Here is a 56,124-nt window from a genome sequence, read left to right as displayed (position 1 = left end):
TACACACGAGCGGACTGTCCGCTGAAACCAAGTTTGGACGGACAAAACCAAGTTTGAACGGACTGTCTTACGGAAATTGCGTAAGACTTTGTTCGTCAGACTGTCCGCTGAAAAAGTCCGCTGAAGCCCACACACGAGCGGATTGTCCGCTGAAACACCGTTCAGCGGACTAAGTTGGACAGACAATCCGCCCGTGTGTACGCGGCCTTGGTCTTGTCCAGTGCAGAAGCCAGCTACCTCTCCTGATATACAAATGCCTCCCAGCCAGCTGGAGGATACGCCGCATAAACACACCAGGAACCATCTGCTCATTAGAGCCAGTTAAAATGGACAGTATTAACCACTTAACAACCGCCCATTGCCGATTAACGGCATCAGGGCGGTTGTTTAACTCTAAGAGGCCGTTAATTAACGGCCTCCTAGAATTCTGCTCTCGCGCGCCCCCTGGGGCGCGCACACGAGAGCATCCGTGACCGCTGGGTCCAGTGGACCCGGCGCATCACGAATCACGGTAAACGGCCGCTCATCGTGGCCGTTTACCACGTGATCGCTCCGTCAAATGACGGAGTGATCACTTGTAAACAAGCCGGCGTCATGTTATGACGCCGGTTCCTCCCTCCCCCTCTCTGTACCGATCGGTACAGCGGAGGGGGAAGAGATCGGTGTCAGCAGCGATGTGGGCTGCATCTGCAGTGCCCACATCGCTGCTCACCGAAAATTAACCCCTCAAATCCCTGCAAATACTCTGCATTACTCTGCAATTCCCTGCAAATACTCTGCATTACTCTGCAATTCCCTGCAAATACTCTGCATTACTCTGCAATTCCCTGCAAATACTCTGCAATTCCCTGCAACACTCTGCAATGCCCTGCAACACTCTGCAATGCCCTGCAACACTCCGCAATGCCCTGCAACACTCCGCAATGCCCTGCAACACTCCGCAATGCCCTGCAACACTCTGCAATGCCCTGCAACACTCCGCAATGCCCTGCAACACTCCGCAACGCTCTGCAATACTCCGCAATGCCCTGCAACACTCCGCAACGCTCTGCAATACCCTGCAACACTCTGCAACACCCGCCAATACCCTGCAACACTCTGCAATGCTCTGCAACCCCCGCCGATACCCTGCAACACTCTGCAATGCTCTGCAACCCCCGCCGATACCCTGCAACACTCTGCAATGCTCTGCAACCCCCGCCGATACCCTGCAACACTCTGCAATGCTCTGCAACACCCGCCAATACCCTGCAATGCTCTACAACGCAGTACTCTGCAACACCATGCTCTGAGATACCCAGCCATAGTCGGTGATACCCTGCAATACCCAGCCATAGACATCTCCCGCCGCCCTCCGGTGCTTCTACCGAATCGCTAATACGATCAAAGCCAGAATCTTTTTTTTTTTTCAGGCTTCCCAGCTTAGAGGTGAGATGTGGGTCTTATTGACCCCACATCTCACTGTAAAGAGGACCTGTCATGCCATATTCCTATTACAAGGGATGTTTACATTCCTTGTAATAGGAATAAAAGTGATCAAAAAAATTATTTTTGGGGAAAAAAATGTCAAACTAAAATAAATAAAGTAAAATGAACAATAAAAAAAAAATGTTTTTTTTAAAGCGCCCCTGTCCCCATGTGCTCACATGCAGAAGCGAACGCATGCGTAAGTCCCGCCCACATATGAAAACGGTGTTCAAACCACACATGTGAGGTATCGCTGCGAACGTTAGAGCGAGAGAAATAATTCTAGCCCCAGACCTCCTCTGTAACTCAAAACATATAACCAGTAAAAAAAATGTAAATCGTCGCCTATGGGGATTTTTAAGTAGCGACGTTTGCCGCCATTCCACGAGCGTGTGCAATTTTGAAGAGTGACATATTAGGTATCTATTTACTCAGCGTAACTTCATCTTTCACATTATGCAAAAATTGGGCTAACTTTACTGTGTTTTTTTTTTTTTTTAAGCACAAAACAGTTTTTTTTCCAAAAAAAAGCATTCGAAAAATTACTGCGCAAATACCGTGCGAGATAAAAAGTTGCAAAGACCACCATTGTATTCTCCAGGGTGTTTGCTAAAAAAACATATATAATGTTTTGGAGTTCTATGTAATTTTCTAGCAAATAAATGATGATTTTTACATGTAGGAGAGAAATGTCAGAATTGTCCTGGGTGCTCCAGAACACCTGATGGCGCTCCATGCATGTTGGGCCTCTGTATGTGGCCACGCTGTGTAAAAGTCTCACACATGTGGTATCACCATACTCGGGAGTAATAGCAGAATGTGTTTTGGGGTGTAATTTGTGGTATGCATATGCTGTGTGTGAGAAATAACCTGATAATATGACAATTTTGTGAAAAAAAAAAAAAAAGTAAAAAGAATCTTGATTTTGCAAAGAATTGTGGGAAAAAATGACAACTTCAAAAAACTCATCATGCCTCTTACTAAATACCTTGGAATGTCTTCTTTCCAAAAAGGGGTCATTTGGGGGGTATTTGTACTTTTCTGGCATGTTAGGGTCTCAAGAATTGAAATAGGCCGTCAGTCCTTCAGGTGTGATCAATTTTCAGATATTGGCACCATAGCTTGTGGACTCTATAACTTTCACAAAGACCAAATAATATCCACCAATTTGTACTTATTTTTACCAAAGATATGTAGTAGTATAAATTTTGGCCAAAATTTATGAAGAAAAAATTTCTAATCTGCTAAATTTTCTAACAGAAACAAAGAAAAATTCGTTTTTTTACAGAATTTTCGGTATTTTTTCTTTTATAGCACAAAAAAAAAAAAACCCAGCGGTGATTAAATACCACCAAAAGAAAGCTCCATTTGTGTGAAAAAAAGGACAAAAATTTCATATAGGTCCAGTGTTGCATGACTGAGTAATTGTCATTCAAAATGCGAGAGCACCGAAAGCTGAAAATTGGTCTGGTTATTAAGGGTGTTTAAGTGCCCAGTGGTCAAGTGGTTAAGAACTGAAACCACAACAGCAAATCGGTGGGCTGGATGGCCCATGAAGAGATGGGAGAAGGGGAGACGCCTCTGAAGGAAGGAGTTCTCCAACACCCTATGCTCTTGTAAAGGAGACAGGGGGCAACCTTTCTCTCTTTGATAATGAGAGCTGAAAGTTAGACATGTTGTGGATCTTTCCAGCAAGGGACTACAATGGCTATCTCCTAAGGGTGACAGGCACGAAACCTGATAAAACCAGATCTTGCAGGCTTTGAGCCCTTAGGCAGATGCAGTTCCCTAGGATCCATAACGACCTGCTCACTTCAAAGCAGAGTCCCACAATGGGGATTGTAGGAAAAAGCCCTAGGCCAACCACAGGAGTAAACTATTTGAGAGGTATCAAGTGATCGTGAGCAACGCCAAGGATGTGGATCTCTATACAGTTGACAGTCAAAACTGGTCCCAGTTGACCTTCGTAGCTCAGAGAATCCATGTGGAGAGAGAGAGGACATGGGGGGTACACTGTATCACTTAGGGTCTAGGTTTAGCCCAAGGGAAGTTTTCAGAAGGAAAAGAGCGGTGTCCCTTAATAGGCCGAGCTTACACAGGGACTGAAGATGGGGCCCAGAGATGAGAGGTACCCGAGAACTTTATCTAGTTGTTAGCAACTGAAGAGGACCCCAGAAGCCAGGATTTAGCCTTTGAGCCTAACAAGGGGTTCTTCTGCACCTGAATGCCTCAAGGACAAACTACACAAGGATCTGAAGGGATCTAGCAAAAGTTAGGACAGCTACTGCAGAAAAGAGAAAGAAGGATGGGGTGCAGCTGACTTCTCTATATTCCTACAATGTTGAGGCAGATGTACACACTGGCCTCCTGTGGAACCCTTGATCAGAGTATCATGTATAGGGTCAATAAAACGCTGTCCCTCCAAGGCCAAGCAAGCCAGACTCTCTTTGGATGTGGCAACAGTGTTCCGTCTTTACCCAGAGAGTTCTGAACATCGGAATGGACAGCAGAACCATACTGGGCATACGTTTGGACATTTAAAATAAGCCATCAAAGCCAAAGCATAATGCCCTGTACACACGACCGGTTTTCCCATCGGAATAAACTCTGAAGGTTTTTCCAACGGAGTTCAGACGGAATTCCGCTGAAACTGTCTTGCGTACAAACGATCACACCAAAGTCCGACCGTCAAGAACACGGTGACGTACAACACGTACGACAGGACTAGAAAAAGGAAGTTCAATAGCCAGAAGCCAATAAATTCCATCTTGTACTTGCTCCAGAGCATGCGTCGTTTTTTGGTCCATCGGAAGAGCATACAGACGAGCGGTCTTCCCGATAGGAATTGGTTCCGTCTGAAATATTTAGAACATGTTCCATTTCTAGGTCCGTCAGAATTTTCGACCGATGGGGCATACACATGATCGGATTATATGATGAAAAGCTCCCGTCTGACTTTTTCTGCTCGTGTGTACGTGGCGTAAGGCATCTGTTCTACACACTCAATTGAGAAGGAGGTCTATAACTGTGGTGGAGATATCCAACCCATTCCACCATGGTTTGACAGGCCAGGGTTACAGCCAGCAAGGGACAAACTGTAGAAACTGCCATAGTAAACTGGGATTTAGAAAAGGATTGTAACCGTCTGTCTTAAGAATGCTTAAAAGGTAAGCAAGCCCTTTACCCGTTTAGCAGATTCCCTATTAGGTAGGTCACTGGTGGATCCAGTGATTGGGCATAGACCACTGTTTAACAGATTCCCTTCTCAAGGTGAACCGTTCCAACACACTGACATGGGAGGCCTAGGACCCTTCAGGGTGCATCCAGTTCATACAAAGGAATACCTCAAATAGTGGGTGTAATTGAAGGGTCTTGCGTTGAATAACCCAAGGCTACAGATGGCAGGCTGATCCTCTAAATGCAGAGTAGTGCATAGTGTATCAATAAGGCCAAAAATGACACCTTGTAATTCCTAGGTGACAGAAGGTGACTGGGGTGCCTTAAAAACTCTTCAGACTTGGATCAGAGAAGTCTACAGTGACCGGTGGCCTGACCCGATCTAAGGCCCCAGAAAGGTCACAGGTAGACTCTGCAAGGGATGGAAACAAAGCATGCTTATAGCCTCAGCTGTTATCAACTTCGAGGAATTGGGGGAATTTGGTCACAAATTCCTCAGTTACAATAGAGAGACCTGAGGATAGGGAAGGGAACTTGGCCTTGGATAGGGTAGGCAACCAATGGTGTAGACCACATATGTCAAACACAAAGCCTGTGGTCCAAATCTGTCTCACCAGGCCTTGTTATGTGGCCCTCTCACACAGTTTTGCAGTCAGATCTTGGTGGAACTCTATTCCACCACCTCCAGCTCGCACCCTCTGCTCTCCACTGTCACCTGTAAACACAGAGCCAAATACAGAGGTAGTAGACAGACCTGTCTACAGGGGGGCACTCCTCTGAACTCTATACTCTGTACACTGCCTAACCCTAAAAAGAGTAGCTACATTGTCTAGCACCCCCCCCCCCCCCCGAGGATGCCCACACTGGACCACCAGGAACGCCACCAGACCACCAGGGGATGCCCAGCACCAGGTATGCCCCCCTAGACCACCAGGGATGCCAGCCAGTGCCCATTATGAATGCCAATTAGTGCCCACAATGGGCATCACTGATTGGCATGCATTATTGTTTGGCACTGATTGGCATCCATCCCTAAAATACTTTAAATTACAATGCTGCCTATCAGTGCCCATCCTAGCCGCCTATCAGTGCCCATCCATGCCCATCCGTGCCACCTATCCATGCCACCTATCAGTGTCTGTGTCGCATATCAGTGCCACCTATCAGTGGCACCTCATTGGTGCCGCCTTATCAGTGCCCATCAGTGAAGGAGAAAACGTACTTATTTACAAAGTTTTGTAACTGAAACAAAAAAAAACTTTTTTTTGTTTTTTTTCAAGATTTTCTGTATTTTTTTTTTAATTTGTTTAGCAGAAAATAAAAATCCCAGAGGTGATCAAATACCACCAAAAGAAAGCTCTATTTGTGGGAACAAAATGATAAAAAATTTAGTTTGGGCACAGTGTAGCATGACCGCGCAATTGTCATTCAAAGTGCGACAGTGCTGAAAGCTTAAAATTGGTCTGGGCAGGAAGGTGTATAAGTGCCCCCCTGGTATTGAAGTGGTTAAAGTGGGGTACCCCCTAAAAAAAAAAAAATTAAAAGTCAGCAGCTACAAATACTGCAGCTGCTGGCTTTTAATAATCGGACACTTACCTGCCCCCGGGTCCAGCGATGCGGGGGAACGAAGCCCCCCCCTCGCGGCGCCATCATGCATACTGTGGGCACACGGCTGTGGCTTCACAGCCGGGCACCCACTGCGCATGCGCGAGCGGCGCAGGGCGCCGTGATACGCCGTACAGTCACCTGGGACACATGACAGGTCCCAGGTGAATGTGCGGCGCGATGGGAAGTGATGTCACCAGCCCGGGCAATGAGGAAGGCAGATTACGAGGGACCCCCTAGCAACCGGTATTTAGAGGTGAGTAAAAAATTTTTTTTTTGCCAATTATTTTTTTTACGAATTTTAAGCAGTTTTAATTTTTTGGTGGCAACACCACTTTAAAGCCCCATACACACGGTCGGACTTGTACAAACTTTTCCGTGGACTTTTGTACAAAGTGTGTTGTCCACAAGTTTGTATTGCATACACACGGTCGGACTTTTTGACAACAAACACGAACGTAATGACGTCACAACGTACTGACGCCGCTTCAAAAGAGGACGTTCAATGACTCCAGCGCCACCTTTGGTCAACTTCTGTATTGTAGTCTGATCGTTTGCAATGGTTCTGAGCATGCGTGTTTGTACCTTGTACAAAAGTCCGATGCTTTTGCGTACACACGGTAGGACTTTGCTCCATCGGACTTCTGTTGTCAAAAAGTTTGTCCGTTCGCAGAGCCAACAAAAGTCCGATGAAAACAGAAAAAGTTTGTCCGATGGAGCGTACACACAGTCGGATGTTGCTCCAAAACAGCTAATTTGCATGTTTGTTGTCAAAAAGTCCGACCGTGTGTACGGGCCTTAAGGAGTATTGTATATGGAGGACAAAACCAATACCTTGGAATAAACCAAGAGCCCTCTGACTTGGTGTCTCAACAGAATTGTACATTAAGGGCACAAAGTTTGAGGGGCTCTCGGTTTTCTCTGGTATATTGTTGGACAGAATTGTACATCAAGTTCTCAGTATGTTCCAGAGTATTGGTTTTTATATATATATATATATATATATATATATATATATATATATATATATATATATATATATATAGAGAGAGAGAGAGAGAGAGAGAGAGAGAATTATACATTAGGACACTTACACATTCACACCTGAGCATAGCGTTTTCAGTTAGAAAATCGCGTGATTTTATGACATTTTTTACCACGTTTTGCCAAGATTTTGTGCAGGGCAAAAAAGGTCACCAATGTAAAAAGAAGAAAAACAACCAAATCTGCCCGATTCAAGCGACAAAAAAAAGGGTCCAGAACTTGTTTGAGCTTCATGCGACTTGGAGTGGAGATGCGAACCATCTCCATTGAGAAAAAATCGATTTTTCTAGCTTCAAGCTACAAAACGCTCAGGTGTGAATGGGGCCCGAGGTTGGAGGATTCTTGCTTTATTCTGGTCCATTGGTTGGGTCCTCAGTATAAAAAGGTCTCTGTAGACAACCCATACACCTAACTAAAATGAAACCCCTTTTTGGTTTATTCTGGTGTATGGGTTGTATAGAGCAGCCTCTTGCAACCAGGATGCCTTGATGTTTAGTCAGTGCCTTGGCAAAAAATTACTATATCTACTGTTTACGATATCTTTTATTTATTTTTTTAAAGTCTACACACCCCTGTTAAAATGTCAAGTTTCTGTGACGTAAAAAAAAAAAAAAAAAAAAAAAACAGACAAAGATGAATCATTTCTGAATTATTATTAATATTCAGGATTTATATAGCGCCAACAGTTTGTGGATTTATATAGCGCCAACAGAATGTTTTCCACCTTTATTGTGACCTTTAAACTGTACAACGCAGTTGAACAACAAGCTGAAATCCTTTACGTGGAGGGAATATAAAAAAAAAATTTTTATTTCTATATATATATATATGGTTGCGTAAGTGTGCACACCCTCTTATAACTGGGGATGTAGCTGTGTTTAGAATTAAGCAATTGCATTCAAATCTCATATTAAAATAGGAGTCTGTACACACCTGCCATCATTTAATTTGCCTCCGATTAGCCCCAAACAACGTTCAGCTGTTTTAGTAGGTCTTTCCTGACATTTTCTTAGTGGTATTCTACAGCAGACGCCATGGTCCACAGAGAACTTGCAAAGCGTCAGAGGGATCTCATTGTTAGAAGGTATCAGTCAGGAGAAGGGTACAAAAGAGTTTCCGAGCCATTAGATATACCATGGAACACGGGGAAGACCGTCATCATCAAGTGGAGAAAATCTGGCACAACAGCGACCTTACCAAGAACTGGACGTCCCTCCAAAATTGATGAAAAGACGAGAAGAAAACTGGTCACAGAGGCTGCCAAGAGGCCTACAGCAACATTAAAAGGACCTGCAGGAATATCTGGCAAGCACTGGCTGTGTGGTGACAACAATCTCCCCTATTCTTCATATGTCTGGGCTATGGGGTAGTGTGGCAAGACGGAAGCCCTTTTCTTACCAAGAAAAAAAAAAAAACATCCAAGCCCAGCTAAATTTTGCAAAAGTACATGTGAAGTCTGCCAAAAGCATGAAGTGAAAATGTGTCATGGTCTGAAATCAATGTTGAACTTTTTGGCCATAATTTCAAAAGATATGTTTTTTTTGTTGCAAAAAACCTCATCAAAAGAACACCATACCAACCGTGAAGCATGGTGGTGGCAGCATCATGATTTGGGACGGTTTTTCTTCAAGCTGGAACAGAGCTTAGTCAAGGTAGAGGGAATTATGAAGAGTTCCAAATACCAGTTAATATTGGCACAAAACCTTTAGGCTTCTGCTAGAAAGCTGAACATGAAGAAGAGGAACTTCATCCTTCATCATGACAACGACCCAAAGCATACATCCAAATCAACACATGAATGGCTTCACCAGAAGATTATTCAAGTTTTGGAAGGGCCCAGCCAGAGCCCAGACCTGAATCCCATTGAAAGTCAGTGGGGTGATCTGAAGAGGGCTGTGCACAGGAGATGCCCTCGCAATCTGACAGATTTGGAGTGTTTCTGCAAAGAAGAGCGGGGCAGATATTGCCAAGTCATGATGTGCCATGCTGCTAGACTCCTACCCAAAAACACTGAGTGCTCTAATAAAATCAAAAGGTGCTTCAATAACGTATCAGTGTAAAGCCTCATACAGACAATCAGATTTTCCACTGGAATTGTGTGATGGCAGACCTTTGGGGCTAAAAAAAAAACCGACCGTGTATACGCTCCATCGGTCAATTGTTGGCAGATTTTCCACGGACAAATGTTGGATGGCAGGCTTATAAATTTTCAGCGGACAGCTGTCTGTTGTCAGATTTTTGACTAGTCCGTCAGACCAAAGTCCAAACAGGCATGCTCGGAATCAATGCTCACAACATTGGCAGAAGGTGCCCAAAAGGTGACGCTAAAGAGCTGAAAAGCCACACATAGTACATCACTACATTCGTGTTTGTTGGCTGACAATTGTGTACCGTTTGTATGCAAGACAAGTTATTGGCCAAACGCTCTGACAAAAGTCTGATGTTTTGTCTGCGGAAAATCCGATCGTGTGTACACTTATACAACCATATTAAATTTTAGTTATATATTTTTTTCCTCCCCCCCCTTTTTACTTCCCACCACCTAAAAAGATTGCTGTTTGTTGTTCTACTGAGTTGTACAGTTTATAGGACACATAAAAAAAAAAAAAAAAATGGTTGAGAGACACAGGTATAGAGAGAATCTTACACGGAAGACCCAACCGATAGACCAAGTAGACCAGAGAGCCCTCCGACTCCATGTCCTCCATGTAGAATTCTCTCCATACAACCAAGTTGGAGGGCTCTTACTTTATTCAGTGTATTGGCTGTAGAGTGCTGGACATGGGAGGTCACAAAAGTTGGAGGGTTCTCAGTCTACTCTGGTGTCCTATGTACAATTCTCTCTACACCACCAATACACCAGAGTTGGAGGGTTCTCGGTCTACGCTGGTATATTGGTGGTGTAGAGAGAATTGTACATAGGAGGACACCACCAATGCACTGCAATGAACCAAGTCAGAGGGCTCTCCATTTACATCTGGTTGTTCAGAGAGAATTGTTCATTGAGGACACAAAATTGAAGTGTTCTCCATTCATTCAGTGAAGAAATGACACTTGTCTACAATGTAAGGTAGTGAGTGTACAGATTGTATAACAGTGTAAAATTTGCCGTCCCCTCAAAATAACTCAACACACAGCCATTAATGTCTAAACCGCTGGCAACAAAATGTGAGTACACCCCTAAGTGAAAATGTCCAAATTGGGCCCAATAGGCCATTTCCCTCCCCGGTGTCGTGTGACTCGTTAGTGCTACAAGGTCTCAGGTTGAATGGGGAGCAGGTGTGTTCAATTTGGTGTTATAGCTCTCGCTCTCTCATCACCTCATGGCAAAGAACTGAGGATGTGGAAAGAAAAAAATAAAAAAAAGAATTCTTGCTCTACATAAAGATGACCTAGGCCAGTGATGGCGAACCTTGGCACTCCTGATGTTTTGGAACTACATTTCCCATGATGCTCCCCTACACTGCAGAGTGCATGAGCATCATGGGAAATGTAGTTCCAAGGTTCGTCATCACTGACCTAGGCTATAAGAAGATTGCCAAGACTCTGAAACTGAGCTGCAGCACGGTGGCCAAGACCATACAGAGGTATAACAGGACAGGTTCCCCTCAGAACAGGCCTTGCCATGGTCAACCATAGAAGTTGAGGACACCATCTCAGTCTCATATCCTGAGGTTGTCTTTGGGAAATAGACATGAGTGCTGCCAGCATTGCTGCAGAGGTTGTAGGGGGGGGTCAGCCTGTTAGTACTCAGACCATACACCGCACACTGCATCAAAATTGTTCTGCATGGCTGTCGTCCCAGAAGGAAGCCTCTTCTAAAGATGATGTACAAGAAAGCCTGCAAAAAGTTTGCTGAAGACAAGCAGACTAAGGACATGGATTACTGGAACCTTGCCCTGTGGTCTGATGAGACCAAAATAAACTTATTTGGTTCAGATGGTGTGAAGTGTGTGTGGAGGCAACCAGGTGAGGAGGACAAAGACAAGTATGTCTTGTCTACAGTCATTCATGGTGGTGGAAGTGTCATGGTCTGGGGCTGCATGAGTGCTGCCAGCACTGGGGAGCTACAGATCATTGAGGGGACCATGAATGCCAACATGTACTGTGACATAGCGAAGCAGAGCATGATCTCCTCCATTCAGAGACTGGGCCGCAGAGCAATATTCCAACATTACGACACAAAACGCACCTCCAAGATGACCACTGCCTTGTTAAAGAAGCGGAAGGTAAAGGTGATGGACCGACCAAGCATGTCTCCAGACCTAAACCCTATTGATCATCTGTGGGGCATCTTCAAACGGAAGAAGGAGGAGCGTAAGGTCTCCAACATCCACCAGCTCAGTGATGTCATCATGGAGGAGGGGAAGAGGACTCCAGTGCCAACCTGTGAAGCTCTGGTGACCTCCATGCCCAAGAGGGTTAAGGCAGTGCTGGAAAATAATGGCGGCCCCACAAAATATCAACATTTTGGGCCCCGATTTGGACATTTTCACTTAGGGGTGTACTCACTTTTGTTGCTAGCGGTTTAGACATTAATGGCTGTGTGTTGAGTTATTTTGAGGGGACAGAAAATTTACATTGTTATACAAGCTGTACACTCACTACTTTACATTGTAGACAAGTGTCATTTCTTCAGTGTTGAGAAGGAAGTGTCACCAGCCCACCAGGATCTCCAAAATTGGGTCCAAAATTTTAATCCCATAGTATAAAAAAATAAAATAAAAATAGAAGAGGGACGTTTCAGGAGTCACGCAGGACCCCCCTTTCATCAGGCATTTCTTCAGTGTGGTCACATGAAAAGATAGAATAAAACATTTACAAACAGGTGAGGGGTGTACTCACTTTTGTGACATACTGTGTATAGAAGTCGGAGGGCCCTCTGTTTATTCGGTGTATTGGTTGTATATGGAGGATTGTACACGGAGGAGACACGGAGGGCTCTCTGTTTATTCAGAAGTTAGAGCGCTCTTGATTTATCTTGGTGTATTGGATGTGCATAGAGAATTGTACAATAATAAAAAGAAGACACAAAGTCGGGGGGGCACTCGGGTTTATTGGATGCATTGGTGGTATACAGAGAATTGTACACTGAGGACAAGGAGTCGGGAGGCTCTCAGTGTATTGGATGTGCATAGATAATAATAATTGTACATATAAGACATGGAGGAGTCGAAAGGCTCACGGTTTATTGTGTGTGTATGCAGAGAACTGTAGACGGGTAGCGGATACAGTTGAGGTCAGTCCGGTCGTTGTGGCAGCTTCTCGCGGGTCATGTATACATTTTTCGGTTATCCAGTAATCTCCTGGAATTGAAGAACATATATTATTATCAAAGCATCACTTGGTAGCACAGTGCCCTCTGGTGGTCGATATAATCTCTTGCACATAGTAGACAATCCAGTTCTGCCAATTATTTAGGTTTTGGTTTTTTTTTTTTTTTTTTTATAACTCCTACGTTCCCATTAAAACAGCAACTGCATAAAGGGCCGGCTCACAGTGGCACAACATGACTATATTAAGACCCCTTTCACACCGAGGCGCTTTTCAAGCGCTTTCACTCTTTAAAATTAAAAATAAAAAAGCACCTGAAAAGCTTACGAAAACCTATTTCTATTAAAATAAATGAATGCTTTCACACTGGGGCAGTGCGCTGGCAGGGCGGTGAAAAAAAAAAAAAAAAAAAAAAAAAAAAATCTAAAAACCCACAAAACAAAAACACGCCCTTCTCCATTGAAATGAATGGAAAGCTCTTCAAGAGCGCTCAGTGTTTTTACTGGCAGTTTAGAAGCGCCCTCTGTGTGAAAGGGGCCCAAACGCAAGTCTTTCTGAAGTCTGATGGGAACCATTCCCCCTCCCCCCCCCCCCCCCCCACATAGCTTACAGTTTTTGTCCAACAGAATGTGGCACTAGGAGGAAGAGACTAGGCCAGTGATGGTGAACCTTGGCACCCCAGATGTTTTGGAACTACATTTCCCATGATGCTCCAGTACACTGCAGAGTGCCAGAGCATCATGGGAAATGTAGTTGCAAAACATCTGGGGTGCCAAGGTTCGCCATCACTGGACTAGACCAAAAAAAAGGTGTCTGTAGAGGTGGATTCCAGGGGCCATTTTGGATGAGCCCATGTTTCTCCCCCCCCCCCCCACACACAGTTACAAATGGGCATTTTGACAGAGCACTAGAGGGAAGAAGGAGCCGGAGCACAAAAACCAAGGGGGAGAGCCCATGTACCATTTGAATATAGTGCTCTTGCAAGCAATTGGACAGTAGCTTGAGACACTAAAAAGGGAAGTAGAGGGGCCAGTGCATTGACCAAGGGCAGCTGCAGTTTTGCACTCTGGTGGCCATTTTGGGAGAGCCCTTGTACTCTGGTGGCCATTTTGGGAGAGCCCTTGTACTCTGGTGGCCATTTTGGGAGAGCCCTTGTACTCTGGTGGCCATTTTGGGAGAGCCCTTGTACTCTGGTGGCCATTTTGGGAGAGCCCTTGTACTCTGGTGGCCATTTTGGGAGAGCCTAATGGAGCATAGAGCTCTTGCTAGTATTTGGATAGTACAGTGAGGAACTAAGGGGGGGGGGGGGATGATAGAAATTTATTTATTTTATTTTTTTTTAAGGGAAGGGGTGAAGGTATGAGAGCCCAAGAGTCTCCTGCAGTTCAAATAGATAACTGTGAATCCACAAGCCATAAAGAGGAGCTCAGGTGGATTAGTCGTATACCAGTACCCCGTTTCCCCAAAAATAAGACCTAGCGTGATTGTCGGTGATGGGTGCAATATAAGCTCTACCCCACAAATAAGCCCTAGTTAAAGCCTTCGTAGGTCTTATTTTCAGGGTAGGGCTTATTTGTCGGTGATGGCTGCAATATAAGCCCTACACCCCCCATCACGCTAGGTCTTATTTTCAGGGAAACAGGGTAGATTGAAGTTAACAGTGCAGTTCTTTTCCTTTATCCACTGCATGAATCATGTGGCCAGAAAGAGCCAATATGGGAACAGACACCTGGGACAGAGTGGCTGGGGAACGTGTACCTTGGGATGAGCAGTATCTTTTATTTTTAAGAGTTTTCATCCAATAGAATGTGACATAGAAAGTACAGGCTGGCAACTGGACAGCTTCTCCATAGAAAATATTAACCACTTGAAGACCGAGCCTCTTTCCTCATTTGTTGTTTACAAGTTAGTTATTTTTATTTTTATTTTTTGCTAGAAAATGACTTTTATAGAGAGATAGAGTATACATTTTTTTTTTTTTTTTAGCAGAGACTTTTTTTTACAGAGAACTAGAGAATACAATGGCGGTCATTGCAAGTTTTAATTTCGCGTGGTATTTGCGCAGCAATTTTTCAAACACTTTTTTTGAAAAAAATAAAAATAAAAAAATAGATCCCAGCTTCCCAGCCGAGGCGGCGCCATTTTTTTGAATGCAAAGGACGGGCGTGACGTCATAACATCGCATCCGGCTTCCGAACGACATAAAGACTCCGCGACCCATCTGCTCTGCCGGAAATCTCTATGATCACCATCCGGGGGCCGGCGGATCCATTCTCCAACTCACCAATGGAAGCGGGTGAGACAGTTGAAGCACCGGAGGGGCGGTGGGAGAGGGGACGTTTCTCTCCCCGCCGCCTGTAAGAACGATCAAGCAGCAGAACAGCTGCTATGATCATTCTTATGGTGTAGGGAATCACCGGCTGAAAAAGCCGGTATCCGAATGATGCATGTAGCTACACCCATCATTTAGATATACCACCACAAAGTCAAGGACGTCCCTGGACGCCCTCCTGGCACCAGCATTATCCAAAAAAAGATGACGCATAAATGTAGCTGTATGCTTTTGAGAGGGCAACGGGGCTCAATTTTTGGACGATGCTGTAATGCTTAAATATTCTCTATGGAGAAGCGGTAGAGTTGCCGGCTTGTACTTTCTATGGATCTTTTGCGAGCTTAATTAGGCAGAGCACCGACTACTCTACACACCAACTATACTATACAGTGGTTGAGCTTGGGCGAGTTTTTCCCCTTAATAGAATGTGGCACCAAGAGGAAGAAGAGATAATAGACCAAAAAGTGTCTGCAGCTGGGGACTACTGGAGCCATTTTGGGTGAGCCCATCTACTCTGGTGGCCATTTTGGGAGAGCCCATGTTCTGATTACACACAGTGTTCCCACGAGCATTTGGGCAGTAGAGTGTGGCACTCGAGGTAGAAGAGGAGATATATAGCATTGGTCAATGGCATCTGCAGCTGTGGATGTCCGAAGCTATTTTTGGAGAGCCCATGTACTATTCCTCAAGAGAAAGAATGTCCGCCTGACCTATCTTGTACCAAAGGAGATATTTTTTTTAGAGTTCATGTGTCTGAAACCTAAAGCCCACCACACTGTACAAGGTCAATTACACTGCCCAATAACGACACAGTGCGAGGGCCGCCCACCCACCCACCGGAGGGGATATAAAAAAGGAACCGTTCTGTAGGACTGCTGGTAAATGTAGCGAGAGATTGTACAAGCAGACCGACCCCCACGTGTAAACCCCCCCCCCCCCCCCCCCCCCAGTACACTCACCTTTGTGTTGCTGCCCCTTGAGCGTCTCGCTCTGGCGTCTTTCTTTGGCGTCACAGAATCTGTTGGTGACGTGTCATCTGAGTTATAGGAGGAAAAAATAAAAACAATATTATTATTATAATAATAATAAACGCAGCTTCATATCTCCTCTAGTAGATGGGAGGTGTAATGATCAGGACCCTCATACACCCGTTTCCTATACAATATAATTATCCGGACCCCCATACCCCCGTTTCCTATTCAATGTAATGTTCTGGACCCTCATAACCCCTTGTCCTCTATACAATGTAATTATCCAGACCCTCACATCACCGTTTCCTATTCAATGTTATGATCTGGACCCTCAAACACCCCCCCCCCCCCCCCCCCGTTTTCTATACGATGTAATGATCCGGACCCTCATAGCCCCTTGTCCTCTATACGATGTAATGATCCGGACCCTCATAGCCCCTTGTCCTCTATACAATGCAATTATCCAGACCCTCATACCCCTGTTTCCTATATTATTTGTTCGTTTTGGTTTCGTTCGTTTGTTTTTTTTTCTGAAAAAAGCAGAAAAAAAAGTAAAATTTGAAATAAATAATATTGAAATAATAAACTATTAAATTATAGGTATTGGAATTTCCTTTCAAATTTGGCTGTTTGTGAACATAATAAATATACAAATTTATCTGAAGTTGCGAATTATCCGAAATAACGAATGCCGCATCTAAACGAAAACTAACGGAACAAATTATTAACAATAATAAAAAGCTTTTGTTATTATTATTAGTTTGTTACTTTCCATTCGTTTAGATGCAACGTTCATTATTTTAGATAATTCATAACTTCGGATAAAATTAGTACTTGTTATGTTCACACACAGACAAAAGTGTAAAAGCAAAATTCCAATACCTATAATAGTTATTTCGAATTTTACCGATTCTTTTTCTTTTCAGATTTTCCAATTTGCGAAAATCTGAAATTTCTGAATTTTTCAATTTCCGAAATTTAAAAATTTCCTAATTTTCGGAACAAAATTAGTCAAAATTCATTAAAAAAAATTCGGAACTAAAACAAATTGAATAGTCTAATCAGGACCCTCGTTTCCTATTCAATGTAATTATCCGGACCCTCATAAACTACTTCCCACCCAGCCAACGTACATATACGGCAGGGTGGGAGCTCGCTACTTCTGAGTGGACGTTCCTGAACGTCCTTCAGAAGTTGGGGGAAATCGCTCGCGCAGCGGCACAAACCCGATGCGCTCGTGTCACCCAGACACGGCGCATCTTGGGTCGGCAGGAGGGCTCTGTGATTGGCCCTCCTGATCACGACATGTCCAATCACGACCGTCATGTGATGTAAACAAACAGCCGGTTGCTAGGCAATCGGCTCTCCTCACACGGAAGTCGTCGCTGAGGAGAACGGATCGCTGCAGCCGGCTGGTGATCAGTGAGTATGAGCTGTTCTTTACAGCTTTTTTTCACCAGTCTAGTGAAAACACACGTCACCACACAGTGTAAACACAATGTCCCCAAAACACACATGTCCTCAATAATAAAAACACCTGTTCCACTAAAATCACATGTCCCAATGATTATCTGCACACATCTGTCCGTGATCACCTGCACACATCTGTACATGATCATTTGCGTACATATGTCCGTGATCACACAAACCAATTATTATACACTTAACTGATCATGTAGCAGAACACATTTTGGCTTAAATTTATGACAAAATTTGATTGTATTGGACTTCTTTTAAGAAAGAAAGAAAGAAAGAAAGAAAGAAGAAAATATTGTCCCCCCATCCCCCCCCCCCCCAAATTTCCACTCTTTTTTTCGCTTATATCGCAAAAAATAAAAAACGGAGTCGTGAATAAATACCACCAAAATAAAAGCTATTTGTGCGAACAAAATTATACAAATTTCATTTGGGTACAGCGTAGCATGACCGCGCAGTTGTCATTGAAATTGCGAGTACGCGGAAACCTGAAAATTTGGCTGGGAAGGAAGGGGGCGAAAGTGCCCTGTATTGTAGTGGTTAAAAAGGCGATTGAGCAGGACGCCCCCATTAGACTATAAGCTCTTCTGCACACTCACCAGTTTGTCTGTTCTGTGGTTGGCTGGCTGCGTCTCCTGAGTTGGACTGGCTGTGGTTCTTGTGTGGTGGGGTCTTTGATCTATCATCTGGAAGAGAAATATGAATAGATACATTGATTTGTAGCGGACACCCCTTTTATGTAATGGGGGTTCAGATGTGACCCTCGTATTCTATAACTGGGGGGGGGGGGGGGGTTCAGATGTGACCCTCATATTCTATAACTGGGGGGGGGGGGTTTCAGATGTGACCCTCATATTCTATAACTAGGGGGGGGGGTTCAGATGTGACCCTCATATTCTATAACTGGGGGGGGGGTTCAGATGTGACCCTCATATTCTATAACTGGGGGGGGGGGTTTCAGATGTGACCCTCATATTCTATAACTAGGGGGGGGGGGGTTCAGATGTGACCCTCATATTCTATAACTGGGGGGGGGGGGTTCAGATGTGACCCTCATATTCTATAACTGGGGGGGGGTTCAGATGTGACCCTCATATTCTATAACTGGGGGGGGGGTTCAGATGTGACCCTCATATTCTATAACTGGGGGGGGGGGGTTCAGATGTGACCCTCATATTCTATAACTGGGGGGGGGTTCAGATGTGACCCTCATATTCTATAACTGGGGGGGGGGTTCAGATGTGACCCTCATATTCTATAACTGGGGGGGGGGGGGGTTCAGATGTGACCCTCATTCTATAACTGGGGGGGTTCAGATGTGACCCTCAGAGCCCTGGGACCTCCCAGGAAAGATGGAAAACCCAGAGATGTTATTACAAAACCCCATTTCTATTCTGAGACAGAAGAGGTCATGAAAATGGGCCAGATCTGCGCCCCAAGTAATTTGTCCAGGCCACTTGATCCAGCTTTTCGCAGCTCTTTATCCCGCCACGTCAATGCAGGAGGGCATTGAAACCATTACTGGTCCTAACACAGAAGGACCTCAAAAATACAGATAGGCCTTTCCATTTGCAGTTTATGACAAAGGGAAATCCTACTCCTTTTCCAGCCTCCAGGAAGGGGAACAATTACTGCTACAACTCAAACTCATCATCTCACAAGAAGCAGAGATGGACACCTATACCAGTACCAGCTTGGCTAAGAAACCCAATCCAACGAACCCACAGGCTCCTCTATAGAACAAAGGAAAGACAAAGAAAAAGGATAATGGTCCCATCTGATCGAGGATTTTTTCCCACTCTAACACCACGTTTCTCTTTCGGACCTCAAGTCTGACCACAGATGTATCTGTGACCCTTGTTTGGGGATTCTCCCCTCCTAAGTTCCCCCCCTTTTTTTTTTTTTTTTTATCCCCCTGGCCAGATCCACATTATCTCAAAGTTCCATGGACTTACTATTTTTGGTCTATATGCTACAGCTTTACTCTTATGTCTGACAAGAACACATGACCGTGGAAGACGATCACGGTCCAGTTGAAAGACTTGACTTACTGGGGGTTGTGATATTGCATAATTGCCTAAGAATAACTCACCGTGCTAATGTTAAATGATCATTTCTGTTATGGGCGTCTTGTGCGGGGGTGGCCCGCATGTGCCTCCACCCACCCCTTGGAAACCCACGGGGGTCTCTGAGGGTTAGGTTGTGTGAACCCCACGGGTCACAGACACAGATTGTCTCCCTCCCCGAACCCTGATTTTACATGTTAGGAGACTTCTCTCTAATCTATCTTCTTCCCATTTTGTTCCCCTTTTCATATCCGCACGTCTAACTTTTCCATCTATTACAGAAATTCTAATTCTCAGATTAACGACGGACATCGCCTACCTCACTTGCCTATTGGGCGAAACCCTTTAAAACAATCCCGGGTCGGAAGACTACTACAGGCGAGTGAGAAATTCGTTTACGAGTGTATGCCTCCAATGATCTCCATGGCCCATAGCCACCTTAAAATAGCATCCCACAATGTACAGAGTTGAAATTTCCCAGTCAAAAAGGAGAACATTTTTTTTTAGACTACTAGAAATCTCTCAAAATAGATATCCTCCTACTCCAAGAGGCGCGCTTTCCTTTACGGTATAGTCCCAAATTTATACATCCACACACCTCAATAAAAATAAATTATAATATATATATATATATATATATATATATATATATATATATATATATAATATATATACACACATACACACACACACACACACACACACATATATACACATACATACATACACACACACACACAACATCTCCAGAGGGGTAGCTGTCATAGTCTCCAAATAGTGTAAAAAAAATTCTGTCATTGTCCCTAGAAGAAGATGGCGCCAGCAAAGGGAGGTGAGAAGAAAAGGGGCTGCTCTGCCATCAATGAGGTACTTACTAGGGAATACACCATCAATATTCACAAGCGGATCCATGGCATTGGTTTCAAGAAACTTGCTCCTCATGCGCTGAAGGAAATCCGCAAATTTGCAGTGAAAGAAATGCGTACTCCTGATGTGCATATTGACACCAGGCTGAACAAAGCGGTGTGGGCCAAAGGAATCAGGAATGTTCCATACCGTATTCGTTTGTCCAGGAAGCGTAATAAGGATGAAGACTCCTCCAACAAACTGTACACGCTAGTCACATATGTGCCGGTTACTACATACAAAGGACTACAGACAGTCAACGTTGATGAAAACTAAAAACGTAGTCTCCATTGTTGAAATTTGAGACGGCTTCTGAGTATATTGATCCCAAAGGGAGAATCCTACTGGTACAATAGGACAACTTTACTCCCTAGTACCACACTACGCTCCAAACAGAGGCCAGGCTAATTTTTTTTTTTTTTTTTTTTACTTTATCTAGTAATCTTTTTTCGGAATCCGTTAAATCTTGTTTGCTTAGATTAAAAAAATCCCTGAACCCATGGCCTCCTTTTTAGCTGACTGGACGGTGGAGAACAGCTGAGACCCTTCTGAAGTGGGAGATATCTATTGTTCCATGCTGTTGGTGACCCTCTGTAGTGGGGGGTCATGAAATTCTGGTAAGGAGTCATTTTGGCTGTATGGTGGTGGATCAAGCACTTGCTACACAGTAGAAGATTTGACGATTTCATCTATATATTGGACTCTGTTGGAATTTAAAAGTCTATATAATTTACACATTGGGTGTTCACTATTTTGTTTTATATTTTCTGTTTTTCTTTTTCCGTTGTTCACTGTGATCAATTACCCTATAACCCTTATTCTTTAGGGCTGGGGGTAATAGACCTAATTTTGCACATTATTAATTATTGAAATTTTGTCTGTTTTTTACTTCGTTGAATTTTATGTGGGTTTATGATTTAGCGCAGCTTACTCAATTTTTCATGTGTTTTTTTCTGTAATTATGTAATACAGTCTGATCAAAGTTCCATTGTGGACGATTAGTATATTTTTATTAGGGCTGAAATAATCGATTAGTTGTCGATTAATCGATTATGAAATTAATCTATTATTTTCATAAATCGATTAATCGGCCAGTAACATAATGGGGTTAAAAAAAAAAAAAAACAAAAAAAAAAAACTAAAAACTAAAATCTGCTTTTTTTACTATAAAGGGCTCATTTTAGTTTTTTTAACCCCATTTTGTTACTAAATGTGACCTGGTTCACATCTGTGTGTTGGTGAGTTTTGCAGAAATGCACTACAGTTAATTTACATGATTTCCTATGGGACACGTTCACATCTGAAAGGGTCGGGGGACTTTTAACGCAAAATGGTGCTTTATTGGTTCAATATACTTCAATGGAAAAGCTGCAGAAAAACATGTAATGCGTTTTTGCAGCAATTTGTGTTTTTTAATCTGCCCAAAAAAATGCAAATTGCAGTAAAATCATGTGCGCAAAAATCAAAAAACGTACAGCAAAAAGCACGGCAGAAACAGATCAAAAGAAAAAAATGCATTAGGTATGCCTTATGCTGGCCACACCGATCAATTTTTCAGATGAGAATATTCAGACGAAAAATCTTTGTACATTCACTAAATGAAAGAATGTTGTTTGAAATTTTCACTTGTTTTTAACATTCTGTTTTTAAAATGAATGTCTTTTCCGGAGCGAAAATCACATACACTGTCTGAAAATTCCTTTGACTAAGAAGTTTTCTATTATTTCCAAATTGTCCCGTCACTGTGGTTGAAAATGAACGTCAATTTGACCCACTGTTTTTTTTTTTTTTTAAAGGTTATTAACCGATTAATCGAAACAATAAAATCGGCCAACTAATCGATTATGAAAATAATCGTTAGTTGCAGCCCTAATTTTTATCATAGCGCAGTTTTTTTTCCTTTTTTCCCCCATAATTGGGGGAGGCTCGAATGCAGCATTCGATCAGGTATTGGATAAATCCAAACCCCATCAAGGGCCAAAATGACTCGCCCAATCAAAGAAAGCAAAAAAAAAAAAAAATAAAAAAAAAAAAAAAAAAAACTAGAATAATTTCAGCACATTGTCAAGCCGACACCTGGAGGGAAGTAAAACCCGCCAAACAAGATTTTACACATTACTCAAACCCTAACACATATGCGAGAATAGATCATATTCTGACCCCCTACATCCCAGGTATACTCAGCGCTCACACCAAAGAGACAATTCTCTCAGATTACTCGGTGGTCATTATATCTATATGTTCTGGAGTAGAGAGAAGGGATACCACCGCTCCAGGCAGGTCCACAGGAACACAAACGACCTCTCCGTCCAGGAATAAAGAGCCCCGGGTGCCTGCAAAGGCTTACAACCAATAAAAGGCAACTGAAAATCTCTGGACAGCCGCACTCCGAAAGAAAATTTTTGATGCCTTTTATTGTAAAAAAAAAAAAAAACAGGATCACACTGTACAAACCACAGCAATACAAGCCAACGCATTTCACACTACCAAGAGTACCTACTCATAGCCAACAATCACTAGAGCGAACAAATATATACCGTTCATAGCAAGACACATGGTAAATTAATTAATTTTGGTAAGACACCAGCACAATTGGATCAAACTGATTACATGAGGTCTCAACACGTGTCACTGATCAATCTCATGCCAACTCTCTGTAATGTGTATGCATAATAAAATGTGCAAGAAAAAATAAATAAAAAATAAAGTTCACTTTAATGCAATTAATGAATAATAAAAAATAAAGTTATCTGTGTATACGTATTAAGCATGTGATTAAAACATGTGAAAAAGTGAAAGAAAATGAATAAAATGAAATAACCACAAGTGAGCGTTGTGGTGAAGCATGTATACAACCATATTTCAAGGAATATATATATTTTATTATTATGGAATATAAAAGTGTCAAGAAGTTAAATACATAGTAATATAATATAAAATAATAATAATATAATATACTATACCACATATGCTAACTAGTGATAACTTGATTTTGGTTAAAAGTATAATTATAAATAAATATTAAGGATGTTGGTCTAGCTCTGTATTTATATGGATGTATAAAAAGACACCCTAATTTGAAAAGTGACTTTTAAATGGGACAAATATATGAAAAAAAAAAAAAAATATATATATATATATATATATATATATATATATATATATATATATATATATATATATATATATATATATATATATATATATATATATATAGTGCACGAAGATAAAAATGTGTGAATCAAGAGCAAGCAAGCAATCCTAGCATGGCCTATGTATAAGTGAAAAGAATATAGTTACATACAGAAGGCCTTTGACAATTTCCTGGCCATAAATATTTTCCCTCATAGAAAGCTCTGGGGCTTTGCAAAGGCGCTTCATAGGCCATTTACAATCCCTATACTCTCATCCTAAAAAAAAAAAAAATAAAAAAAAAAAAAAAATAAGTACTAATTCGCCTACAAGGACATTATTCTATATCAGTGATGGTGAACCTTGGCACCCCAGATGTTTTGGAACTACATTTCCCATGATGCTCATGCACTCTGCAGTGTAGTGGAGCATCATAGGAAATGTAGTTTCAAAACATCTGGAGTGCCAAGGTTCACCATCACTGTTCTATACCAATAACTATAGCTCAGGGCACTAGGCAGGAGCGTCTGCTCTCCCCTTCTCATATTTGCCATTGGCGAAAGCCACTCGACAAAATCCAAATATAAAAAAGGGGGTCTCTCTCTTGTGGAGACCAAACTCATAAATGCGGACTTTTCGCAGATGATATCCTATCTGTGACTTAACCTATCTCCAACATTTGTCAAGTTCTAAAAAAAAAAAAAAACTTTTCAAAAAAAAAAATCAGGCCTAAAAAAAAAAAAAAAAAAAAAAAAAAAAAAAGGGTAAATTACACAAAATCACAGGCCCTTAACATCTCGCTTCCCCTCTCAAGCGTATCCATATTAAAACAGTCATTCAAATTTGAGTGGAATGATAGCTCAAATACCTGGGCATCGACCCCGACAGCGCGCTTCAAGACTCTCCACACACACACAACTACCCTCCAGTATACAAGAAATTAGAAAATGACCTTAAGATCTGGTCCAAACACAAACTCTCCTGGATAGGTAGGATCAATTCGATCAAAATGACCTTGCTCCCAAAAATTATATACTATTTTAGATCTCTTTTCATCCCAAATAATAAATAAAGATAAATCACTTGAAAGAAAGCTACAGAGCAAAATACTTAAAATTCACCTGGGGTACCTCTGGTTTCCCCGATTGCCCCAACACACATTGTTACTTCATAGAAGCAAGAGAGGACTAGGCCTCCCTAACTCATACAAATATTATACAGCTGCTGCTAGATTAGCAAAGCTTTCCATGATCTGCTCAAAGTCTGAGAAACCAGACTGGATCAATATCAAGACAGGTAATACCCCACTTATCCCTGGAATATCTTCTGTGGTGTCCACCTTAAAAAAAAAAAAAAAAAAAAAAAAAACACCACATACACACCGCAATCCTGTGCGCTATGGGACAGTCTATGCCCTTCTACACACGGTCGGAGATTCAGACGGCATGTGTCCTATTGGGCCGTTTTGTCGGATATTTTCCGACTGTGTGTGTGGTCTGCATCGGACTGTTTGCGTCGGAGTATCCGACAGACCAAGTTTTCCAACTTGTTGGTAAAATTTTCCGACAAAATGAAGTCCGATCGGAATTCTCTACACATGATCGGACAAAGTGCCACGCATTCTCAGATCAAATTCCTACACCAAAGCCATTGGCTACTAGCCTGAACGTAGTCCCATCGTAACGAAATAACGTCACCACGTTCTGTTTCCGACAACTTTGTCCAAACGTGTGTATGCAACAGTTTCGGACAAAATCCGACGGATTTGGTTGTCGGAATGTCCGACCGTGTGTACAAGGGCTAAGAAATCATCCGGCCCTTGTCTCCACAGGACGGCCCCTCGTAGTCTTGTACATCTGTTTAATAACCCGGAACCCCGCCCCCCCCCGGCTTAGACATAAAACCATTTCAATTGTTGGTGGACAAGGGACTATACCGTATAGCACACTTTGACTCTTTGGTCTTATAAACTTTAGTTACTACGCCAAAAAATAAAAGATTAAATAAAAATAAAAAATAAATAAAAAATAAAATAAAAAAGAAAGCTCCCAGACTCTGAAAGACTCAGCTTCAACAAAATACCACTATTTCTACCCCAAGTTTGGAAGGACAAGCCACTACTGCCCCAATTCAGGAAATATGAAAATTGGTGTGGCCAAGCCATGGAGCATAAGGGAGGTATCTCTCTGATTTACACATGCCTCACTCACCCTACAACAGAATCTTCCTATATGGAAGCTTGGGAATCCGATCTCCAAAACGCAACTGGGACCTGGACACCTGGCATTTGGCCTGCTCAAAAGTCCTTCAAGGGAATTCTTAAGGTTTTCCCTGATGGAAGCCAACAGTTCTAACCAGGTGGCATTTAACTCCCACTAAGCTAGCTGCCATATATCCAACCGCGGATCCTACTTGTCTTAGCCCTTCTACACACGGTCGGAGATTCCGACAACCAAATCCGTCGGAGTAATTCCGACGGATTAATACCGGAAGAGGTCCGGAAGTGATGTTGCATACACACGGTCGGACTTTTTGACAACAAACATGCAAATTAGCTGTTTTGGAGCAACATCCGACTGTGTGTACGCTCCATCGGACAAACTTTTTCTGTTTTCATCGGACTTTTGTTGGCTGTGCGAACGGACAAACTTTCTGGCAACAAAAGTCCGATGGAGCAAAGTCCAACCGCGTGTATGCAAAAGCATCGGACTTTTGTACAAGGTACAAAACACGCATGCTCAGAACCAATGCAAAAGATCAGACTACAATACAGAAGTTGACCAACGGTGGCGCTGGAGTCATTGAACGTCCTCTTTTGAAGTGGCGTCAGTACGTTGTGATGTCACCACGTTCGTGTTTGTTGTCAAAAAGTCAGACCGTGTGTATGCAATACAAACTTGTGGACCACGCCCTTTGTACAAAAGTCCACGGAAAAGTTTGTACAAAGTCCGATTGTGTGTATGAGGCTTAAGTTGTCGGAAAATCCGATTGTACATAACGGGATGACGTTATTTCGTTACGATGGGACTACATTCAGGCTAGTAGCCAATAGCTTTGGTTTAGGAATTTGATCTGAACACACGTGGCACTTTGTCCGTCGGAGTAGGCTACACATGATCGGAGTATGTCCGATCGGAGCATTTTGTCAGAAAATTTTACCGGCAAGTTGAAAAACTTGGTCCGACGGATATTCCGACAGAAGCAGTCCGATGCAGACCACACACAGTCGGAATATCCGACAAAACGGTCCGATAGGACACATTAAAACTCAACTAAACTCACAATAGCTAAAAGCATGGAAGAAACCCAAGCCCTTCGCTCTTGGAAGTCAGAAGGAAAACCTCTTGGATAATGACTCAAGAAAAAAAAAAAATAAAATTAGCCAGTATCCCATCTGACTCGACCCTGCAGTTTGAAAGAACCTGGGATCCATGGGCTAAATCTATAGGGATTTCTCTTCCTCACGGTGTCCCACCGGCTTCCACCCTCACACAGTCTTTGGTTAGACACCCCCCCTTTTCTCTTTACTACATCTTCTGTTATTCCCTGTTCTTGGGTACCTGGAAATGACTCTAGCCACTTGCCGACCGGCGCACACCGATATACTTCGGCAGAATGGCACGGACAGGCAAATGGGCGTACCTGCTGCCGTGCCATCGCGGGCACCGGTCGGGACCTCCGCGAGTCAGACCGCGGGTCCCATGGACTCCCGCTGTGAAGGAATCTAATGTACATAATGATAAAATCAGAAAATGTCTATTTGCTTATGTGTATACAGGTTTCTACGCTCCTTACTTATTATGTAGTATACAGATTGGCTCTTAAAGATGGCGGGTACCCCCTACATCCCACGCGTTAGAAGAATGCATTTGAGATAACAGAACCAGCTTCAACCAAACTTCAAGCATCAAGTTTCTTCATTTCTCTTGTATTTTAACCAATAAGATGTACCAATTAGACTGACATAGCAATGACTTATCTTTCTGTATAAAATATTAACACCGTCCACCAATAAATCAGAAGTTAGAAGTAGCCGAGCTGAACGTGTCTCAGAGAGTGTTTACTTCTAATGTGCTGCACATTTATACTTTTTAATTAGAAATAGCAGCAGATAACAAAGAACTAAATTGTAGTTCTTATGCATTTCACCGCAATCGTCTCACGTGGGAGGAAGAACAGGGAGATGATAATGTACAACAAGCATCTCTTCGTTCTGCCTAGTGACAGTGTCCCTGGTCTCTCTGCTCCCTGTGATCCCGAGTAGAGATCAGTGACGTGTCACACACAGCCACGCCCCCCCACTTAGAAACACGCCCCTAGGACACACTTAACCACTAGGTGACAGTGTAGGTGTTAACCCCTTCACTGCCATTTACACAGTAATCGGTGCATTTGTATAGCACTGATTGCTGTATAAAATGACAATGGTCCCAAAAATGTGTAAAAAATGTCCGATGTGTCTGCCGTAATGTTGCAGTCACGAGGCTGCAACTAACGATTATTTTCATAATCGATTAGTTGACTGATTATTGTTTCGATTAATCACCTTAAAAAAAAAAGCGTGGTGTATAATTTAGTTAAATATGTAAAGTTTAAAAAAAAAGGCAATTTACTCTTAAATATCTCTATATGCAGTGGTGAATATAAATAACCAACTATATGGTTAGGGAGCAAAATATCGAATCCACTCTGAGAATAACAGACAGAAGAGATATACTGTATATACTATTAGAGATATACTGTATATGCTATTGAAGATATACTGTAAATACCATTAGAGGAGCGATATACTGTATATACTATTAGAGGGGATATATACTGCATATACTATTAAAGGAGAGATATACTGTATATACACTATTAGAGGGGATATATAACTGTATATACCATTAGAGGAGAGATATAGTGCATATACTATGAGAGGATATATAGTGTATATACTATTAAAGGGTCAATCTGGTAAATATCATCAGGCTCATTAACTTTAACCCCATTTTGTTACTGGCCGATTAATCGATTATGAAAATAGTTATCGATTAATTTCATAATTGATTAGTTGTTTCAGCCCTAGTCACGATAACAAAAAAAAAAAAAAAAAAAGTTAAAATGCCATAAAACTATCCCCCATTTTGCAAAACATAACTTTTGCGGAATATGTATCGACCTAAACGGAGGGGAAAAAAATAAATAAAATAAAAAAAGTTTGTTTTTATATTATTTTTGGGGGATATTTATTATAGCAAAAAAGTACAAAAATAATGCATTTTTCTTCAACTTTGTCGGTCTTTTTTTGTTTATAGCGCAAAAAATAAAAACCGCAGGTGGTGATTGAATACCACCAAAAGAAAGCTCTATTTGTGGGGGGGGGATAAAGTCAATTTTGTTTGGGAGCCACGTCGCACGACCGTGCAATTGTCAGTTAAAGCCACGCAGTGCAGAATCGCAAAAAAGTGGTCTGGTCTTCGGCCAGCAAAATGGTCCGGGGCTTAAGTGGCTAGGGAAACTTTCTTTCCGTTTAATTTCTCTAATTGGATGTTTTTTTTTTAGACCCAGGGGCGGGAGGTGGTAGGGATTTATTTCCCGGTGCAGTGTGAACCCGTTAGGGGTACCGGGGGGGGGTATTAGGGATATCTCCACCTTTCAAGTGTCATGCCTCATCAAGATTTTTCTTTTTGACTGGCCTAGTAGGGATGTATTTAGCTCTTCTCATTATATGACTATTTGATAAATGCCCCCCCCCCCCCCTTCAACAAGCTGCCATTTTCCACTCATTATTGTTTATGAAATATAACGTACTAAAACTGTATTGTATATCATTTAAAAATAAAATATTTTGAAAGTAAAAAACCATGAGGGCCCCCACATAGCCTTCCTGACAGCCGGGGCCCCCCTGCTGACCTAATGGTCAGTACCTCCTACTAGCAGAGCCCTGCTCTGATCAGTCAGGCCATTGTTTGTGTCCCCCTTGGTGGAGGTGGGGGTGGGGAGAAATGTCCTTTCTGAACGCATAAAAGGACAGATGGGTCACTATCAGGATCAGAACCTTCCCATACTGTAATTGGATAAGAGAAAGTCTGTAGTTAAAAAAAAAAAAAAAATCCATTACCAATGCTGCAGTTCATGCTAAAGAAGAAGTGCATTCCAAAGCTTAAAAAAGGGGCCTGTAACCACCTCAGTGAAATAAAAAAAAAAAAAAAAAAAATTATAATATATATATATATATATATATATATATATATATATATATATATAGCACCACTAACCAGCACACACCATATGGTGTTTGTTTGGTTGACCAGCCATATATATTTGCACAAACTGTTTGCTTTCAGACTCTCTAATGGAATCTCCCATATAGAGCTACACAGCTCAATCACTTGTATGTAAATCTCAACTGGGGCTAGAAGAAGAAGGGAGGTAGCCACTTACCTACTCCATTCTGGACCGGGTGCCCAGCCCCCACATCCTGATCACCCAATATCGTTCTCTCTTCATCGGCGACTCTCCTGCGGGACGGTCTCGGCCGGTTTCCACCACCAACACCGCCGTTCCGAGCAGGGTAATGCGGGTCCCCAGACCCTGGAGCTGCAAGGGCCAAAAACAAAAAAAAAAAAGCCAGACAGTAACAATCCATACAGACACACCGCACAAGACCTGAGCAGAGGAAGCCTGAGACTCCGTTACACTGGGACTTGTAGTTACATGGCTGCAGCTAAACCAAAAGGTGAATATATATATATATATATAATCAAATGCTGCCACCAACCTCCTTGTGAAAATTGCTCAGCCTTATAAAATGCTAAAAAAAATAAAAATTAGTGATATCTCTGGCTGGGTATATATATATATATATATATATATATATATATATATATATATATATATATATATATATATATATATATATATATATATATATATATATATATATAGAAACGAGGTCATCAAATAAGCTCCGCCCTGCATGGTAGAAAACTGGCCAGCCCTTGGAATGGGTTAAGAGAACTCTATAGAACAGGAAGTCCGTTTTGCTTCTGAAAATTATCTCTGGACATCATAAAATCCGGAAAACCTTACAGGTTCCTCAATAAAACCTCTTTTACCATAAATATAAAGTATTGCGTTTAGCAACCTCATAACCCCCCCCCCCCCCCCATTTTATCAGCAGAGTCGCTAAAACCCACCGTAATTTCCTCGGCCTCTACCGGCGACAGAGGCGAAGGTGGTACCTCCTTCTAGCTGCCCTCCGATCCTTTCCTTCTCCAACCGGGAGGGGCCAATGCGAACCCCGCCTCCCAGGCCCTTCAGCTGATCCTCAATTTGCAGGCGTTGCATCCGAAGCTGATCCAGTTCCTGGATTTGGGGGGGAGGAGGGAAAGAGACACACAGGGGTGACTACCGGGATAAGGGCCGGGAGAGCAGAGGGAGATGCGTTTTGCAGGACAGTAACGTCCTTCATGCAAATACTACACGATTACAATTCTAGATTAAGAAGCGGATGCCTGCCACAGGAACTGACCTAGACCTGAATAACCTTACATAACCCCCCCCACACACACACACACACAGGATCCTCATAGACCACTCCCATATCCAGGGAGATTGGGAAGAAAAAATAAAATAAAAATTTAGCTGCACGGCTGCCAAGACCAAAAGTCTAAATTTAAAAAGGAGGAGTACATTTCCTGCTAGATGCAGACTCCAACTAACGCGTTTTGCTTGTAAATGGGCTTAGTCAGGGAATTCCTCTGCAGTCATGGAAGGAGGACCTGTCTCCAGGTGATCAGGTCTCATGGATGCCTCTGAAGGTACGCTATGCTCAGCAAGGGGTACCGGCAGAAGGATCCCAGCATGTTCTGACAATCTAGGGGAGCACAGGGACCTCCAGGGATGGTTCCTTCTGAGGAGCACCCAAGAGCACAAAACCTATCCCTTTTAGTTTTGGGGCTACAGGTTGAGGAGGAGCAGATGGCAATGCAAGGTCTCCACGGCGATACAGATCTGGAAAGATTTTTCAGGGTTTCCACTGCCACTAAAAACATGAATCCCTCCGTGAGGCAAACGCCAGAAGAAAAAAAAAAAAAAAAAAAACCTCTTACCAGAAGGAGTAGACCTCCTGTGTTAGTAGCGAGGTCACACACACACACCAGCAGATATAGCTCATTGCGGGGTCCGAGACGGATCCCAGTTTCAAAGTGTGTAAACAAACTCTGGGCGGCGTCCTCCTCACTCAATGGCCACCATCAGTCATCCTTCCTCGAAGGTACAACCTCCCAAAATGAGCATGGAGCAAACAGAAGGACAAAGGCTCCAATAGTGCAATTTATCGAGTAAAATTTTTTTTCTTTGATGCAAATAACCATCATATAAAAAAAACACTTGCCGGCAATAAAAATTCTAATTCAAAATGAACACCCGCACTTCCGGTGCCCCTGGAAGACGTCACGTATGACGAAACATGTCGGGCGGAGCGACACTTTTTGAATTTTTATTGCCAGCAAGAGGTTTTTGTACATCCAACTGAAAGTTTTTCATGCAATAAATGAGCTGTGTTTGAAAAAGATAACACACTATTGAAGCCTTTGTCCTTCGTGCTCATTTTTGGGAGATGGTCACTTATCTCAAAAGTTACACTTTCCTTTACCCATGCAGGGAAAGGTAGAAGAGTCCCTTACCCTTTCCCCCTCCCCCAGCAGCATCTACTCACCTTTCCTCCTCGTTCCCACGCTGCTGCGTATGGCCCCAGGAACCGGGGGGGGGGGGGGGGGCGCAATAAAAGCTACAAACCGGCTAGAACACATCACTATGGACTTCTGGGCCAATCATGAGGCACAAAATCGGTCACATGATAGAGCGCGGGAGCTGGTCACATGATAACCCATGAATGGTACAAATAGAATCTGGTATTAATACAAACACCATGGGTTATATCTGCCAGGGATCCCACCAAGATCCCTGCAATAGGATTAGGGTGAACTAGTCTAACTTTTCCAGTGTATGGTCAGCCTCTGCCTTTTATACAATATGGCAGTAATGTGTGCCTCCAGCCTGATATAAAAAGGAAAACACAAAAAAAAAAAACAAAAAAAAAAAAAATGCACAGAGTCCTGAGGGCAGGAACAGGACCATTCCATTCGTTGTAGAAGGAGAGAGACAGACAGACCTGAAGATGGGAGATCTGGTACTCCAGGAGGGCCAACGCTGTGCTGATACTGTCCTGAGTCCCCACAAACAAGAACGGCACCATACCCTGCAAGACAAGAGGTGAGACAACAGTGGGATCATCAGAAGTGATCAGTGAGAAGAATGTCCCTTACATTGGTGATCAGTGAGAAGAATGTCCCTTACATTGGTGATCAGTGAGAAGAATGTCCCTTACATTGGTGATCAGTGAGAAGAATGTCCCTTACATTGGTGATCAGTGAGAAGAATGTCCCTTACATTGGTGGTCAGTGAGAAGAATGTCCCTTACATTGGTGGTCAGTGAGAAGAATGTCCCTTACATTGGTGATCAGTGGGAAGAATGCTCCTTACATTGGTGATCAGTGAGAAGAATGTCCCTTACATTGGTGGTCAGTGAGAAGAATGTCCCTTACATTGGTGATCAGTGGGAAGAATGTCCCTTACATTGGTGATCAGTGAGAAGAATGTCCCTTATATTGGTGATCAGTGAGAAGAATGTCCCTTATATTGGTGATCAGTGAGAAGAATGTCCCTTATATTGGTGATCAGTGGGAAGAATGTTCCTTACATTGGTGGTCAGTGAGAAGAATGTCCCTGAGGCCGCGTACACACGCGGGGACTGTTCGTCCAACTTTGTCCGTCAAACAGTTTCGGCAAACAGTCCGCTCAAAATTAGCATGGACGGACATGGCCACACACGACGGACGAACAGTTTGCTGAAACCGTGCGCGATGACGTGAACGGCACGTACGACGGGACGAAAAAGACGACATCCTATACACTGCATTATAACTTTCGGCGTGTAAATCCTTTCTGAGCATGCGCGGAACTTCGTTTGACGAACAAGCCTACACACGAGCGGACTGTTCGCTGAAACAAGATTTCAGCGGACAGTTTTTCGGAATTTCCGAAAAACCTTGTTCAGCGGACTGTTCGCTGAAACTGTCCGCTGAAAGCCCACACACGAGCGGACTGTCCGCTGAAACTTGGTTTCAGCGGACAGTTTCAGCGAACAGTCCCCGCGTGTGTACGCGGCCTTACATTGCTGGTCAGTGAGAAGAATGTCCCTTACATTGGTGATCAGTGGGAAGAATGTTCCTTACATTGGTGATCAGTGGGAAGAATGTTCCTTACATTGGTGGTCAGTGGGAAGAATGTTCCTTACATTGGTGATCAGTGAGAAGAATGTTCCTTACATTGGTGATCAGTGGGAAGAATGTTCCTTACATTGGTGATCAGTGGGAAGAATGTTCCTTACATTGGTGGTCAGTGGGAAGAATGTTCCTTACATTGGTGGTCAGTGGGAAGAATGTTCCTTACATTGGTGATCAGTGGGAAGAATGTTCCTTACATTGGTGATCAGTGAGAAGAATGTCCCTTACATTGGTGATCAGTGAGAAGAATGTTCCTTACATTGGTGATCAGTGAGAAGAATGTTCCTTACATTGGTGGTCAGTGAGAAGAATGTTCCTTATGTTGGTGGTCAGTGAGAAGAATGTCCCTTACATTGGTGATCAGTGAGAAGAATGATCCTTACATTGGTGATCAGTGGGAAGAATGTTCCTTACATTGGTGATCAGTGAGAAGAATGATCCTTACATTGGTGATCAGTGAGAAGAATGTCCCTTACATTGGTGATCAGTGAGAAGAATGTTCCTTACATTGGTGATCAGTGAGAAGAATGTTCCTTACATTGGTGATCAGTGGGAGGAATGTTCCTTACATTGGTGATCAGTGAGAAGAATGTTCCTTACATTGGTGATCAGTGGGAAGAATGTTCCTTACATTGGTGATCAGTGGGAAGAATGTTCCTTACATTGGTGATCAGTGAGAAGAATGTCCCTTACATTGGTGATCAGTGAGAAGAATGTTCCTTACATTGGTGATCAGTGGGAAGAATGATCCTTACATTGGTGATCAGTGGGAAGAATGTTCCTTACATTGGTGATCAGTGAGAAGAATGTTCCTTACATTGGTGATCAGTGGGAGGAATGTTCCTTACATTGGTGATCAGTGAGAAGAATGTTCCTTACATTGGTGATCAGTGGGAAGAATGTTCCTTACATTGGTGATCAGTGGGAAGAATGTTCCTTACATTGGTGATCAGTGAGAAGAATGTCCCTTACATTGGTGATCAGTGAGAAGAATGTTCCTTACATTGGTGATCAGTGGGAAGAATGTCCCTTACATTGGTGGTCAGTGGGAAGAATGTCCCTTACATTGGTGGTCAGAATGTCCCTTACATTGGTGGTCAGTGGGAAGAATGTTCCTTACATTGGTGATCAGTGGGAAGAATGTTCCTTACATTGGTGATCAGTGGGAAGAATGTTCCTTACATTGGTGATCAGTGGGAAGAATGTCCCTTACATTGGTGGTCAGTGGGAAGAATGTCCCTTACATTGGTGGTCAGTGGGAGAAGGAAGAAAGGGGGAGGAGCCTTGTATCTTATCTGACTTGTGGTTGAGCGCTGATATTTCTCCATAAACACGGAGCTGTGAATGGATTTTTACCTCTTTGGTCTCCTCTGTGGCATCTGCTTCGGCTTCCACCCTCACCCGGACAACACCGGATTTATCTACGATGTCCTGGATGACGTTGCCGTTCTTCCCGATCACCTTTCCTGGAAGAAGAAAAAAAAAAAAAAACCCCACGCATGAAATGACAGGAGTGACACCACACCGATTCCACTACAAGATCAAGCTCTATAAAAAAGGAGGAGGATTTTACTGGGACTTCACCCTTAAATTAATCAAACCCCCGCCAGCCAGTCAAATGCGGCACTCTATGGCCCCATCCAGCCTCTCCAGTAAAGACCTCCCTGGTTGCGGCCCCATTCATTCCTATGGGTGACCAGCTTATCCGGACATTCATGTACAGTGAATACGGGAAGGGGCCCTTGGATCGGGTCTGCACTAAGGAGGGACGGATGGGGATGGTTTAGGTGGAAAAAGGTTGTGCTGGGAAGGGCCTTGCATTGAAGAGACCCAAAAAGGAAAGTATTTACCATTGCAAGCAGCACTCCGTTAGACCCCCATACACACTATTAGATTTTTTTTTTTTGCAGATTTTTGTCTTAAGATTTTACCTCCATATTATATTATATGGTTTTGGTAAATCTAAAGAGATTAAATTTGTATGCAATCAGGCCCTTGCACTACATACTTTTGTATAGTGTGTATGGGGTTTTAAATGCAACAGACCACACCCTTCCTCCATAAAATACAACCAACAATCACACGCCAAACCCACACCTTGCAACCCCCTCAGCCCCAAAACCCACACACTGCACCCCCCCCCCCCCCTCGGCCCAAAAACGCACACGCACACTGCAATCCATTCACACCAAAGCCCCATAATGCAGTCCCTCCCCACTCTACCCCAAAACTACAACCCCCTCACTTACAAATCTGCGACCGAAGAAAAAAAAAAAAAAAAAAAAAAATTTGCATACTACTACTACCCCCAACTCTATACATGGTAACCTTGAGGCCAAAACCACTTTTGGCTTAATTACTTCTCTGAAGATCCAATAAGTTTATACTCCCCCCCCCCCCTCCCAAATGTCCCAGAGATCATTTATAACGGATATTTACACGCAACAATGTGAAATCATTTGAAGTCCGGTCCAGGCCTCGCCCCTTTTACTCCTAAGCATGGCAAAGCAATACCAAGAGCAGGAAAGAAAAAGAAAGAAAGAAAAAAGAAAGAAAGAAAGAAAAAGAAAAGGCAAACTTATTTTATCATCTATCGAGAAAGTCTCTAATGGAAGTCATAAAAAGGTGACACATCCAAAATCAATCCAACTAAGGGGTGGAGAACACAACAAAACACTAAACAGGATCACAAACACCCATCAGAACTTGCACTGTATAGAGTTCCTCCTCAAGGTTGCTACATCCAAAGCTGGCATCAGAGGAGGCCTGGACTTCCATCGGATGGGGGGGGGTTGGGTGGGGTATGAACAGAGGACCAGGTGGAAGCCTTACAGATCTGAGAAACCGCAGCCTGATGCCCAACAATTCTTCAAGAGGCACTAAAAGATCCAGAAGAGCGCACCTAGGCAGAAGAAGGTGGAAGCTGTTCTCAAACACCACTAGCTTGAATGATGGGGTGCCCGAGCCATCAAGGATTGCCCAATTGGTTTGCCATAAGGTGGACCATCAGGAAAGGAAGCAGTGACAGCAAGATGGGACGCTCAGCCCAGATAATGGGGGGGGGGGGGGGGGTGAGAAAAGAGGGGAAGAAAAAAAAAAAAAAAAAAAAAAAAAAAAAAAAACGGACCTTCTTATGAGGAATTGGATCTCCACAGATGGGAGAAGAATGAATGATGTTCTGATTAAGGCGAAATACAAAAATTATCTCTGGAGAAAAAAGGTGAAAAGTTCTACATCACAACATCGCGCTGTCCCTGTGCAAGACTAGGAAGGGTTCCTTACCCCAGCCAAGCTACTCCTACAGACAAGAAGCACCACCCTATGGGGTAAAGCTGTCCGTCGACAGCTCAAATTCCGGCCGATTCTTCCTAGGACACCAGCATAAAAAAACAAAAGGTATGATGGGTAGAGGAGAGGTAACCCTGGATGCGTTTGCCAGTGTCCACATCTTCTATAGGGGGCAGTATAACCCAACACTATACAACTTTCTAACTTCCTCAATAGACAAAGGGGGAAGGGAGAAGAGAAAAAAAAAAAAAAAAAAAGGAGGAGGAGCTCTCTCATACATATACTATAATACATCTGACAGGACACCACTTACCCACAAGAGCCTTCGGGACGTCCATTGAGGCCTCTGAGAACTCCAGATACCCCCGAGCCTTGCGAACGGCTTCCTCTGACTGCGGAAGGAGACAAAAACCACTAACTATTATTTCACCGCCATTACAGAGTATGCACTCCACCAATAATCACATAGCATCACCTCTCCGTATATCCTGAATGTAAACGTGTCCTCGTCCAGCTCAACGGCCGCCACTCCGGGAACTTTCCGAGCCTGCTGGATGTTCACCCCGTGTGCCCCGATAGCCAGACCAATCAGATCTTCCCGAACTGCAAACTCCTCTCGATACGCCACCGCAATCTGTTTACTGACCTGTAATGACAGAGCGGCATCAGCCAACCTGTGCCACCCCTCCCTCTACCGGCGCCAGCCAACCCGTGCCCCCCCCGCCCTCCTCCCTCTACAGGCGTCAGCCAACCCGTGCCCCCTCCGCTCTCCTCCCTCTACAGGCGTCAGCCAACCCGTGCCCCCTCCGCTCTCCTCCCTCTACAGGCGTCAGCCAACCCGTGCCCCCCTGCCCTCCTCCCTCTACAGGCGTCAGCCAACCCGTGCCCCCCCGCCCTCCTCCCTCTACAGGCGTCAGCCAACCCATGCCCCGCGCCCTCCTCCCTCTACAGGCGTCAGCCAACCCATGCCCCCCGCTCTACAGGCGTCAGCCAACCCGTGCCCCCCCCGCCCTCCTCCCTCTACAGGAGTCAGCCAACCCGTGCCCCCCGCCCTCCTCCCTCTACAGGAGTCAGCCAACCCGTGCCCCCCGCCCTCCTCCCTCTACAGGCATCAGCCAACCCGTGCCCCCCGCCCCTCCCTCTACAGGCATCAGCCAACCCGTGCCCTCTTCTATGTGCATCACCCTGGAGGAGGAGGAGGACAGACCCCTTGCCCTCTTCTATGTGCATTACGGAGGAGGAGGACAAACCCCTTGCCTTACTGACCTGTAATGACAGAGCGGCATCAGCCAACCTGTGCCACCCCTCCCTCTACCGGCGTCAGCCAACCCGTGCCCCCCCCGCCCTCCTCCCTCTACAGGCATCAGCCAACCCGTGCCCTCTTCTATGTGCATCACCCTGGAGGAGGAGGACAGACCCCTTGCCCTCTTCTATGTACGAGGAGGAGGAGGAGGAGGAGGAGAACAAGGACAACAGACCCCTTGCCCTCTTCTATGTACGAGGAGGAGGAGGAGGAGGAGGAGGGAGGAGGAGGGAGGAGGACAGACCCCTTGCCCTCTTCTATGTACGAGGAGGAGGAGGGAGGAGGGAGGAGGGAGGAGGAGGACAGACCCCTTGCCCTCTTCTATGTGTGTCACCCTTCAGGAGGAAGGCAAACCCCTCCCCCCTCACCTCGAGCTGTTTAGCTGCCTCCTCGTTGTGGGTGATGAACCTGAGTTTGGTACGTAGCGCACGTAGGTGGATGTCGCTGAGTAGGGACGACCGTTTGAGGACTGTCTCATCTGTGGACTGAGGAAAAAAAAAAAAAAAAAAGAAGGGGGGGGAAGAAGGAGGGACGTTAGGTACCAGTTCTAAAAGGCCCCCCATCTAATGTGAATCCCCCCCCAGATCCAATCTCACCAGTACAACAAGTTCAGTTCCAGTTTTGTCCATAAAGACACAGTTGGCCCCCACCACTCTCTTAAACTCCTTGTGGACCTCCACATTGGTTGAACTACAAAGACAAAAAAGGAAGGGGGGAAAAAAAAACGCAATTTAGGACAAAAACATGTTGTTATTTGCTGATCAAGGAGTGTCTCCCCCCACCCCCCCCAGACCACCAATACCAAAAATATACAAAGAGAAATGCAGTTTAAAGAGGAGGGCCGGTTTAAAAAAAAATAAAAAAAGTTAAAAGTCAGCAGCTGCAAACACTGTAGCTGCTGACTTTTAATAAGCACACTTACCTGTCCAGGGCGCCTGTGATGTCGGCCACCCGAGGCTGACCCGTCCCTCGGCTCTCTGGTCCCGGCGCCGCCATTTTGGATAAGGGAAACAGGCAGTGGAGCCTTGCGGCTTCACTACCCATTTCCTACTGCGCGAGTCACGCAGCGCTTTGTGAACAGGGCGCGCTGTGTTCTGGGACACACAGTTCCCAGAACACAGCGCGACCCATTACCCAGAAGACGCCGCACGGAGGAGAGAAAACAGAAGATCTCCGCGGAAGAGGAAGAGGCAGATTAGGACGATGTGCCTAGCAGCAGGCATTTCTGGCAAGTTAAAAAAAAAAATCATTTTTTTTTTCTAAATTTTTAATGTATGTTTTTTTTTTTTCAGGGTGGCCCTCCACTTTAAATTCCCAACAAAAAGGTAGCCGACTCATTAAGAAGTCACATAACCACCCTATGTAGGTGAATGTACATTCATGGTGTGGCAAGAGACCAAATAGGCAAAATCCAGTGCGGTTTGAATGTAAATCACTGCATTTGGCCACTAGATGGCGATACGAATAATCATTGATTATGAAATTGAAAGTACTGCATTTGGCCACAAGATGGAGCAAAGTATAGGAATTTTGATATGATATGCAGCTCCCTCTAGTGGCCAAATACGTATAATTGATTATTAAATTGAAAGTACTGTATTTGGCCACTAGAGGGAGTTGCATATCGTATCAAAATTCCTATACTTTGCTTCCTCTAGTGGCCAAATACAGTACTTTCAAATAATCAATTCTACATTTGGCCACTAGATGGCGATACGTATAATTGATTATTAAATTGAAAGTACTGCATCGCCATCTAGTGGCCAAATGTAGAATTGATTATTTGAAAGTACTGTATTTGGCCACTAGAGGGAGCTGCATATCATCAAAATTCCTATACTTTGCTCCATCTAGTGGCCAAATACAATATTTTCAATTTCATAATCAATGATTATACATATTGCCATCTAGTGGCCAAATACAGTGATTTTTTTCATCTTGCCATTAAATCTTCTGCCCTTGTTGTTGTTTTAACTTTGGATAGTAAAAACTTTATTTACTGCCACTAAATCCCTTATACAGCCCACCATTTTTTGTCTGGTCATTAGCCTAGGGCAGCTTTTGGTGAACATTGGCACCCCCAGATGTTTTGGAACTACATTTCCCATGAGGCTCAACTATAATGCAGAGTGCATGAGCATTATGGGAAATGTAGTTCCAACACATCTGGGGGGTGCCAAGGTTCGCCAATCACTGGCCTAGGCCAGTGTTTCTCAACTCCAGTCCTCAAGGCGCCCCCAACGGGTCATGTTTTCAGGCTCTCCATTATTTTGCACGGGTGATTTGATCAGTCGCACTGCCTTAGTAATTACCACAGCCGTTTCATCTGAGGGAAATCCTGAAAACATGACCTGTTGGGGCTCCTTGAGGACTGGAGTTGAGAAACGCTGGTCTAGGGTATAAGAAGATTGCCAAGACCCTTTGAGACTTATGAAGAGCAATAGGAGACAAGTGGGTGATGGGGAGGTCAATGGAGGGGAAGTGGGGGGGCTACTGAAAGGGGGGGGGTGGGGGAGTAGTCAATTAGAGATGCATAAAGAGCTACAGGAGGCAGCAAAAGTTTATGGGGGGGGGGGTTAAGTGGGGTGCACTTTAAAGTGTATGAAGTGGGGGGGGTGTCTTCAGGAGGAAGCTGATTTGATTGGGAGGGGCTTTGAGATGTATGAAGAGCAACAGGAGACAAGGAGGGGTAAGTGGGGACTATGAGAGGCCACAAAAAGTTGATGGCGGGGCTTTAAAAGCAGATTTCTTCCTCACCCCTCCCCAAAAAATAAAATATTTAAATAATAATAATAGGGGGGGGGACCCTATATTTAAAAAAAGGCAGGGTTGCTGTATAGCCCCACCCATAACATGCCACGCCCATACACTCCAGCCAATCACCACGCTCCAACTCACATTTTGCGGAGGTCCTCTGGGATCGGCAGGCAGTATTTGAAGAAGATCCGACCCACTTGGTTCTGGTTGACGGGTCGCAGGCGGTCGGCGGTGACGATCTCGTTGTACGGGGCGTTGCAGACCGAATATTCTATCACATAAAACTGAGGAATCGAAGAGGACAGCGAGACGTGAAATTTGAAATCCGAGTGCGCAGCCCACTCCGCCCCCAAATCTGAAATCCGAGTGCCCCCCCCGCCCCCAAATCTGAAATCCGAGTGCCCCCCCCGCCCCCAAATCTGAAATCTGAGTGCCCCCCCGCCCCCAAATCTGAAATCTGAGTGCCCCCCCGCCCCCAAATCCGAGTGCCCCGCGTACTCACATCGCCCTTTATCATCCGGACCTGAGCCAACCACCAACCGGAGGGCTCCTGATCGTTGGGGTGGGACAACACCTGGGGGAGGAAGTTTACAGGTTACATTCATTCTAATACACACCCACCCCTACGTACAATCGTATCGGTCTCGCTGTGGCGGGTCATTACCTCCACCTGGTCCTCCTCGGAAATCTCCAGACTCTCAGCAGCAGGGGGCGGTAGTCTCACTTCACAGATGGGCACTTGTCTTTCGGGGAAGGAGCTGGAGGGGGGGGAAGGGTAAGACACAAAGTTAGGAGATATAAATCCTGATAGGATGACATTATTACCTTCTTCCTGCCGCCTTCACTGGGAGCTCCTGGTCACCATTTAGGACAGTGACAGGGTGACAACGTAGGAGAGCAAGTGGGAGATCGCTGCCACCCCATAACAGGAAGTGCCTGAACATGGACCATCTTTGAAAGGATCGTCAAGAGAGATTCAAGCCAACTTCCATTAAAAGTATCCTCGGTGATCCCACCACAAAGGTCCCTTCCTGGTATAGTGTGACAACATCTGTCCATGTCCCGTGACAACATGCTCCGACGTTGTCACCTCATAAAAGGAAATGCCTAAACAAGGACCATCATTGGAAGGATCACCAGGGATTATTATAAAAGAAAAAAAAAAAAAAAGATACAAGACAAATTCTAGTAAAAGCATCCTTGGTGGTCATCTTTGGTGATCCCACCATGAAGGTCCCTTCATGGGGGGGTGGTGGAGGAAGTCGAGGGCCCCATGGGGGGGGGGGTGTTAGTTATCCGCTAGGCTGCCGCCTGCTGGCTTCTTTTACCCCTTGGGAGCCTCAACTGGTGTTCCGGGTCACTTTGGGGTGTTCCATGGGATCTCCCAGTTCTCCTTGGTGGGGCTGATAGAAATCCCAATGGTGGAGTCCCCCCTCCCCCGATGGACTCCTGATATCCATAGACCCGGCCCTGCCATGTGTACTCACTTGTTGGGGAAGGACACAGTGACGGTCTCCTCGTGAACATCCTGAACATAACCCTGGAAGACAGAGAGAGAGGAGGTGAGAGTGTCCCCGCCCTGATAGACAGGAAGTGACGGGGGGCAGGGGGCAGTATTGGGGGACAGGATGGTGGTCAGTATTGGGGGGAGGGGGACAAGGGACGGTGGTCAGCAATGGGGGGAGGGGGGAGGACAGGGGACGGTGGTCAGCAATGGGGGGGGGGATGGTGGTCAGCATTGGGGTAGAGTGGGGGATTGGTAGGGGGGGCATATTAGTGTGTGGTAGGTGTGGGGGAGGGGTGTACAGAGATGGGGGTGGTGGGGGATGGGATGGTGGTCAGTATTGGGGTACAGTGATAGGTGTGGGGGAGGGGTGTACAGAGATTAGGGGGGTGGTCAGTATTGGGGTACAGTGATAGGAGTGGGGGAGGGGTGTACAGAGATTATGGTGGGGGTGAGGAGGAATGGTGGGGGATGGTACGGTGGTCAGTATTGGGGGGAAATAGGATGGTGGTCAGTATTGGGGTACAGTGGTGGGAGTGGGGGAGGGGTGTACAGAGATTATGGGGGGTGGTGGGGGATGGTGGTCAGGATTGGGGTACAGTGGTAGGAGTGGGGGAGGGGTGTACAGAGATTATGGGGGGTGGTGGGGGATGGTGGTCAGGATTGGGGTACAGTGGTAGGAGTGGGGGAGGGGTGTACAGAGATTATGGGGGGTGGTGGGGGATGGTGGTCAGTATTTGGGTACAGTGGTAGGAGTGGGGGAGGGGTGTACGGAGATTATGGGGGGGGGGTGAGGAGGAATGGTGGGGGATGGTACGGTGGTCAGTATTGGGGGAATGGGATGGTGGTCAGTATTTGGGTACAGTGGTAGGAGTGGGGGAGGGGTGTACAGAGATTATGGGGGGGTGTTGGGGGATGGGATGGTGGTCAGTATTGGGGTAGGTGTGGGGGAGGGGTGTACAGAGATTATGGGGGGGGGGGATGGGATGGTCAGTATTGGGGTACAGTGGTAGGTATGGGGGAGGGGTGTACAGAGATTATGGTGGGGGATGGTATTTGTGAGATTAGGAGTAGGCCCTGTCCCGGTACTCTCCCCTCCCCCTCGGGTAGTTTCACTCACCGTGTAGAAGGCTCCGGTCTCGGCTCTCACTTCCACCTCGATCCCCTCCATCACGCCGCACGCCGCTCTGCCTGCACACACACGGCTCTACCCTCATTGGCCGGAAGTTTCCTGACTCCGCCGCTCATTGGTCACAGGAACTTTCTCACTCACCAATCCCGGCTCGCAACAAAAGCAACAACCGGACACCAAGAAACCAGGCCATGGATTGGCTGTTGGTATAGAGATGGGGCCGCTGATTGGACACTTAGGAGCATGGGCACTGCGCTGACAGCTGCAGGGAGTCTCGGCCAGTGGGCGGGATTAAGCAATGGCTGCGTCGTGATTGGTGGCGGCCGAGTTACTATAGTAACATAAACGTATAAGGACAAACTACAAAAATAGAAGCGTGCTTGGGAGATGATTGGGCTCTCCGATACTGGGGCGGGGCCACGTGGAGAGCCCCGCCCTTTTTACGGTCCTAGGATGAGCAGAGGGAGGAGCTGGAGAGAGTGACACGCCCCCAACCTACAATCACTGCACCTACTGCAGAGTATTACTACTATAACTTCCTGCAGATTATCACTGTTATCCTATGCTGCAGAGAATAACTATTCCCTTCTAGAGAGTATCACTGCCCCCTGCAGAGCATTAGTAGTATTCTTTCTGCAGAGTATTACTTCTATTCCTTTCTGCAGAGTACTTCTTTGATTCCTTTCTGCAGAGCATTATTACTATTCTTTTCTGCAGAGTATGGCTGCTGTTCCTTTCTGCAGAGTATTACTTCTACACTGACAGAGGGTGAGCAGAGGAGAGACGATCAGAAGCATCTCCTCACAGGGGAGACTGTACAGGTAATCAGGGCACTGATCATCGGTGCAGCCCCAGCAGTGCCCAGCAGTGATGCCAGTCAGTGCTGCCTAATTAGTGCACATCAGTGCCACCTATCAGTGCTGCATATCCATGCCGCCTCATCAGTGCTGCATGTCAGTGCCACCTCATCAATGCTGCATATAAGTGGCACCTATCAGTGCTGTATATCCATGCGATCTCATCAGTGCTGCATATCAGTGCCACCTATCAGTGCTGCATATCTATGCCACCTCATCAGTGCCATCTCATTAGTGCTGCATCATCAGTGCTGCATATCAGTGCCACCTAGCAGTGCTGAATATCCATGCCACCTCATCAGTGCTGCATATCAGTGCCACCTAATCAGTGCTGCATATCCATGCCACCTCATCAGTGCCACCTATCAGTGCTGCATATCCATGCCACCTCATCAATGCCGCATATCAGTGCCACCTATCAGTGCTGCATATCCATGCCACCTCATCAGTGCCACCTATCAGTGCTGAATATCAGTGCCGTCTCATCAGTGCTGAATATCAGTGCCACCTATCAGTGCTGCATATCCATGCCGCCTCATCGGTGCTGCATATCCATGCCATCTTATCAGTGCTGCATATCAGTGCCACCTATCAGTGCTGCATATCCATGCTACCTCATCAGTGCTGCATATCAGTGCCACCTATCAGTGCTGCATATCCATGCCGCCTCATCAGTGCCGCATATTAGTGCCACTTATCAGTGCTGCATATCCATGCCGCCTCATCAGTGCCGCATATCAGTGCCACCTATCAGTGCTGCATATCCATGCCGCCTCATCAGTGCCGCATATCAGTACCACCTATCAGTGCTGCATATCCATGTCACCTCATCAATGCCGCATATCAGTGCCACCTATCAGTGCTGCATATCCATGCCACCTCATCAGTGCCACCTATCAGTGCTGAATATCAGTGCTGAATATCAGTGCCACCTATCAGTGCTGCATATCCATGCCGCCTCATCGGTGCTGCATATCAATGCCATCTATCAGTGCTGCATATCAGTGCCACCTATCAGTGCTGCATATCCATTCTACCTCATCAGTGCTGCATATCAGTGCCACCTATCAGTGCTGCATATCCATGCCGACTCATCAGTGCCGCATATTAGTGCCACTTATCAGTGCTGCATATCCATGCCGCCCCATCAGTGCCGCATATCAGTGCCACCTATCAGTGCTGCATATCCATGCCGCCTCATCAGTGCCGCATATTAGTGCCACTTATCAGTGCTGCATATCCATGCTACCTCATCAGTGCTGCATATCAGTGCCACCTAATCAGTGCTGCATATCCATGCCACCTCATCAGTGCCACCTATCAGTGCTGCATATCCATGCCACCTCATCAATGCCGCATATCAGTGCCACCTATCAGTGCTGCATATCCATGCCACCTCATCAGTGCCACCTATCAGTGCTGAATATCAGTGCCGTCTCATCAGTGCTGAATATCAGTGCCACCTATCAGTGCTGCATATCCATGCCGCCTCATCGGTGCTGCATATCCATGCCATCTTATCAGTGCTGCATATCAGTGCCACCTATCAGTGCTGCATATCCATGCTACCTCATCAGTGCTGCATATCAGTGCCACCTATCAGTGCTGCATATCCATGCCGCCTCATCAGTGCCGCATATTAGTGCCACTTATCAGTGCTGCATATCCATGCCGCCTCATCAGTGCCGCATATCAGTGCCACCTATCAGTGCTGCATATCCATGCCGCCTCATCAGTGCCGCATATCAGTACCACCTATCAGTGCTGCATATCCATGTCACCTCATCAATGCCGCATATCAGTGCCACCTATCAGTGCTGCATATCCATGCCACCTCATCAGTGCCACCTATCAGTGCTGAATATCAGTGCTGAATATCAGTGCCACCTATCAGTGCTGCATATCCATGCCGCCTCATCGGTGCTGCATATCAATGCCATCTATCAGTGCTGCATATCAGTGCCACCTATCAGTGCTGCATATCCATTCTACCTCATCAGTGCTGCATATCAGTGCCACCTATCAGTGCTGCATATCCATGCCGACTCATCAGTGCCGCATATTAGTGCCACTTATCAGTGCTGCATATCCATGCCGCCCCATCAGTGCCGCATATCAGTGCCACCTATCAGTGCTGCATATCCATGCCGCCTCATCAGTGCCGCATATTAGTGCCACTTATCAGTGCTGCATATCCATGCTACCTCATCAGTGCTGCATATCAGTGCCACCTATCAGTGCTGCATATCCATGCCGCCTCATCAGTGCCGCATATTAGTGCCACTTATCAGTGCTGCATATCCATGCCGCCTCATCAGTGCCACCTATCAGTGCTGCATATCCATGCCGCCTCATCAGTGCCGGATATCAGTACCGCATATCAGTGCTGCATATCCATGCCACCTCATCAGTGCCGCATATCAGTACCGCATATCAGTGCTGCATATCCATGTCGCCTCATCAGTGCAGCATATCAGTGCCACCTATCAGTGCTGCATATCCATGCCGTCCTCACCAGTGCCGCATATCAGTGCCACCTATCAGTGCTGCATATCCATGCCACCTCATCAGTGCCGCATATCAGTGCCACCTATCAGTGCTGCATATCCATGCCGCCTCATCGGTGCTGCATATCAGTGCCATCTATCAGTGCTGCATATCCATGCCACCTCATTAGTGCTGCATGTCAGTGCCACCTCATCAGTGCTGCATATCAGTGCCACCTCATCAATGCTGCATATCAGTGGCACCTATCAGTGCTGTATATCCATGCCACCTCATCAGTGCTGCAGATCAGTTCCACCTCATCAGTGCTGCATATCAGTGCCACCTATCAGTGCTGCATATCTATGCCACCTCATCAGTGCCATCTCATCAGTGCTGCATATCAGTGCTGCCTCATCAGTGCTGCATATCCATGCTGCCTCATCAGTGCTGCATATCAGTGCCATCTATCAGTGCTGCATATCCATGCCACCTCATTAGTGCTGCATATCAGTGCCACCTCATCAGTGCTGCATATCAGTGCCACCTCGTCAGTGCTGCATATCAGTGCCACCTCGTCAGTGCTGCATATCAGTGCCACCTCGTCAGTGCTGCATATCAGTGCCACCTATCAGTGCTGCATATCTATGCCACCTCATCAGTGCCGTCTCATCCGTGCCGCATATCAGTGCCATCTCATCAGTGCTGCATATCAGTGCCGTCTCATCAGTGCTGCATATCCATGCCGCTTCATCAGTGCTGCATATCAGTGCCACCTATCAGTGCTGTATATCCATGCCGCCTCATTAGTGCTGCATATCAGTGCTGCATATCAGTGCTATCTATCAGTGCTGCATATCCATGCTGCCTCATCAGTGCTGCATATCAGTGCCACCTCATCAGTGCTGCATATCCATGCCACCTCATCAGTGCTGCATATCAGTGCCACCTCATCAGTGCTCCATATCAGTGCCACCTATCAGTGCTGTATATCCATGCAATCTCATCAGTGCCGCATATCAGTGCCACCTATCAGTGCTTCATATCCATGCCACCTCATCAGTGCTGCATATCAGTGCCACCTATCAGTGCTTCATATCCATGCCACCTCATCAGTGCTGCATATCAGTGCCACCTATCAGTGCTGTATATCCATGCCACCTCATCAGTGCCGCATATCAGTGCCACCTATCAGTGCTTCATATCCATGCCACCTCATCAGTGCTGCATATCAGTGCCACCTCATCAGTGCTGCATATAAGTGCCACCTATCAGCGCTGCATATCCATGCCACCTCATCAGTGCCGTCATATCAGTGCCGTCTCATCAGTGCTGCATATCAGTGCCACCTATCAGTGCTGCATATCCATGCCGCCTCATCAGTGCTGCATATCAGTGCCACTTATCAGTGCTGTATATCCATGCCGCCTCATTAGTGCTGCATATCAGTGCCACCTAATCAGTGCTGCATATCAGTGCCATCTACCAGTGCTGCATATCCATGCCGCCTCATCAGTGCTGCATATCAGTGCCACCTATCAGTGCTGAATATCCATGCCACCTCATCAGTGCTGCATATCAGTGCCACCTAATCAGTGCTGCATATCAGTGCTGCATATCCATGCTACCTCATCAGTGCCGCATATCAGTGCCACCTATCAGTGCTGCATATCCATGCCACCTCATCAATGCCGCATATCAGTGCCACCTATCAGTGCTGCATATCCATGCCACCTCATCAGTGCCACCTATCAGTGCTGAATATCAGTGCCGTCTCATCAGTGCTGAATATCAGTGCCACCTATCAGTGCTGCATATCCATGCCGCCTCATCGGTGCTGCATATCAATGCCACCTATCAGTGCTGCATATCCATGCTACCTCATCAGTGCCGCATATCAGTGCCATCTATCAGTGCTGCATATCAGTGCCGCCTCATCAGTGCTGCATATCAGTGCCACCTATCAGTGCTCATCAGTGCCACCTATCAGTGCCACCTCATCGGTGCCACCTAATCGTGGCCATCTATCAGTGCCCATCAGTGCCACCTAATCAGTGCTGCATATCAGTGCCGCCTCATCAGTGCTGCATATCAGTGCCACTTATCAGTGCTCATCAGTGCCACCTATCAGTGCCACCTAATCAGGGCCATCTATCAGTGCCCATCAGTGCCACCTAATAAGTGCTGCATATCAGTGCCGCCTCATCACTGCTGCTTATCAATGCCACCTAATCAGTGTCACCTATCAGTGCCCATCAGTGCCACTTAATCAGTGCTGCATATCAATGCCACCGCATCAGTGCTGCATATCATCAGTGCCACCTATTAGTGCTGCATATCATCAGTGCCACCAATCAGTGCTACATATCAGTGCTGCCTCATCAGTGCTGCATATCATCAGTGCCGCATATCAGTGCTGCATATCAGTGCCGCCTCATCAGTGCTGCATATCAGTGCCACCTAATCAGTGTCACCTATCAGTGCCCATCAGTGCTGCATATCAGTGCCACCTAATCAGTGCTGCATATCATCAGTGCCACCTATCGGTGCTACATATTAGTGCCGCTTCATCAGTGCTGCATATCATCAGTGCCACCTATCAGTGCTGCATATCAGTGCCGCCTCATCAGTGCTGCATATCATCAGTGCCACATATCAATGCTACATATCAGTGCCGCCTCATCAGTGCTGCATATCATCAGTGCCACCTATCAATGCTACATATCAGTGCCGCCTCATCAGTGCTGCATATCATCAGTGCGACCTATCAGTGCTGCATATCAGTGCCGCCTCATCAGTGCTGAATATCATCAGTGCCCATCAGTGCCACCTATCAGTGTCACCTATCAGTGCCGCCTCATCAGTGCTGCATATCAGTGCCGCCTCATCAGTGCCACCTATCAGTGCCGCCTCATCAGTGCTGCATATCAGTACCACCTAATCAGTGCCCATCAGTGCCACCTATCAGTGTCACCTATCAGTGCCGCCTCATCAGTGCTGCATATCAGTGCCACCTCATCGGTGCCACCTATCAGTGCCGCCTCATCAGTGCTGCATATCAGTGCCGCCTCATCAGTACCACCTATCAGTGCCGCCTCATCAGTGCTGCATATCAGTGCCACCTATCAGCGCACATCAGTGAAGGAGAAAAATTACTTATTTACAAAATCTACAGAGACAGAAAGAAAAACTTTTTTTTTTTCATTCTTTTTTCGTTTGTATAGCCAAAAATAAAACCCCAGAAGTGATTAAACATCACGAGAAGAAATCTCTATTTGTGTAAAAAATAAATGATAAAAAATCTCTCTCAAATTGGCCTGGGCAGGAGGGGGGTTAAGACTCCTTTCTCACTTGGGGCCGCCCATGCGTTAGCGGTAAAGCGCCTCTCGTTTTAGCGATTTACCGCTGTTTAAGCGGTGCTTTTTGGCCAATAACGGGGCTCTTTTAAGCCCCAAAAAAATGTTGAAAACTCCTGTGTTGCGGCGCTCCCGAAACACTTTTCAGGCACTTTCCGAAGCGCTGCCCATTCATTGCAATGGACAGGGGCGGTGGAGGAGCGGTGTATACAGCACTCCCAAACCGTCCCGCAATCGCACCGCCCCACTGTGAAAGCACTCATTGCAATGAATGGGAGGCAGTTTTCAGGAGCTTTACGGGCGATCATTTTTTAATATGTATATACAATAAATATAAATATATATATATATATATATATATATATATATATATATATAAATTGAGAAACCTCACAACTACAGGGCTATGTCTGGTAATAGGTCAGATCAGTTGTTATGATGGTCAGAAATATAGCAATGTAGGAATTGCTCCAAGTACTGATTGGTTCGCTCTGCGGCCCCATTAGACTGTGGGTGGTACGCAGAAGAGAACGCAAGCTGAATACCCAACTGTGCACAAAAGGCTCGCCAGAACCGGGAGACAAACTGACTGCACCTGTCCGAGACAATCACCTTGGGTAGCCCATGTAAGCAAAAGATCTCCTGAGCAAAAATGGAAGCCAATTCCTTAGAGGTGGGCAACTTCTTAAGTGGAATACAATGACACATCTTTGAGAACCAGTCAACCACCATAAGGATAACAGAGTTGCCTTGGGAGTTGGGCAACTCCACAATGAAATCCATAGACAGGTGAGTCCAGGGCCTCTCTCCATTGGGTATGGGTTGTAGGAGGCCCACTGGAAGGTGTCGTGGAGTCTTACTCTGAGCACACACGGGACAGGCAGCTACGAAGGCAGTAACATCAGCCCGTAGACTAGGCCACCAGAATTGTTGGGAGATGGCCCAAATGAGTTGATTCTTCCCAGGATGGCCAGCTGCCTTGGGAGAATGGTAAGTCTGGAGCACTGCAGTACGGAGACTCTCTGGGACAAAGCAGCGGTCCCAAGGTTTATCAGGAGGAGCATGGACCTGAGCAGCAAGAATTTTGTCACCCAAAAGAGGAGTAAGAATGGTGCGAACCGTAGCCAAGATACGATCAGGAGGAATCATAGGAACCGCAACCGACTCCGACTTGGAACTGGAGGAAAATTGTCGTGACAAAGGCATCAGCCCTTACATTCTTAGTACCGGGTAAGAATGAGACAATGTAATTAAAGCTCGACAAGAAAAGAGCCCATCGCGCCCTTCTGGGAGAGAGTCGCTTAGCCTCAGACAAGAATGTAAGATTTTTATGGTCAGTAAGAATGAGAACCGGCACAGTGGTACCTTCAAGGAGATGTCTCCATTCTTTCAGGGCTAAAATGATCGCCAACAGCTCTCTGTCACCAATCTCATAATTGCACTCAGCAGGTGACAATTTCTTGGAAAAGTAGCCACACGGATGCATAGCGCTCTCAGAGTTAGGACGTTGAGATAGAAGGGCGCCAACTCCAGTCTCAGAAGCATCAACTTCTAGGATAAAAGGCAACATAGGATCAGGATGTGCCAACACAGGAGCAGAAAGAAAGGCAGCCTTGAGAGTCTCAAAGGCCTTAATGGACTCCGGAGACCAACTCTGTGGGTTACCGTCCTTTCTGGTCATATCAGTCAGGGGCCTGGCCAGAGATGAGAAGTTACGAATAAACTTCCGATAGTAGTTGGCAAAACCCAGGAAACACTGCAGAGGACGTAAACCCACATGTCAAGGCCACTGTAGGACTGCTGAAAGTTTCTCTGGGTCCATCGAAAAACCAGCAGTGGAAATGACATAGCCCAGGAATGTAACCTGTTCACGATGGAACTCGCACTTCTCCAGTTTACAATAGAGATTGTTCTCTCTTAGTTTCTGAAGCACACGACAGACATTTGTGTGGTGGCTCTCCAGGGACTTGGAAAATATGAGGATATCATCGAGATAAACCACCACACACAATTGCAACAAATCTCAGAGGACATCCTTAATAAATTCCTGGAGAACTGCCAGAGCGTTAAAAAGGCCAAAAGGCATTACCAGGTATTCATAATGGCCTGTTCTGGTATTAAACGTGGTTTTCCACTCGTCGCCCTCCTTAATGCGCATGAGATTGTATACCCCTCTCAAGTCAAGCTTCGTGAAAAATGTTGCTCCCTTGAGGCGGTTAAATAACTGTATAATCAATGGAATCGGGTAGGCATTCTTAATCGTGACACGTTTGAGACCCCTATAATCTATACAAGGTCTCAGTTCACCGCTCTTCTTCTTCTTCAAAAAAGAAACCAGCACCAGCAGGAGATGAGGATTTGCGGATGAAACCTCGAGAAAGTGCATCAGCAACATACTCCTCCATGGCCTTATCCTCCGAGACCGACAAAGGGTAAACCCGGCCACGAGGAGGTATGGCACCAGGTTGAAGGTCAATTGCACAATCATAAGACCGGTGTGGAGGCAAACTACCGGCTTGACCTTTATCAAAGACATCGCTAAAATCGCGGTACACCTCCGGCAGGGAGGGGAGTGAAGAGGTGCACAGGACTTTGGATACCTTCAGGAAGCATGTCTCACTGCATTGTGGTGACCAGGAGAGAACCTCAGCACGGAGCCAATCAAGAGGGGTTGTGCCTCTGTAACCAAGTATAACCAATAACCAGTGGAAACCTGGGTGAGGAAATAATCCAATTCCAATTTATCTCATGGTGAAGCACCCCTACGGCCATGGACAATGGAACCGTCTCATGAGTCACATGGGCATGCTGTAAAGGTCTCCCGTCAAGAGCCTCAATGGCAAGTGGAGTGTCATGCAGCTGCAGTGGAATCAAGTGCTGAGAAACATCAATGAACAGGCCTGCAGCCCCAGAGTCGATTAGAGCCTGTATCTCGATGGACGACTCAGCCCAAGAAAGGGTGACTGAAACCAGGGGCTTATCCTTCTGGATAACTGGGGACGAAACAACGCCACCTAAGGTCTGTCCATGACAGGACCTCAAGGTTTGGGCGTTCCCTGGACGGGTAGGACAAGACTTCAAAAAGTGACCCGCCTGGCCATAATAAAGGCACAATCTGTCCCTCCTCGTAAAGGCTCTCTCATCCGCAAGAGAGACGCGTGAAGCCCAGGTGCATGGGTTCATCGTCAATGACCGACTCGGTACCAGAAGGCATTGGAGGTGAGGGAGGCATGGGTGGGACTACAAAGCTCAGAGGCAAACATACAGGAGGCTTCCGCAAGCGCTCCTTAAGAGAAAGTCTTTCTCTGAGTCTGTAATCAATAAGGATGGCAAACGAGATCAAGCTCTCCAGCTCAGTGGGTATATCTTGGGCTGCTATCTCAAAAAATAAAAAGGTAAATAGAAAAAGCGTAGTCAAAGCATAGCCAGAGTCCAGTAACCAGATTGAGTAATTAGCCAGGCCAGAGTTCAATAACCAGATCGGGTAATCAGCCAGGCCAGAAGTCAGGGATCCAAGTAGAGCAACAGCAAGCAGGATAAGGAGCCAGAAGGGATGTCAGCAAGCCAGTCTTTAAACAGAACCGCAGGAGATGGTTTCTTGTGATGTGACCAAGGCTAAGGCAGAGGTGAAGTGAGCTGGACAGCTTTAAGTAGGCAGGTCAGACGAGCATGATCAAGAACAGCTGGTAACTGTGGAGAGAAATGAGAGCAGGCAATTAGCCGACAGCTGAGTTGCCAGCCCAGAGAAGGAACGGCTAAGCCTGCCCTGACAGTACCCCCTCCTCAATGACCCCTCTCCCTCGGAGGGCCACCGGGCTTGAGGGGAAACTGTCTATAGAACTCGAGGAGGAGGACAGGGGCATGTGCGTCCCAGGATGAAACCCAGGAGCGTTCCTCCGGACCGTACCCCTTCCAATGCACCTGGTACTGTGTGCGCCCACGGAACCTACGGGAGCCAACAATGGATTGTAACTCATACTCCTCATGATTCTCAACCTGAATAGGGTGAGGGGATGGCACAGAGGTGGTAAATCGTTTACAGACCAACGGTTTCAATAAGGAGACATGAAACACATTTGAGATGCGCATACTAGGAAGAAGGTATAAGCCACTGGGTTAATCCTGCGAAGGATACGGAGATGCAAACTTCAGTGAGGGAACACGAAGCCGGAGGTTGCGAGATGACAGCCAGACCCTGTCTCCAACCTGGTAGGAAGGCGCAGGCAGGCGTCTGCGGTCAGCATGGAGTCTGTACCTATCATTAGCATGACGCAAAGCCTCCTGGACTTGTACCCAAGTGGAACGAAGACCACAGAGATGCTCCTCTAACGCAGGAATACTCTGCGGAACAAACGAGTCAGGCAACATGGGAGGTTCGGAAACCATAATTCGCCATAAATGGAGACAATGGAGACAATCAGGAAGCACAATTCAAGGCACTGTTGTGAGCAAACTCTGCCCATGGTAATAGGTCTGATCAGTTGTTATGATGGTCAGAAATATAGCAATGTAGGAATTGCTCCAAGTACTGATTGGTTCGCTCTGCGGCGCCATTAGACTGTGGGTGGTACGCAGAAGAGAACGCAAGCTGGATTCCCAACTGTGCACAAAAGGCTCGCCAGAACCGGGAGACAAACTGACTGCGCCTGTCTGAGACAATCCCCTTGGGTAGCCCATGTAAGCAAAAGATCTCCTGAGCAAAAATGGAAGCCAATTCCTTAGAGGTGGGCAACTTCTTAAGTGGAATACAATGACACATCTTTGAGAACCGGTCGGTCAACCACCATAAGGATAACAGAGTTGCCTTGGGAGTTGGGCAACTCCACAATGAAATCCACTGACAGGTGAGTCCAGGGCCTCTCTCCATTGGGTATGGGTTGTAGGAGGCCCACTGGAAGGTGTCGTGGAGTCTTACTCTGAGCACACACGGAACAGGCAGCTACGAAGGCAGTAAAATCAGCCGTAGACTAGGCCACCAGAATTGTTGGGAAATGGCCCAAATGAGTTGATTCTTCCCAGGATGGCCAGCTGCCTTGGGAGAATGGTAAGTCTGGAGCACAGCAGTACGGAGACTCTCTGGGACAAAGCAGCAGTCACAAGGTTTATCAGGAAGAGCATGGACCTGAGCAGCAAGAATTTTGTCACCCAAAAGAGGAGTAAGAATGGTGCGAACCGTAGCCAAGATACGATCAGGAGGAATCATAGGAACCGCAACCGACTCCGACTCCGACTTGGAACTGGAGGAAAATTGTCGTGACAAGGCATCAGCCCTTACATTCTTAGTACCGGGTAAGAATGAGACAATGTAATTAAAGCTCGACAAGAAAAGAGCCCATCGCGCCCTTCTGGGAGAGAGTCGCTTAGCCTCAGACAAGACTGTAAGATTCTTATGGTCAGTAAGAATAAGAACAGGCACAGTGGTACCTTCAAGGAGATGTCTCCATTCTTTCAGGGCTAAAATGATCGCCAACAGCTTTCTGTCACCAATCTCATAATTGCACTCAGCAGGTGACAATTTCTTGGAAAAGTAGCCACATGGATGCATAGCGCTCTCAGAGTTAGGACGCTGAGATAGAAGGGTGCCAACTCCAGTCTCAGAAGCATCAAATTCTAGGATAAAAGGCAACGTAGGATCAGGATGTGCCAACACAGGAGC

At 45.6% G+C, this 56,124-nt stretch overlaps 1 protein-coding gene and 1 pseudogene across 1 annotated transcript; one reads left to right on the top strand and one right to left on the bottom strand.

The window, feature by feature from the left end:
* Positions 1–12,329: 12,329 nt before the first annotated feature.
* LOC143961673 (RNA-binding protein FXR2-like) lies at positions 12,330–43,922 on the bottom strand. Its single transcript, XM_077470993.1, has 16 exons — positions 43,760–43,922; positions 42,623–42,675; positions 41,800–41,893; positions 41,638–41,709; positions 41,277–41,419; positions 38,975–39,068; positions 38,747–38,863; positions 37,551–37,721; positions 37,389–37,467; positions 35,144–35,253; positions 32,614–32,700; positions 30,635–30,803; positions 29,880–30,035; positions 17,946–18,032; positions 15,859–15,935; positions 12,330–12,599 (listed from the first exon to the last, which is right to left on the bottom strand). Exons 1-16 carry the CDS (start codon positions 43,808–43,810, stop codon positions 12,585–12,587), a joined length of 1,575 nt encoding a protein of 524 aa, XP_077327119.1. The 5' UTR covers positions 43,811–43,922; the 3' UTR covers positions 12,330–12,584.
* On the top strand, positions 20,224–20,629 carry LOC143964177 (large ribosomal subunit protein eL31 pseudogene; annotated as a pseudogene).
* Positions 43,923–56,124: the final 12,202 nt, after the last annotated feature.

Source organism: Lithobates pipiens, unplaced genomic scaffold (assembly GCF_037356315.1).
Source record: "Lithobates pipiens isolate NorthernLeopardFrog02 unplaced genomic scaffold, aLitPip1_a1.2 Scaffold_8, whole genome shotgun sequence".
Classification (NCBI taxonomy): domain Eukaryota; kingdom Metazoa; phylum Chordata; class Amphibia; order Anura; family Ranidae; genus Lithobates; species Lithobates pipiens.
The sequence above is the reverse complement of the archived record's forward strand: the minus strand, read 5'-3'. Positions and strand labels throughout refer to the sequence as shown.

Excerpts from the sequence above, each read along its gene's own strand:
- LOC143961673 (XM_077470993.1), bottom strand. The coding sequence starts at position 43,810 with ATGGAGGGGATCGAGGTGGAAGTGAGAGCCGAGACCGGAGCCTTCTAC. Across the intron at positions 37,722-38,746 it reads AGGCAGCTAAACAGCTCGAG|GTCAGTAAACAGATTGCGGT; the intron begins GTGAGGGGGGAG and ends CTGTCATTACAG. Across the intron at positions 35,254-37,388 it reads CGTCCCGAAGGCTCTTGTGG|GAAAGGTGATCGGGAAGAAC; the intron begins GTAAGTGGTGTC and ends TTCTTCTTCCAG.